The sequence below is a fragment of the Ipomoea nil genome, unplaced genomic scaffold, assembly GCF_001879475.1.
Source record: "Ipomoea nil cultivar Tokyo-kokei standard unplaced genomic scaffold, Asagao_1.1 scaffold3054, whole genome shotgun sequence".
Lineage (NCBI taxonomy): Eukaryota > Viridiplantae > Streptophyta > Magnoliopsida > Solanales > Convolvulaceae > Ipomoea > Ipomoea nil.
In genome coordinates this window covers 106,020-178,108 of record NW_017619482.1, presented here as the reverse complement: position 1 = coordinate 178,108, position 72,089 = coordinate 106,020, and the positions used below count along the sequence as shown (strand labels likewise).

Below are 72,089 nucleotides of genomic sequence, written 5' to 3'. Positions count from 1 at the left end.
AAGTGAGCAGCGTAGCAAACAACCTTCGCAAAGCATACGCGGTTGCCCAGTAATTAACTCAAGTCAGTAATGACGTCAATGTACTACTTGTCATCATCTAATAATCTATATTCATTAATTAACACATATTAATTATGTTGTTACAAACATAACGACCTTTTGTATTAAAAAAAAGCTCACCATATCTGTTATTTTGAGTTGCGACCTGTTCGAAATCGGTGTTTAAATTTCTTACATTTGTTCTTGTCGATGTCCTACTAGAATTTCTTAGAATTTACAACGGAGCACGATTACACCGAGGATGCGAGGCTTTATCCACTTTTAAAAAATATAATGAATTGTTAAATTTATTTTTTAGTCATGAAAATTGTTGTAAACACGCGTTGGGAATAACAGAAAAGAAAAATTCGTGAACAGTCAAGTATAAATTACCATTCGTAACATCAACTAATGGCTGGCGTGATGAAGACGTTGAAGTTGACACACACACACACACACACACACACATATATATTTTGGAGATTTTATTCAAACATATATAAAATCACATTGAGCATATAGAATAATTTTTTTCAAACATATATAACACCACATTTAGCGTATAGAACCAATAAAGAAATAGGTAACCAGATCAACTAATAGAGAAAAGTCTTACCATTTGTGGCGACAGTGAAGGTGTGACGGGCCGAATTACGATATTTAATGCATATAAACTTGGGTTGCTAGGAACTGCAATATTTTCAAAAAATAAAAAATAAAAAATCGAAACAAATAAATACAAAATAATATTAACACGTTAGCACGTAAAAATAAAACAATAACTAAATAAATAAAATCATATTAAAATATTACTTTAGCCGATATGAGAAATAAAATAATTTGAATATAACATATACCATTTGTGATTGCACTTAACGGTGTTCCTCTGTTGGCCAGATTATTATCTTTGAATGTACTTTGACGAACATTAACTGCAACAATTTAACATAACAAATAAATTAAAATTTGCCTATAATTTATTATATTATGTTACATTATATTTTTCAGTAGTAGTAGTTGTTGGGTATATTAATAGGTGTTGATGGAGAGCAAACTCTAAATCCATCGAACAATGCTTCGTTACCCACTACTACACTTATTTACATTGGGTAAGGAAAATTTATGATTGCATTTTATAAATAAGAAAATATGTGCGTGGGATATTAGAAAAAAATTTGCTCACCATTCAATCTCGGATTAACTGGATTAAATGCTGGAGAACCAACAATTGATTGCAATACCAGCTCATTTTTTTTTAAAAAAAAAAAAAAGAAAAAAGAAAAATTATCAGTGTTTAAAGGATTCTGACTCGTACTTTAGATACACAACTATAAATGTATGTCCTAATAAAAATTAAATTTTATATATTAATTAGATATATATTATTTGGGTTTCTGGAAATAATAAAAACAAATAAATACATAATAATTAACACATTAATTGGACTAAATCAATAATTTAAAACAACAAATAAATTAAAATTTGTAATAATAAAATGCAAAGGTTATTGCAAATAATTTTAATGTGAGTTGTATTACCATTCCTAGGCATATTAATAGGTGTTCTTAGAGAGCAAACCATAAATCCATTGTACAATGCTTCACTACCGACTACTACAATTATTTATAACGATGGAGGAAAATTAAAAAAAAAAATGCATTTTATTTTAGTAAAATAGTTAGGTAGGCTATTGAAATACAAATTTGCTTACCATTCACTCTGAGATTAACTAGACTAAATGTTGGTGAACCAACAACTAATTCTAACAACGACTGAACATTATCGAACAACCTATTCGGTCGGAGCAACGGTGCTTGTCTATTATTCTAACTATATTATTATTATTATTATTATTATTATTATTATTATTATTATTATTATTATTATTATTATTATTATTATTATTATTATTATTATTGAAGATTGCGATTAGTAGTTTTAATCTAGAATTGTATTACGAATAGGAAAACAGGAAAATATATATTGTATTAAGAATTGTATTACCATATTGTATAACGAATCGAAATTGTATTACCATATTTTACAATATTATGCAAACCTTAACAGTATAAAAATTTTTTAGACGGGAAGTTAAAATGGAGGATTTTGTGTTTATATATACTATAGATAAGTATGACTGTTTCAAACGTTATAATCTAATTATTAAATTGGATTTATGTTGGTTGGTTTATGTGCCATTATTATGCTTTTTAATTCCTTTCTCCTACAAATAGCTTGCATGGTGGCAGAACCTTTTTTTATTACACTCCATATTGAAACTCTCAAAACATTCTTTCTTGTTTACCACTTCACGTACTCTCAACTCTTGTTTAGCTACAAAGGGAAATTTCTGCCAATATCTTCCGTAAATTCGTATGAAGTGTTGAACTTGTGTTCTAGTTCGCCGGGCTTTGGGTTTGAGTGCTCGAACGCTAAGGTCGTAGTCCGTTTTATTGTGGGAGACTGCCACAATGCCATTTTAAAACTTTAGGTGCATGGTTTGTGTTCTTAAGTTGCGTCTTTTTGAGTTAACCGCACAAGAAGCTATACCAGCACATGAACTATTTCATATATATATATATATATATATATATATATATATATATATATATATATATATATATATATATATATATATATATATATATATATGGTAGGGTTCCAGTAAGAACATGTGCTTAGATGAGAACATGAGAACACATCATGTGCATCCATCTAATATTTTTTAATGGTATAGATTAGATTAAGTGTGTGCGAACGCGCATTAAATGTGTGCAAACACACTTAATCGCGTTTGCACACATTTAATGCGCGCTCGCACACACTTAATATAATCTAGACCATTAAATTAAAACATATTAGATGAATGCACACGATTTGTTATCACATTCTCGATCACCTAAACAGGTGTTCTCATATGATCTTAAATCTATCTATATATATATATATATATATATATATATATATATATATATATATAGTATAGCATAATGTATACCATTTTGGATATTTACTCAAAAAAAAAAAAAAAAAAACATATCCCAACTCAAGTAATCATATTATAATACTATCCACTAGCGATGCACGATTTATTTTTACAATTTTTTATTAAGGTATTTATCTCAATTTGATTGGATACTTCCAAAATCAAGTTTGTTGATGACATTTAATTTTTTAAAAATTCAGTATTAAAACATTGCCCAACACAATGAAATACTTATTATAATTCTATCCACTAGCAATGGATAGATATGCTCTGCATCCGTATGCACCATGCATGGTGCATACGGATGCAAAAACGACGTCATTTTATTAAAAACGTGCGTCTCCCCTTAAAAAAAAAAAATTCAGATTTGATTCCCAGCAACAACATTATGTTGTTCATTTATTCTGGAATTTTAGTTCATAGATTATGGAATTTTAGTTCATTGATTCTGGAATTATAGTTCATCGATTCTGAAATTTTAGTTCATAGATTCTGGAATTTTAGTTCATTCATTCTGGAATTTTTAGTTCATAAATTAGATTCTGGAATTTTAGTTCATAGATTCTGGAATTATAGTTCATCAATTCTGAAATTATAGTTCATCGATTCTGGAATTATAGTTCATCGATTCTAAAATTTTAGTTCATTGATTCTGGAATTTTAATTCATATGTTGTTGTTGAGAATCGAACCTGAAATTTTTTTTTTAAGGGGAGACGCGCGTTTTTAATAAAACGACGTCGTTTTTTGTATCCGCATGCACCATGCATGGTGCACGGATGCACAACATAATTTGCCACTAGCAATGCATGATTTATTTATACAATTTTTTATTAAGGTATTTAATTATCTCAATTGGATTGGATACTTCCAAAAGCAAGTTTGTTGACATCCGATCCGTTTTCGTGCGTAATAAGAAATAAATACGAATACATAAATAGTTTAAAAAAAAATATTATCATTTATCTCAACAACCATGTAGCATATATTCACATGATAACCTATGTTGTGTGTCATAAACTTATTAAATAAATGAGTTTAATAACGAAGGATTTCTGTATATATAGGCATCATCATCTCTCCTAAGATTAAAGACAAAATGAAAAATCATTATATTGTAAGAGATAAACAAAAATGAGTCATAAACATACAAGTCTTGTGTCAAGCATTTTGTGCTCAGATGACATGTAGTGACTTCTCCCATGTGGGAGGTCATGAAGTCGAGCCTCAGTGGAGGCGTTGTTGACTCTGTGTGCTTCATTAGGTTGAGAAAATATGTTTGAACAAATACTACAATGTAATAGAGTCAGTAGTATTCCAAAAAACATACAAGCCTTGTGAGCAAGGATTCATTAAAAAAAAAATCGGTCAAAGTACATTCGAGGTATGTGTATTATAGTGTTTTGTTCAATTTAGTCTTTATACTTTTGTTCAATTTAGACCATGTACTTTAAAAAGTGGTGCAATTAAGGATAATATTTGACGGTGTTAATTAATATTACCGTTAACTTAGGTTACGTGGCGCAGACATCATCATTGTCACATCATGATATTTATATTTCTACTCATATATTACTTTATATAAATATTTAAATTTAATTATTTTTTCCACCAATATATTAAATTAGTATGTCCAAAATAAATAACTACAATCATGTTCCTAATGAGATTTGGACACTTGATGTTAACATGCTTGTAATTACTTATTTTGGACATATTAATGTAATATATTACTGCTAAAAATAATTATTTTTAAATATTTATAAAATAATAAATGAGTTGGAATATAATAAATATCATGATGTGACAGCAATGATGTCATCATCACGTAAGCTAAGTTAACGGTAATATTAACACTATAGAGAGAAAGGAGGTTAGATGAGGTTCCTCTAACCTTGGTAGCGAGGATTAACCACTCCTTGCCTACTCAAATTTGTCATTCTTCAAAAATGACAATTCCAGAAATCGACATTCCTCAACTTACTTTTCATCTTATGTATACATCTTCGTCATACTACCGGCTAAAAGGAATCAATTACAACAATCTCAAATTTATTTAAGAATTTTTAGAAAAAATAAAATGAAATAAACATTACAAATTAAACTTAAATTTTGATTAACGAATTAATTATGGTTTTATTTATTTAACTTTAATGCACTATTATAAAAAAAACAAAAAAAAATTAAATACTCATGATTCCTTACAAGGTAGTATCTAGTCTATAGATTCTCAAATATTTTCAGCGCAAAAAATCTAAATACTCACCACCGGGGTTCAAACTTATGACCATCCATTTGAAATGATAACCGGAGTGACATTACACTACATGGTAATTGATTAACTAATTAAACATTACAAAACAAAATTCAATGTGCTGTGTGAACTGCTGGATGGACAATAATAGAAATAAGAAATGGACTCTAAAATTTCAGTATTAAAACATATCCCAACACAAATAGTCAAATACTCATTATAATACTATCCACTAGCCGTGCATGATTTATTTATACAATTGTTTTAAAGGTATTATTTATACAATTTCTTTTAAAGGTATGTATCATCCTCAATTGGATTGGATACTTCCAAAATCAAGTTTGTTGACATCCATTGAAAAATCATTAAATATATATTATCATATATCTCAACAACCATGTAGCATATATTCACATGATGCTATTCAAGAAAATTAAGCTATGTTGTGTGTCATAAACTTATTAATAAATGAGTTTAAAATGAAGGATTTGTGTATATATAGGCATCATCATCTCTCCTAAGATTAGAGGCAAGAAGAAAAATCATTATATCGTAAGAGAGAAAAACAAAAATGAGTCATAAACATACCAGCCTTGCGAGCAAGGAAACAATAAGAAAAAATCCCAAAGTTGCTAGAGATGAATACAATGTATCTCGACATCAACACGTGAGTATGACAATAGAATATGATGAATATGAAGAGGGAGAGAAGGTTAGAAGAGGTTCATCCAACCATGGAAGCCAAGGAAAAGGGAACCATGGCGCTCATGCCAACTCAAAGAAATCAAATTCTCATGGCAGTCATTCCAAGAATGATGATGATTATGAGTATTCACAACCTTATGGAAAGGCAACCACCACACATGTGGCACCAGATTATGTAACACCACACTCTCATGGCCATTCCAAATCAAAGAAATCAACTCACCATGGTCATTCCTCACGAGATGATGAATACTCAGAGCCTTATGGAATGGCAACTGTTACTCATGTAGCACCAGACTATTGACCTACTATCTAGTCTCACATCAAGGGCTCCTTGACTGTTTTATGAGGAATAAAGTTTGGATCTACTTTGATTCCATTGGGTTTGTTGTATTGCTTTTAAAATAATTATATTGTTGTGAGTACAGTTTCCTTCGATTGTATTTGGTTTGCTATAATATATATCTATTGTATTTGAAATTAATATTATTGTAATGCTTATTACTACTCTGTATGTGTTATGATATTATTTATCACACAAGTAATGCTACTTGCATGAAATTTGTACCATTTAGTCTAAAATTTTCTAAATTATGCAATTTATAGCTAAAACTTCGTATAGTATAACTTTACCAGAGTCACTAAATTGTGTCATAAAGGGTTTGATGTTTTGAGCCCCATGGTGGCATTTGATTTGCTCTTGGGGTTATGGGAAGGTATGTAAGTATAGAAAGTACGTGATTCACTGATTCATATCGTCCTAAGGAGTGAAACACAATGGTGACAAATAGTAAGTTGGTTAATCAACTTGGTCTTAGAATTGCAACAAGCAATGAACAAGAAAAATAACAATCAATGGTAAAGAAATGGTTTTGGACTAAGCCAACCATGTATAGATGTTAGAGGTGTCTTAGGATTGGGGATCATGTAAAGACTTAGCAAGCTCAAGGAAGATGCAAGAAAGGAGCTAAAGCCATTCCCATGGCTATTGAACTACCAATTAGGTATGAATCATACTCTCATGGTGACTCAATAATCCTAGTTGGGGCATGCATTTAATCAAACATATAGGCCTTGTTTGGTAAATGGCTGTTAGTTGTTAGCTAATTGTGTTAATTAGAGAGTATAACTAATTGATAACATTAGCTGTAGTAGAAAAGTGTTTGGTAAATTAGCTGTTAGTTAATAGCTATTTGGTATAATTTATTTTCTAAAAAAGCTAATTGAAAAAGTTGCTTGGAGTAGCTTTTTGAATTTTAGCATTTTGGAGTTGCAAAAAGCTAATTAACCAAACACTTACATTGATATTTTAACTAAATCAAATAATTAATAGTGATCAAAAAAGCCAAAATTGACCTATAGGCCAATTTTTTACCAAACAGGGCCATAGCATACAAGTCTTCTTCCAGACTTCTCCTCTGATCTCAAAGCAAGCTTGGGATGTACCCAACCGTTCGAGAGAGAAATACTCTTCTGGCAGCATGCGATGCAAACCCTCCTTAATGAGGTCTAGGTTCGACATGCTCCATCTCTGCCATGTGGTTACTCAGATCAACTCGGCCAGCAAGTCTTCATCAATGGAAATTGCATTGTCCTCTCCAGCATACATGGCCTCAAGTATAGCTTCATCGACCATTTGTTAAGCCAATTGAGCATCAACATTAATTTGTCGCACAGCTGGGTCCTCGGAAATGTCCTCGTTGTTAGTAACATCTGTTGTACCCACCTCTCGTGCAGTCCTGGCAATGACTTCATTTACATTCTCGCTCACCATGTATTCTACTTGCGTAGTTATTGTGGCACGGATTGAGGTCGAATGCTAACCGGAACTTTGGTCTCGCGGGGCGTCTCGGCTTGAGACTCAGCCTCTCGAATAGTGCTCAAATCATCATCTATTCGAGGCATCTCTATTGCTCTTCGAATGGTAGGATCGGTATCCGCAACCTCTCGAGCATCTACCACTCGGTTGTTGTATTCCCCCTCAGCCGGTGACGTCTCAGCCAAACTTCTTGTACCGTCTCGGTTGGCTTCTACTTTTATGGATCGGTTGTCTTACCCTTCGGCTTCTTTGGAAGAGGGGGCTTAGAAGCTTTGGCCTTCTTCTTCTCTGGGGCAGGTTCATCAGCAACTAATCTTCATTTTGCCTTGAACACTCGTGACCTTGGACAGCACTATACAAGATATCTTATTTTACTTGAAGGGTATAACAATGCTAACTGGAGATCGGACATTAAGGATATTAAGTCCATGATTAGCTACGTGTTCACATTAGCCAGTGTAGCTGTTGCATGGAAATCCTCTAAACATACCGTGATCGCTAGATCCATGATGGAATCTGAGCTGATAGCCTTGGACAAATGTTGCGAAGAGGCTGAATGGCTATGCCAATTTCTCAAGGATATTCCTATTTGGCAAAGACATGTACCTCCAATATGTGTGCATTGTGATAGTTAAGCCACGATTGGTAGAGTACGAAATCATATGTATAATGGTAAGTCTAAACATATACGTTGTAGACATAGTACCATTAAACAACTTCTCACAACTATAGTTGTCTCAGTTGACCATGTAAATTCAAATGACAACGTAGCGGATCCGTTAACCAAAGGGTTAAATAGAGAGTCGATTGAGGAGTTGACACGAAGAATGGGTCTAAAGCCCTTAGAATAAAGTTCTATAGTGGATACCCAACCTAGCTGGCACCTAGGTTTAATGGGACAACTAAATTATGGAATGAAACGTGTCACTGTGGGGGTCTCCGACTCCCTACCACTCTTCGTTAAAATAGTGACTCTTGCACGAGGTTAGCACATTAATGCTTTAATGATTCAAATGTCGGTTGACATGTGTGAGTATGTAGGATACTCATAAAAGAATCACCTATGTGAGAGAGAAGTGAGGTTGCTTCAAAGGAGAATTGATTAGGCTCAATTCTTTAAAAACTCTTGAAAAACCAGGAACGGTGACCTATGACCAAAACGGGCACATTCATAAGAACAGAACATGGTTGGGAGGTTTTTGTGTGGGATATATCATCGTCTAAACAAATGACAGTCGGTTCAAAGATATTTCGTTTTACCGTACAACTAGTAGAGTAAATATATCTTCACAATGGAAGGTTCAAAGGGTAACACCTACCTATCCTATGCATGGATCGAGCGTTGAACACAGTTGTTTCATTTTTAAAACAACCCCAAAAATCAATTTTCATTCATGTGGGGGATTGTTGGCAAAAATAGCAAAAATGGCATTTTAAGTAGCTATTTTGTGGTACAAATATATGTGGAGTCCAATTTCGATTTGGGTTAGATCAAAGTGGATTCGGGTTCTTCGTAGTGAGACAAATAGATTGATATATTGTATGCTCAAAACGGATAATGGGTGAATGAGAAATTAATTCTCAAAGTAGACCCCATTTGAGTTGGAAAATAAAGGTGGAAAGGCTTATAAGTAGCCTTTGTCCCACATTGAAAAAATAAGAAGATTTTCACCACTATATATACAAGACCCTTTTAAAAGGATGTTGAATTGTATAGTATAGAGACTCTCTTTTGTGTGGAGGTGGATTGGCTAAGTTATTCCATTCCACTATCTAGTCACAAGGCGAGTGACCGAAAGGTCATTTCGGAGTAGTTACCGCTCGAACCACTCTTCGGTAATTCATGATTAAATTACAATGATTGATTTTATTATTAGTTTTAATGTTATGATTAAATGTTATTTAATCCTGCAACTCTATATAAGTTTTTGTTGAGCAGGTGATTTTATACACTGAAATATTGCCTTTCTTCCTCTTGAAACTATGTTCCTCCTACTCATTTTTCTGTGATAAAAAATGTGTTCTAGTTCACTGGGTTTATTCGTTTGAATGTTCAAACGTTAAACTGTATCTTGTTTTATCTTGTGAAACCTAGGCTATAGCGCTCCAGGCACCTTTACGAGGTAGCAAATAAGGTTTTAAGGATAGTGTAGGTATCTGATAAGTGCCAAAGACACTCATGTTTAATGGTCCTTAAGGGGGTGTATAGTACTCAATTGCTATCCTTTGTGGTTGATTTATGGTTAATTATGCTTGAATGTACTAATATGCTGCAAAACTCCACCATACTTTGTAGTTTTATGATTGTGAGAGGAATTGAGCTCAAGAGAAAGGCATATGGGCATGATCCAGAGCATCTTGAGAAGAGAGTAAAGCCGGAGCACTTCAAGGACCAATCCATGATCGTGGAGCCCTCGTGGATAAGAAACAGAAAAGTCCACGAGGCCGATCCACGATCGTGGAGCTTGCGTGGTGTGGAAACAGAAAAGTCCACGAGTCCGATCCATGATCGTGGAGGAGAGACGCGGCTGGCATAAGTGAGCGATCCATGAACGTGGACGACTCGTGGACAGGAAGCAGCGCGCGGACATAAGTGCAAATGTCGGGGAGATCTATTTAAAGGCCTAGATTAGATTTAGAAAAGGACTTTTGACTTTTAACCTTTTAGCAAAATACATTTTCAGATTTTGTGAGCTCTAGGTTTTCTCTAGTCTCTCTTGCATTGATTGAAGATTTCTTGGAGAATGAAGCTTGACACACTTCCAATGTAGGAAACAATTGTAGAAGTGAAGCTCATTTGCAATCAAGTTTGGTATTACTTAATTGCTTTTTTACTTTAATTGTTTTGTTGATCCTTGATGCAATGTTGATTTGTCAAGCTACAATGAGTGGCTAGATCCTTGTTAGGAATTGAATTGTGATTCTATTACATGATGCTAGTGTGAAATGTAATTCATAATTAGGTTATGCATTGCTATTGTGCTTGAGATCCTGTTGTGATTTGGTGTATTGTATGTATCTTGTGGAGTCCGGCTAACTCCTTAGGTAGTTCTAAGCAATTAATCTAGGCAAGAAATTGTTAGATCAACTGAAGCTCCAAACCAATTACATTTCCTAGCTTTAAGATCTGAAAGGCCTAAGCTAAGAATGGGGTGAAGACAAAGTGTTCGATGAAATGCTTCTTAGGACTATAGTCACTTAACAGTGTTCTATACCAAGAAGAAGCCTAGTAGACCAAGAGGTGAACGGTACTTGTAAAGCCTCACTAAACTCCGCCAATTGCAATGTTATAACCTAAGGCTTAAGACACTAGAAGCATCGTGTAATAGATGAGCAATTCATTCCTATTTTCCTTTAATTGAGTTCGAATCTTGTTTTTGCTTTCAATCCCTACAACCTCAAATCCTTGCCTCCTTGCCATTGTGCACATGTATGTGATGAGCATGACTATTATTCCTTGGTTCAATGACAATCTAATGTTTCTAATTTGTCATCCTTGAAAAAATGATACAAATCCAGGGCGTGATCCCACAAATCTTTTGATGCATCGCTAAAAAGCGTTTGTCAGTATCACACGACTCAAGCTAACCTAGCCCTTTCTCCTTTCGTTTTTATGCTTGTTATTTTTGTGGAAATCACATTATGGATTATAAGATGGCAGTCTACATTTCCTGAGCTAATTCTACCGGAGGTCCATTGTCTTTGGTGGCAATTTCAAATTTAGTCCCAGACTATCGTTTTTGTCATTTAACATCCCAGACTATATTTTTTGCACACTTTTAATCTTTCTCATGACTTTTCCTATTTTTAGTAAGGGCATGTTTGTCTCTTTATATTTTTCTTTTGTTATTTTTCCGATTTCAACTGGTTTAGAACTTTACTAAAAGCCGGTTGAAAAATATGGTTACTAAAATCAAAGGTTACCTATAGTCCTACACCAATTAAGCCGGTTGAAACAAAAAAAAATAATAACAAAATAAAAATATGAAAAGACAAAAATACCCTTTTTAAAAATAGGAAAAGTTATGGGAAAGACTAAAAGTGTCCAAAAAAAAATAATAGTCTGTGATGTTAAATAGCAAAAACGATAGCTGGGACTAAATTTAGAATTGACACAAAAAACAAATGACCTCTGATGGAATTAACTCACATTTCCTTGATGGTGGTGTTATATATTGTGGACCTTCTTCTGACTCACAGGTTGGTGGGTCTGCAAAGTCATAATAATAATCCTCACTACATACCTCACCCTCATTTTGTTTTTTTTTTTTTTTGCTTTCTTCTTGGTCATTAACCTTGCCCTTAGCCTTACACTTAACATTGCCATTATAGTTAACTTCCTTTCCCTTCTCCTTATACTACAACTCCACATCAATCATGGCTTCATCATCTTGTGTAACCCCTCCAATATCATTCTCAAAGTCACTATCTTCACTATTTATCTCATTTACATCGTCTTCTTCATCACCCCAATTCCCTTCCTATTCGTATCACCCTCAATTCCTTCCTCTTCTTCATCACCCTCATTTCCATCACCCTCATTTCTTTCTTGATCATTTCCATCAACCTCAAAATTACCTACAGCTACATCACCCCCATTTAGGGATGGCAATGGGTCGGGTGTGGGTCGGGGAGGGCTACATCCATCACCCGACCCACCTTATATTTTCTCCACCCACCCCCACCTCCAACCCGCATCGGATGGACTTTTTCAGAACCCACCCCCACCCCCACCGGGTGCGGGTGCCCACTACGGGTACCCACCACTTATCATCTTATTATGTTTTTCAAAAAATAATATTTAAATTATTTACACATAATAAAAAAATAAAATCCATTAGTGATACTAAAACATAAATAATGGAAATATTTAAATATAATAACTAAATTGTTAATTTTTAAAAATAAACTTAGTAGTTTGATATAAAAAATAGTAAAAAGATACACGAAGTTATATAAACTTTTATAAATAACTACATACTACTACTAGTATTTATTTTACTATTATATATATATACACACACACACACATGGTGGGTCGGGTGGGATTCTAGGCGGGTCTTGTATATAGAACCCGAATCCAACCCGACCCACCGCGAATTTGCTTTTTTAAGACCCACCCCCGACCCACCACCCACCATCACCCAAAAAAACCCGATCCATGCGGGGTGGATTCGGGTGGATATCCACGGCTCGGATTGAAATTGCCATCCCTACCCCCATTACCTCATCATTCCCTTCACCTCTCGCTAACAAATAAGTTGGAATTAATTCAGCGTCACTAATTCCATGATCCACATAAATATCACATGATTTAGATTTAATTGCTAGTGCACTTAAGTTTAGGGTTCTTGCATCGTTCTACAGAACTCTTAGGTTCTCCAATGGTTCATAGGGTGCTTTATAATAGTGTCTCAATTTTACCATATTGCCCTTCATGGATGAAGTTTAGTAAATGTGGGTATGGAAGCATATCTAGATCGATGTTGACATTCCAAACCTCCCCATTTATATACTTCAAATATGTATCTTTAACAAAATTCTGTCCCATGGTGTATTATTATTTCTACACTCATACACATGACTGGAAACCTACCAACAAACAACTAATGGAATGAAAATCAGTCAGACCACAAGTCTAACTCAAAACCCTAAATGCATACCCCTAACTAAACAATTTTCTTCCTTTTTTTTTAGGGTTTAGGAACCACAAGTCTTTCTAATATTCCATTATACAATGCACATCATAATAACCGCATGCGAGATAAGGATGTACCACAATATACAAAGACAAAGTAATAGAAAGCAGTGATGCTAAAAAATTAGACTACAAAAGTAATAGAAAACAATGATATCGACACCATTAAAGCATTCTTCGTACAAAAGTAGAAAACCCAACTATCCCACAACACATACAACGAAGGAACAACGAATCAATTAGCCTTCTAGAAATTTCAAAATCAATTTTAGCTATACACACTTGTTTTGGGATTTTTGCTTGATGAAATAAAAAATAAAAAATAATAAATAATAAAAGGAAGGAAAACGCAAGGAGAAAACAGTGTAATCACACTTTCTTTTGTTCAGTGGCCTAATTACACTTTCAAGTTACATTCAATGACTAATTTGACCCTCATTCCTAAAACTTTCTATTTTGGTAATAATTAAAGGACCTCTCAATATAGTAATAGTAAATCACATTGTTATGGAAAACTAATACAGAATATTTTCCTATTGTATCATCACTCACTAATCAATAGTCAATACCCTGTGAACAAGTTATAAAAACTGAATTTTCAGGCAAGCAAATCTATGGCCATCATTTCAACCCTATTGCTATTTCCTCAACTAAGATTTCAATTGGAGAATCTCAATTCAAAGCACTCCACTATGTCAATACCTTTGCGGGGAGAAACATTAATGTTAAAGATGAGGGGCACATTGAGTCTAAAATGTTCAGTACACAAGACAACATACTAATAATATAAATAAACATTTCTTGTTTTCCACAAATATTAGTCTAAACACAAGAAATTAAGAGCACAAATTTCTTTTGAAAGGTAATATTTCGCACTATTCTACACTTCTTCATTGCAATGGCTGATAGGACAGACAAATTTTATCTTTATACAAATTCAAACACACAATGGTCATTTTTAACCCATTGCATACTTTTGGGTCCAGCTCCTGGCAGTTGCTTCATACTTAGCCCTGTCTGTCTTGTACATATGGGCAATCTCCGGAACCAAGGGATCATCAGGGTTTGGATCAGTTAGAAGTGAGCAGATTGAAAGCAAAACCTGAGAAGTAAGATACAAAAACCTTTCCCACCTTGAGAAACAGACTTAAAAACTCTCATTCACTAAAATTAACTTGCAATTCTGCACAGAAATGTAAACCTATAAACTTTATAAGATAGATTCAGCATTCTCTATACCTGACACCTGAGGTCTATTCATGCCAACATAATAACGATTTACCATAACGTAGATGCACATAGGTCCAACATGCATGCATGATAACTTGTAAAAAATTTCATGCTACTCAAGTGCAAATTGCTATGGAGCATTGTTTCACTTAGTTCTATATAAGCAGTACCAAATCAGCCACAAAATAATTGGAAAAGGACAAAAGGATTGGTGATCCTTTGAATCAGATATTACTCAGTTCTATTCTATATAAGCAGTACCAAATCAGCCAAAAACTAATTGGAAAAGGACAAAGGATTGGTGATCTTTTGAATCAGATATTACTACCATCGTGGAATAGGGATCCTATTTTCATAAATGCATTCATACAAATGTCCATCCTAAGAAATTAAAAAAAAAAATGCAAGAAACAGTTTCTTTTATTGTTTTTTTTTTTTTAAATTAATGATAAATTAAAGGGGAAAGAAACAGTGAAGTCAGATTTTCAATGATGGGGGTGTCTGTAGGCTACAATAAGAATATAAGATCCCAAAGTGATAATAAATCTTTACAGGAATGAGGCAATTTCGTGTTCCCTGTAACTGGTAACCACCCAGATATTCACACTCTGAGAATTGAAGGCATGTATATGGCACATTAGTAATCAGTTTGTCAAAAATTATTCCTATTACTCCATGATGAAGTGGAAATATTGGTAACATACTGCTTCTAGAACTTGCTGATTTTTGGGAGAGAAGGGTATGACAATAACAATACAAACTAGGGGCTGGGAAGATTGCCAATATACAGAATATGTGAGAGCAAGTGAAAATTAAGGGCAATGAACTAGATCCAAAATCTGAATCTAATCCACTCTAGAAACATAACAGAAATGTTCCGGAAACCTGAATTTAGAGGTTGAGAGCTAATTTTTAAGCATATCATGATGGCTTGCATTATTTCTAAACAAAAGTAGTGAGCAAAATTCAAAAGCTAAAACCTTGGAAATAGTCAAGGCAGGGCTCCATTGCTCCTTCAAGATGTCAAGGCAGATGCTACCATTGCTATTGATATTGGGATGAAAAACTTTTGTTCTAAAAGCCACCTGCAAGAATTATACAGATGTAACTAAAATAGGAAGAACTGTCACTGCAAATAAAAGGTGCAATTTCTATTTTCTAAAGCAAAAAGTTGTAAACAATGCAATATCAGACATTTGGACCATTCCAAGTTTCAAATTTTTATTTGACATGTAGTGAACTCAATCATGAATTTCATATTGAGGAAATTTTGCCCTGAGAGAGGCTTTCATACACAAGTTTATCTCAGCAATTATCAAAGATGTACGCTGAAATTCTTTTCACATCAAATAGTCCATTTTTCTTGCTGTATGTTCACATTGAAGAAGCAAGCTTATCTCTATTTCCCCGTGTATAATTAGTACTATTCTCCTCATTCATTTTACTTCTTCTCTGTTCACACATCATACATGACTATTTTCCATCATTTCAGATTGTCTGGAAGCAATAAATAACAAAATAACTGCATAGTGCTGCTTAAGGGTATGTATTCAAGCACAGTTTAGAGAATGTATTTCCTTTTTTCTTTCTTTCAGTTTTACTTTTTTACTTTTTTATTAAGCCAGCGTTAACATAGATGAGAATTCCATGTAAACAAGACACAATCTTCAAACTGACATGTAATACAAATCAGCAACAGAACTACAGAGGTTTCACTTGTATCTAAATATTAAACTAAATAGCAAAGCAGATCACTACAACAAACTGAACATCCCCCAAACCCACAGGACACCAAAACAAAGCAAAAAAAGCTTTCAAAATGAGACTACATTACTACAAATATAGTGCCAAATGTAACATTCAACATGTTGTACCTTTGGAGGTTTGAAAGGATAATCAGGGGGGAAATGAATAGTGACCAAAAACACACCCCCTGCATAAGGACTATCTGGGGGACCCATTATGGTAGCTTGCCAATGAAACATGTCTTCACCAACAGGTCCTGTTCAACAAGTAATATAGAAAATGTTAATACTTATTTTATGGTGAGAAAGAGAACACAAAGAACAATTTCATGTTTGTGGTTTGCTATACAGGGAAAAACATGGCACTGATGATGGTCACATGTCAATTGCACATTTCTTTTTGAGAATTTTTTAGAGTTAAGAGAGATTTTAGGACATGAATTGATTTACATTAAAATTTGTAAAAACCTAAGGATTTGAATTGAAATATCATATTATAATAGTAAAGAGGAACCATCATCATTTGCACTAATCACAGTTGAAAAATTCAGCCTAGGCAGCCACCTAGGCACCGACTAGGCTGAGACGATAGATGAAACAAGCACTAGTCACCAATTTATTCAGTCGGTGGACTTGGCCAACTAATCACTTGGCCAAATTATTATTTTGCAGTTAGGTTTGTTTCACTCAAAACGACATCGTTTTGAGCAAAACAAACCTAAAATGGAATGGCCAACGTCACAGTATCACATTAGATCACACAACATTGCCAAGCAGAAACTCAGAGAAGTCAGAAACCTCAAACCTAGAACATGACGCCATCGATGGCCAACCATAATTTCCCTAAATTGCCCTCACCTTTTGCCGCTCATATGCCATCGCTGGCCAGCTGTGGACTGTGGTAGCCGATTGATGGATCAAGACAACTCAGACAAGTGACGAAGCACATTGCCGCAACCCATAGCGGCCATCGCCCCAGCCGCAGCTCAAAATTTTCAAGTTTTACCATTTTCAACATTCCCTTTTTGGCTTTAATGCCTTAAAAGCCTACTTTCCAAGACTTTGACGGTTTATATGCCTTATATCCCCTTTTGGCTTTAATGCTAGGATTAGCAAATGATTTTAATTTTTTAAATAATTTATTTAATTATTCAATTTTATTTTTACTAAGGCATCTAGGTGCCCACCTAGCCACAAGGGGCCCATCTCCTGTCCAATGGGGCGTTCTATAACGTTGACACTAAAACCAAATATTTTTTCGAGAATCCCACATGTGCTACACATTTGAATACACAACTTTTGAGGAAACAAAGGATTGTACGGCAAGTACATTTGAATTATTTTTCCCAAAATGTAAGATATCCCATATTTGGATTATTTTCCCAATGAATAGGGATATTATGTTATTACTTGAGTAATATAACAATTGCTCTAGATTTACAAAGTTCAATTTTTATGAAAATTTGAAGGATGCTTATCAATGAAACGATTTGAATTGAACTTTATCTAACAACCTCATGTTTTATTTCTTAAAATGGCATGTCAATAGTTACTATTCTGTAAAAGAAATTTTAATGCTTACTAATTTTGTTAATTTCAACCTTAGATCGAAAAAAGAATGAGGGCAGAGGGGAAAAAACCAACAAGTATAATAGACAACTTTAACAACTATACTACCGCATCTTTCATTAACTACTGTCTTGAATGTTTCATAGCTTACTTCGTCAACAGATGCATGCCTTAAGTCCCTATTAAAGCAAGCTTGGATAGGTTAGCAACTGAAATCTTTAGTGCAGTAATATTTATATTTTGCATTCGAGTTCTAACTGCAGCTAACAAAATTGACCACCAAGTCATATAAAATAAAGCCTTTAATGGATATTTCGAATATAGATTTCCCTTTACATTTTATATCCATCCAACAATAACACCAAAGCACACCATAAATACATATATCCAACCAAGATACAAAGCAGAAACCCTACACAGAAACACATGTGCTTACATAATCTCCAAAATATCCACAGATCGCCAATAAAACATCGATTTTCTCATTTTCATCAAAACAAAATCAAGCAAAACGACTGGCATAAACAGAATGAGAAATACCAGCGCTGCAAGAGGTAGGAGGATCTTTCTGGAGATCCTTGAGCTCCTTCAAGATTCGTTTCGAAGCCATAGCTCAAAACAACCTGAAAATCGAAGAGATCAGCTCCGATCTGATGATTATATAGGAAGCGAAAACGTAGATCAGGAAATTTCTGTAAAAAATCCAACAACTGCGTACATAGATACAAGGATTATATAAGTAATATACAGAAAGTGGAAGAGTGAAGAACCTGATAAGAGATTCGAGATTGGAAGCTATTTGCCGATTTGTTGTTTTCTTCTTTCCTTGGAGCTTCTGGCTGGCTCTCAACGCGGAGAATATATGACTGACTTTGTTTACGGTTTTTTGGGTTTTTGTATTTTGTTTGATTAAATTATTATTGGCTTCCATTAATTGATGGCCATGATGGGTGTGGCTGCTTTGGTTGGGAATTCTACTCAAACTCCGCACACTCATTGGTGGGCCTTGGAAATTTCTCTAATGGGTTGTTGACCCAATGAACATAATTGCAAGATTTCCTTCTAAACATTTTTTGTTGACAAAAATGTGTAAACTTTTTGTAACTAAGAGCGATCTTAATAATTGTAGATTTTTGTGGGTTTTTTGTAGGTTATACCGGGGAGAAGCAAGTGAGAAGATAAAAAAATGAAAATAATAATAATAATAATAAATTCTAAAAAAAAAAATAAATTCTGACCAAAAAAAAAAAAAAAAAAAGAATAAAGGCATTACGAGTCTTCTAGGCGCACAGATTGCTGCACACGCGCAACAATCTGCACAAGTTTTCTCCTTTTCCCTCAAAAGTGGACCTCATCCAAAAATCATATTTGCAAGATAAAAATATAGCCAAAAAACTCATTTTCCATTAGATAAAAATCAATTTCTAATTTTTTCTCCCTCAAAAATTAAGCAAAAATCACTATTGTGCTGGCTCTAAAAATTCTAATCAAACTTTTTATGGATGGTGGAAATACATTTTTCAATAGTTATTAAATCGAAAAACAAATAATATATAACACTTAGAAACTATGATAGAAGATTGTATTATTAAGTGATCATTGTTTCAAGATTATTGGACAAGATCCATATTCATAGAATACTAGTTATTAGGACTCTATGTATTTGAGTCACATTATGACTCCCTATCCTAGTCTACCTATGATTCCTCTTGTATATATATCCCCAATCTGTACAGTTGTTACAATGTTCATTCAATGTAGTTTAATACAGTTTTATACAGTTCTCATCTAGTATCAGTTAAGCTAGGGTTTTTGCCTTTTGTTCCAATGGCTGACGGATCTGTTAACTCCTCCGAACGGACCCTTTCTGATGCCGCTAGCATGACTGTTAATTCGCTTTCTACTACTCACCACTTTATCAGTATTAAGCTCACTCATAAAAATTATTTGTTTTGGAGGACTCAAGTCGTACCGTTCCTGGACGGTCACGGTCTCATGTCGTTTGTCGATGAGAGCCATCCGTGTCCGACCCCATTCCTCCCCGCCGTCGATAGCGCCACGTTGGAATCCAACCCCGCTTACACATCGTGGTTTCGTCATGACCGGGCTCTTATGTCTATGTTGATTTCTTTTCTCTTTGAGGAAATCATGCACCTTGCCGTTGGACGTCGTACGTCACGGGACGTTTGGGAGTCAATCAAACAATCTTTGGCTTCCGCATCTCGTGCCCGGTCCCTAAATCTCCTTGGCCAACTTCAATCTCTTAGTTAGGGAGATTCCATGGTTGCCTATTATATTGGTCGTGCACATGTTATTATGGAGGACAAATCCCTGGCCGGTCGGGTGGTTGGATTGGACAAGATGAATCTTTATGTGTTTCGCGGTTTACGGCCAGGGTTTCAAAACCTGACCGCATCGCTATCGGTTCGCGGTCAACCCGTTACCCTTGGAGAGCTAGCCGACTTTCTTAGTGCTCAAGAATTCATTCGCGGACCTGTCAATGGCGGCTCGCCGGCGGTCTTTACTGCCCAGCGAGGAGGGTGGAACCGCAGCGGCAATCGTGGTGTTCAGGGCAACGACGGTCAACGAGCTGGTGGTGGCCGATCGACTGGAGACCGCGATGGTGGTCAACGTGGCAGTGGCGATAACAGTGCAAATGTCAGTCAAACACTCAAACCCAGTGTCAAATTTGTGGTCGTACCGGACACACGGCTTTGGCATGTTACAACGTTATGATCCCCCTGCTCAAGCAAATTTGACATATCAGAATAATAGTCCATATTTGAATGGTTCTCAGGTATGTATTCTAAACTAGGGCAACCAATCATGTGACTCCAGATATTGCTTCCATATCCATTTCTGAGGAATACACAGGTAATGACACTTTGCGTGTTGGTGATGGTAAGACACTCTCTATTAGTCGTGTTGGTCATGCTTCCTTTAATACCCCATCTAGATCTTTCCAATTACCTAATATCCTTCATTTCCTACTTTGTCTACATCTTCGTTATCGGTTCAAAAATTTGCTTCCGATAATAAAGTGTTTTTTGAGTTTCATCCATCTTTTTTTGGTTGTGAAGGATACCAATACCAAGGAAGTGTTGCTACAGGGCAATAGCTCTGGGGGTCTGTACAGGCTTCCAATTGCCAGTTCGTCTCCCTCTGCGTTTCTTTCTACTTGTACGTCTGCGTCAGTGTGACATGATCGTTTAGGACATCCACATCATCGATTTTACTTCGTATTCTTCAGTCATGTTCGATTAGTGGGTCTAGTAGTTCTATTCGTTGTAATTCTAATTTGTGTAATGCGTGTCAATTGGGCAAATCTACTCGATTCCCATTGTCACGTGTTGAGTCATCTAGTTATAGTGTTCTTGACTTAATAATTAATATATACAGATATTTGGGGTCCAGCTCCTTTATTGTCCATTGATGGTTATCACTATTTTGTCATTTTTGTGGATGATTATACTCGCTACACCTGGTATTTTCCCATGAAATTAAAATCTGATCTCTATGTCATCTTTAATAAATTTTGGACAATGGTTGAACGTTTTTTCAACAAAAAAAAATAAAAATAAAAATAAAAATCCATTCAATCTTATTTAGGAGCTGAATACAAAAAGTTGCATCATTCCTTTGTCTAGTTAGGAATTACTCATAGACAATCCTATGCCTACACTCATGAACAAAATGGTCGTGTCGAACGAAAACATAGACACATAGTTGAAACGGGTTTAGCTCTCCTAGCTCGTGCCTCTGTTCCATATAAATTCTGGGTTTTTGCTTTTGAAACTGCAATTTATTTAATCAACAAAATGTCATTTGTTGTGTTAAATAACTCCAGTCCTCATTCAAAATTGCATAACTCCCATCCTTCCTACTATTTTCTTCATGTCTTTGGGTGTCTATGTTACCCATATCTCAGACCATACAATCATCACAAAATGTCATACCGGTTCTCTTCGTGTATCTTCCTAGGTTATCCTGAGTCGTTTAAGGGGTATAGGTACATGGACTTACAGACTAACAAGATTTATGTGTGCAAGCATGTAAGATTTGATGAGACAGTATATCCCTTTGCTACTAAAAATAAATTGCAGGCTTCTCTACTGGTACAGACTTATCTGTGGGTTGAATCGGTCTTTGTCCGAGTGCTATCGTGCTGCCCTGCCTGGGCAGTCTCACGACAGCACCAATGTCGCACCTAGCGGCGACATAGCTGCACCACCAACGAGCCAGCCAGCTTGCCCGAGCACGAGCCGCATGACCAGCCTGTCCAACCGGCTACACAGCCTCGTGGCCGACCTTGGGGAAAATCCGTGAAGTCCACCGTCCGGACTCACGTGATGAGCACTCGGAGTCGGTCTCAGGCTCCACCATCAGCTTTAACGGTTCGGGTTTGTCATTCGGATCGCACTTGTTACACTCAGGTAGTTAAGTACCCAGAATGGCGTGAAGCCATGGATCAGGAATTTAATGCCCTCCTTCAGAATCAAACATGGTCTCTCGTACCATCACAGGCAAGTATGAATATTATTAAGTGTAAGTGGGTCTTTCGTACAAAACGAATAGCAGATGACTCCATTGAGAAACATAAGGCAAAACTAGTAGCAAAAGGGTTCAATCATGTGCCTGGGCAAGATTTCTTTGACACCTTCAGTCCAGTGACAAGCCAACTACTGTCATGTTACTTCTTTCTTTGGCTTTATCATCTGGGTGGACTGTTAGGCAACTTGATGTTCATAATGCCCTTTTAAATTGAAATCTATCTGAAATTGTGTACATGAAGCAACCACCTGGTTATAGTGATGTTCAGTATCCAAATCACATTTGCTTGTTAAAAAAAGTCTCTTTACAGATTAAAACAGGCACCTAGGGCTTGGTTTAATCGTTTGCACACCTTCTTACTATCTATTGGTTTTGAAGCATAAAAAACGGATGTGTCCTTGTTTTACTACTCACAGGGATCTGATTGTGTATATCTGTTAGTTTATGTGGATGATATACTTATGATGAGAAGTGATCAGGATCTAGTTACTCAGTTAGTGTCAAAACTTTCTACTGCATTCAAAATTAGAGATCTTGGTGAACCTGGATTTTTTCTTGGAATTGAGACAGTTAAATGCATTGATGGAATTTTGCTTTCACAACAGAATGTAAAGAAATATTTTCTCCTATTTCTACTTCGAAAACCGTGGTCATTGATACAACATTGTATGATGATCCTACACAGTACATGAGTTTGGCTGGTGCATTACAATATTTAACTGTCACTCGCCGTAATCTTTCCTTTTCAGTCAATCAGTTGTGTCAACACATGCATGCTCCTACAGTTTCACACTGGGAACAATTAAAAAGAGTTTTGAGGTATGTTAAATGAATTGTTACTTTTGGTTTACGAGTTAGAAAGTCATCTTCAAGAGAAATTCATGCTTTCTCTGATTCTGACTGGGCTGGCTGTCCGGCGGACTGAAAATCTACAAGTGGCTTTGCTGTGTTTCTTGGCTCTAATCTTGTGTCTTGGGTCTGCATGAAACAAAGAACTGTAGCTAGGTTTTTATAAGGCTGAATATAAAGCTAATATATATATATATATATATATATATATATATATATATACACCATTAAAGATATATCAATCATCCCCAATAAAAAAAAAAAAGGAAAATCTTATTGAGAATGAAAGTCATGTACAAATTAAAAATTTAAAAGAGTGAAGGCCATAAAGAGAGATCATAACGCAACAACTACAAAATGCTATTCTAAAAATATAAGCAATATAGACTGATACCACTTGTCGTCCTTTTTCGATTATGATCAGAAAATGAAGTTTAGCTAACGTAAAGTGTCTTAATAATCATGCCTGTAATACTTTATAAAAAAAAAAAAGAAATGTGTCAAGCAATGGTAAGGTCGATCATATGTTCGACGAATTTTAAAGAAGGAAATATTTGGACATGAATTTTGAGGATTTAGGATTAGTCTAGACCTAATGTATAATTAAAAATAAAAATAAAAAAGAAGGTGGCTTGAAGAATGTGGAATGTATCTGGTAACCTATGAAAACGATGAGAACTGAATATGTTATATATTGATTGAATGAATAACAAAGTTACAGAATACATGAATATATACAATGAAGGAGTCTTAGGGAGACTAGGATAGGGAGTCATAACCTAACTCAAATACATAGAGTCCTAATTGTAACAACCCACTTTTCTAACTCTTAATTACATCTCTAAACAGACATTAACATAAACTAAGTAGCGGAAAACTAGATGCTAAGTAGTGGGAGTGACACCGCCACATCCACCACTCTTGGGTGATTGCACAGGCTAAAAGGGGGTAAAACTACAAATAGGATTAAGTCTGGGAACTAAAAGTAAATACTGGAAAAGAAAGGGGGGAAAAACGTCACCCAACACAGTCTACAACAATCCTCCAACATAAAGTCATAAATCTAAATCCATAACATCATCATAAATAAACTAGAGTTTAGACATCTCAAACTAAGAGACTAATCTAACTCGATCTCTCCTCACTACTGGGCCCACCTGAAAGGGGTTTTGCAAGCAACACATAGTGATGGACAATTTTAAATAATGTCCTCGCAAGTGCACGAGTCAATTGTAGTTTTAGCGTGCAAAGCAAGGGTCGATCCCACGAAGAATTGATATAAAACAATTTAACAGCTGAAATTAAATTAACTTAACAAGTTTAAAGTGTTCAAATAACGATTACATTAAATGCAAAATGATTGAATCACAACTCAAGAAAGTAACGACGGATTGCAATACAAAATTATAGGATAAAGGATAAAACATACGGAGTAATTAATGAAATCAAAGGAAATATGTAGGGGAATAAAGGAGGGAAGAAAGCTAACCACAAAGAGAAAATGAGACTTGTAGCAAGGAATTATAAAGTCTTAATCTTTAACATTCTGGAATGTCTCACAAAAGTAATAAAGCCAAATGAAATTCACGACTGCTATGCCGGAATTAATTGGCTGCGCCTAAAATTCTGCCGCCGATCGGGATTCTCCAAAGCCGCCACCGGAACCTGCGAACTCCTCCGGAATTGCTCCGGGGTGAATTGATCCCCCTCCTTCCTTGAACTCGCCTGTATTTATACTCCTTGAACTCCAACAATTTCTCAAATTTTGCGCTCCTCTATAACCATTCAAAGCTATGCAAGCGTCTGCAATGGCCGAAGAAAACTTCAAGATCTCCTTTTCCGTTCGGTCGTTGCTGACTGGCTTTGTTCACGATCCGGAGCTTTTGGCGCACGAAGGTCTGGGATGAAGAATGCATACTAAATCTTTTGTTAAATAAATTATAATTAAAAGCTTATTAGAGTCCCAATATAACTGATCTACCATTATTAAACTCATGTTAATCAAGTACTATTAGAACTAATGTTATTATAAATAAATTATGATCAAAGAATTATTGGACTGGCAGAAATCAACAAAATAAAACGAATTTAATAAGTAAAACAACCTAAAAATAAACAATATTAATAGAAATTACTTATAGCAATAATAAATAAAAATAGCTATAAATTAATCAATTATTGCAAATTAACTATAAAAAGTTTATTTAAAATAACACTAAAAATAATGTTTATCACATAGACAACAGGAAAAACACCCGTTAGCACAATGCTAAGTATAACCACACTCAACCCTGTAAAGCATTCTAGCATATACTTGAAAATATTTGATATCTTTATAGCAATAAGCTAATCTCAAATCATCTTTAGATTATCATACTCTTTCTAAATGCTTGCACCTTATAATATCAGCTGACATGCTCACATATGAATAAGACTGATCATGTAGATATATCAGCATATAGACTTCTCAAATAGCTTATCAAACAATTCATGCTTACAGATAGGTTCATGCTAAAAGACCATATAACAGGTGTTTTACATGCTTTCATATTCTTATCACACAACTTGATAAGTGGAGCTTCTAATACAACTCAATAATCATGCTCATGGAATATCTCAAATGAAACTTCTCATTTAACAATCTTTTACGATGCTCTATTCGCATACACTCATGTATAACATTATGATCATACTTCTTATGCAATCTAGTGCAACAATATATTCATACTCGTATGCAATCTCGTGCAATTATATAGTCATACTCTCATGCATTCTAGTGCAACAATATAAACATTCTCTTATGCAATCTAGTGCAACAATATAATCATACTCTTATGCAATCTCGTGCAACAATATAATTATACTCTTATGCAATCTTGTGCAACAATATACTCATGCTCATATGCAATATAGTGCAACAATATACTCATACTCATATGCAATCTTGTGTACATAATCATACTCATATGCAATATAGTGCAATAATATAATCATACTCTTATGTAATCTCGTGCAACAATATACTCATGCTCATATGCAATCTAGTACAACAATATACTCATACTCATATGCAATCTTGTGCAATTATATAATCATACTCATATGCAATTTAGTGCAATAATATAATCATACTCTTATGCAATCTCGTGCAACTATATAATCATACTCATATGCAATCTAGTGCAATAATATAATCCACACTCATTTATAAATTAGAGTACTTTCTGTGGAGGTTTCTTTGTTACATTTCTCGAGTCTCTCTTGACTCTCTTTCTTTCTCTCGAGTCTTTATTGACTCTCATAATTGAGTTTCTGTTGACTCTCTTTCTTGAGTCTCTGTTGACTCTCTTTCTTTCTCTTATACTCGTAGACGGCTTAGGGTTTCACAGAAGTGTGACTTACCCCATCGGGAACGGCATAATTCCGACCCAATATCTCCTACCGTCTACGGAACCAATCTCGTGGTTCAAACTCTGTAGAATCAGGTATCGAACTATTAGTGTGCACAGCCCCTAACAAGGATTCCAAGCCCGGCGGGAAGTTTCCAACCTCGTAACGTGGGAATACGCCGCGTTACATATACTAGGACCGCAATGTCCATAAATATCTCCCGAGAGGAACATAGTCCAAACGGTATCCTCCAAAACCTCACCGATATAGATAATACATAAATATATCTCTCATGCATCAATCTCATGCATGCAACAATCCTACTACTTCTTGATGCATCAAAGAATGATATACCACATGCTTATGGTTTTTGAAAGTATTCTTGGACTCACGTTGGCCCCTTATGCATTTTTGAAATATGACTCATGTGAAATGTCAAAATGCTCTATAACATGCTTCTAAATCATGTATAGACTAACATGAAGTATTCAAGAATATATCATCATGCTCGGTTTGCAACGTAGCAATTTCTATACATTTCACTCAACAAATATGATTCTATTCTCATTGATCAAATAATACAATTTAATCATGCTTTCATAATAAATCATATTCTCAAAGGATCATGCTTCTTTACTCAATAAAATATCATCAGATCACAATAATCAAATAATTCTTCATACACAGTAAAATTAGTAAATTGCAATGTGTAGCAATTCTTCACATAATCATTCATATCATACTTGTTTTTAATCCAAATTCAACGAAATCAAAGCCAAAATGTGCGTCGAGACGATCCCGTAGAGCCGAGCCACAAGGGCCCGTAACACTCGGTCCGAAACGACACGTAGCTGAGCCACAAGGGCGCGGCCACTGCAAAAAAATCCTTCACAGACAATACTTAGGGACCTGCGGCGGGACTCTTCATGGTCCGGCCCTGGATCCCCGTTGATGCACCGGGACTAGGCAACGGCCCTTCTCTAGAACCGTGCCCTAGTCCCGTGCCACCACGGCTCTAGCCGACCGCCCTTCTGATGGGCCACGGCTAGGGCCGCCACTCTGATCTGGTGCACACTGTGTTGTGCACCAGATGGCATTTCTCCTGCAAAATCTCATCCAAAACAAGTCCAAAATAATCTCAACAACTCACAAACACATACTAAATCACCTCTAAGCATAAACACATCAAAAACTCATAGTTTCTAATCATTTGTACTCAAAACTAGGCTTCACAGAGCCAAATTTGAAGAGGAATCCAGGGGGTTATACCTCTTGTAGTCTAATCTTCTTGCTTGGATCTCTTCTTCCTCTTGACCTAGCTTGAGCCTCCTTCACCACCTACACTTCCCAACACACCTTCTATCCTTAGCCTAGAACCTCAAAGACTATAGAAAACTAGAAGAGAAAAGAGGCTAGAATGAAGGATGACAAGCTTACAAGGTTGTTGTTTTTCTCCTTGTTCTTGGTAGAAAACTTGGTGAGGAAGATGCAAGAATGAGATAAGGAAAATGAGATGGAATAAGGGGATTTATATAGGGTTCAAAACCCTAGGATGATTCACAATGATTGGTTGAGGGCAAAGGGGTAATTTCCCAAGCTAAAAGATGAATCAATAAGGGATTTTGGATGTCTTGTGGTCCACCATGTAACATGAACCATAGGCTAGAAATGTTATCTTTTATTACTTTGGGGTTTAAAGTGAATTTTCTCAAAAGCTATATGGATGAACACTTGTTCAAAAATCCTTTTTTGAATTCTCCTGGTCTCACTCAGATAAAATTCTCGATTTAAATCTTGGTACGCGAAGTACCCGAAAACTTAGGGATTTTCGAAAGGAATACATTTCTTCGGTGTCGAATTAATTTTAAAATACGACAAAATTATTTTATTCAAACACCGATTGATCGCAAAAAAATTTTAATGGAGTGAAAAAGCTACTTTGGGATTTCTTAATACTGGATTTATAAAATGAAATTTTGGGTTGTTACACTAATACTCTCCCTCAAGCACAGGGTAAACTAGTAACATGTAGCTTGTCTCTAAGAAAAGAAAATCTAAGACCAGACAGAACTTTAGTAAAAATATCAGCAAGTTGATTTTTAGTTGAAATAAAATTGACTTGAATACCTCCATAAGCAACCATGTCTCAAACAAAATGGTAATTAATCTCCACATGTTTGGTGCGTGCATGGAAGATTGGATTTGCACACATATATGTAGCACCAAGATTATCACACCATAGTTTGGGAACAAGAATATTTGGAACATTGATTTCACGCAACAACAATAAAATCCAAATTACTTCAGCACAGACATCAGCTAGAGCTTTATATTCAGCCTCAATAGAAGATCTAGCTACCGTTCTTTGTTTCTTACAACCCCAAGATACAAGATTGTGCCCAAGAAACATAGCATAACTGACTTACGATCTTCAGGACAGCCAACCCAATCATAATCAGAAAAAACATGTAGATCATTTGTCACTAACTTTCTTATATGTAGACCACAAGTACTAGTCCCCTTAACATACCTCAATACTCGCTTCAATTGAGCCCAATGTGAAACTGTAGGAGTATGCATATGTTGACAGGGTTGAATCACTGGAAAAGACAAATCAAGCCGTGTGACTGTGAGGTATTGCAGCGCCCCATCCGAGATCTTGTACTGTGTAGGATCATCATACAAATCTGCACTGGGAGGAATAGATTTTGAAATAGGAATATGAGTGGCTAGTGGTTTATAATTTGTCATGCCATCACGTTTTAAAATATATGTCATATATCTTTTTTGAGAAAGCAATATACCATCATATCACATTTAACTACTTCAATTCCAAGGAAAAAACCAGGTTCACCAAGATCCCTAATCTTGAATGCAGTAGACAATTTAGACAGTAACACATTCACTAGATTCTAATCACTCTCCAACACAAGTATATCATCAACATAAACCAACAGATACACAAACACAGAATCCTGTGAATAATATAATAATAACACATCTGTCTTTGAAGCCCTAAATCCAACTAACAACAAAAACGTATGCATGCGATTAAACCAAGCTCTAAGAGCCTGTTTTAGGCCTACAAAGAACGTTTTAAAAGATAGACATGATCAGGAAACTGTGTATCAATATATCCAAGCGGCTGACACATATAGACAGTTTCAGTTAAATTGTCATTCAAAAAACCATTATGGACATCAAACTGTCTAATGATCCAACCAGAAGATAAAGCTAAGGATAAGAGTAACCTGACAGTAGTGGATTTAACCACCGGGATGAATGTATCAAAGAAATCCCGACCAGGAACCTGATTGAATCCTTTTGCTACTAACTTGGCTTTGTGGCTCTCAATTGAACCTTCAGCTTTCCTCTTCGTGCGAAAAACTCATTTACAACCAATGACATTCATATCCGAACGAGGAGGAATAAGACTTCAGGTTTGATTATGTAGTAGAACATCGAATTCTTGATCCATCGCCTCACGTCACTCGGGATATTTGACTGACTATGTATAAAACGTGGGCTTAGAAGGAAAAACCTGTGCAGTCAAAACCGTAGGAGGAGGATGAGACTGACCCCTATTAGTTATGGCATGAGTCCTCGTCTTTGGTCTTGAAGCATGACCACATGTGGCAGCCGCAACAAAGACAGATGAAGTCGGATGTACAAGGAGTGATGAATCTGTGACTATTGTGGTGGATATCTCATGGCACGACTGCAAGACAGATTCAACCCAAGGATGAGGCTATGTAGCCGATGGTACCTGCAAAATAGTCTTAGTAGCAAAGGGAAAAATTGCCTCATCAAACGGCATATACCTACAAACATATATCTTAATAGTCTGTAAGTCCATGCACCTATACCCCCGAAAAGATTCAAGATAACCTAGGAAGACACAAGGAGAGGACTTGTAGGACATTTTATGATGATTATATGGCCTTAAGTGAGGATAACGTAAGTAACCAAAAACACGAAGAAAGGAATATGACGGAGGAGACTTATGCAATATAAGATGATGATTGGAATTATTCAAGACACTTGATGGCATTCTATTAATCAGATAAACAACAGTCTCAAAAGCAAAATTCCAAAATCGAGGCGGAATAGAGGCATGAGCCATAAGAGTTAGCCCAGTCTCAACAATATGTCTATGTCTCCTTTCAACGCGTCCGTTTTGCTCATGAGTGTATGCACATGACTGTCTATGATTAATGCCTAGTTGCAAAAATAAGGAATCCAATTTCTTATACTCAGCTCCTAGATCAGATTGAATGGATTTTATTTTACGATTGAAGGAACGCTCAACCACATCACGAAAAAGATCAAAGATGGCATAAAGATCAGATTTTAATTTCATAGGAAAATACCAGGTGTAACGAGAATAATCATCCACAAAGATAACAAAATAACGATAACCACTAGAGGATAACAAAGGAGTTAGCCCCAAAATATCAATGTAGATTAAATCAAGAATATTCCAAATAGTAGACTCAATACATGGTAAAGGGAAACGCGCAAATTTGCCCAATTGACACGCAGAACACAAACTAGAAGTACAACGAATAGCACGACTAGACCCACTAACCGAACAGGACTGAAGAATACGACTAAGAACACGCTGATGTGGATGACCCAACCGATCGTGCCAAACTGGAGTAGAAGCACAAGTAGAGAGAAACACAGAGGGAGTTGAACGTGAAACAGGTAATTTGTATAATCCACCAAAACTATTGCCTCGAAATAGAATTGCTTTGGTGATGATATCTTTCACAATAAAGAATAAATAAAGAGGGGTGAAACTCAAAAAACACATTGTACTCTGTAGCAAAACGTTAAACAGATAATAGGACATAGACAAACCAGGAACATGCAAAATATTAGACATTCTAAAGGACCTAGACGTGGTATTAAAGGAAGCATGACCAATACGACTAATAGATAAACTCATACCGTCACCTACACGAAGAGTGTCATTACCAACATACTCCTCAATTAGATAGGGCAGCTATATTTGGAGTAACATGATTGGTTTCCCTAGTGTTAGGAAACCACGTATGAGAGCCAGGATTGACATTATGAGCACAATCCTGGTATGTTAAATGAGCCTGAGGAGAAGCATCACTGGAGTAGCTAGCGATTGTAACAGGTGACCGTAGTGTGCCCAATAATACCACAGATTTGACTTGGTAATATATATTTATGTACTTTCGAATCAATTTAGGACAAATGCAGTGTCATTTTTATAAATATCTCTAACTTTGAAATGCAAATTTTGAAGTTAACAATCAATAAGTATAAAAGATTATGATGATAAGTTAACAAATTAGTTTATTTGAAACATTGTTTTAAACCTACAGGACGTGCATTTTCCATTTCAATATATAGGTTTCATATAATGACAATCGAGTTTGCATCACATGATTTTTTTATTTTTTATTTTAGGTGCAAATTGGTTTTCACAATAGAGATTGGCAAACACTCACTAAAAGGATATCAGATCAAACATATTAATATATTATATTACAACCCAACTTATCTACAAGCTAAGCCAGCCCGACTAAATTACTCCATGATTAAATTTTGCTACAAACAAATTCACAAGAATCTGAAAATGGATAGCATGCCTGTCGTACTAATTGATCTTGTGCTGTAAAACATTTCATATATTTCTATGAAAATTCACTCCGAAAACAAACTATGTTTCTTCTTCCAAAATGTTGAATCCCAATTCCAAGGGCCTTCTACACTCTGGCCTGACAGAATATGTGGGAAGGGGTGGTAAATTTCACACCGCCACTATCTAGTTTTTAACCTTGGTATCTGATCTTCTCTTAAATACTACCTACCGAACCAGTAAGTTAAGTCTATGCGAGCCCAACCTCGGCTTTCTGGCCTGCTACCTTCTGGCCTACCTATAACACACTAGAGTTGTTCTATATATGCACATAAGAACTAATTTGTGATTTTGATCTGAAGCTGGATTGAATTGGTAATAATCCGTCAGCTTATATAAAACCTGCAATGCAATAATCAAACAAGTTTGCGTTATCAGTTAAGACAGTCCAACAGCTAATAAGTACGTACATTAATAAAGATACAATCACGGTTGGAAATTATGGAATTTTCGACCTGTTCCGACCACTTTTGGTATCCGGAAAAACTTTTATTGTTATTTTCGACCACTTTTTGCTTTCAGGTGGTCGGAAATTCCATAATTTCCAGTAGTGAATTAAGAATAATGATAGATAAATTGAAGAATCATACAAGTTGAGCAGTTTAACGTGACATTTCCGGGAGGTGCCATCGGAAATGTGTTTCAAGCTGAGACCTTTACAGCGCACGGTGACCTTAATGGGGCCGGCGCGCCAACCCCCCGAGAAACCTATTCCAATTCGTGTCTTCACTTCAGCGTTCACCTTCAGCTTCTTCCTCTTGAATCTGTACCCCACATTTCTTGCACTCTTCCCAAACAACTCCTCCTTAGACCGAATCCTCACCTTCAACTCCCTCACATTCCCCGGTTTCTGCACGAAACCGCCCACGCTGCCCTTCCCGAGGCGCAAGTCCTCACTGCGGCGGGCGCCTCTCAATTCCAGCTTCGTCCGCCCGTACACCATTTTCAGCCGCTTGTTGGGGTTCTTCATCTCCACCCCGAGGGTGCCTTGGGCGTTCAAGGTGGCGGAGGCGCCGTCGGGGGAGTTGGTGACGGCGAATTTGGTGAAATCAAGGGAGGTGAGGCGGAAAACCGGCAGCTTGGGGTGGAACCACAGGAAGAAAATGGCCCCGCACAGGATCAACAAGAGGATGAGGGATATGAGGAAAAGGATGAAATAGCAACAACACATGCAGCAGCAATTCCTGCGCCTTCGCCGTTGAGGGTAGGGCGGCGGCGCGTGCTTCGGAAGTCGCGGATACGCCACAAGCTCCGGTACCTCCAGCGGCATTTGGATGATCGAAGGTTCTCTTCTGTAGCCTGGTGGCTTTTTCAGAGGCTTAATTGGTTGAGACATCCTATTAATGTATATATATATATATCGTATCAATTAACCCTCAATGCCCGCTTCAATTCTCTGCTATCGAGGATCATCTAAAGAACAATTACATGAAAGAAAGATGCATGCATGAAGCAAAATTGAAACCCTGGAATATATAACAGAATCCGAGAATGAGAATGCCATGCAAACCAAGGCGGCATGGCAATTAACACATCAAGAAATTTCTTACGGGACGAGACGAGGATGGAGTAAATGGAATTCTTGGAATTATTGATCAATTGGGAAAAGGATGGAGTGGGTAGCTGGTTGTTTCTCTTTCTATTTTTGTTTGAGGGTTTTTGGTTGGAGATGAGAGAGAGAGAGAGAGAGAGAGAGAGAGGATGAGAAGGAGGGTGATCTGAGTAGAGATGCACATCTTCTTACAAGAAATATATCCATTTTTTGGGTGGTAATATTTGAGGTACGACTAATGAACAATTTAAGATAGAGTAAATTCGATCTGAGGTCCCTTGTCTTTGGTGGTAAATTTAAATTTAGTTTCATACTATTGTTTTTGTCATTTAACATTGTCAGACTATTAATTTTTGGACATATTTAGTCCTTCTCATGATTTTTCCTATTTTTAGTAAGGGTGTATTTCTCTTTTCATATTTTTCTTTAGTTAATTAATTTTCCGATTTCAACCGGTTTAATTGGGTTAGAACTTTAGGTAACCTCTGATTTGTAGTAACTATATTTTTCAATCGATTTTAGTAAAGTCTTAAACCAATTAAACCGATTGAAATTGGAAAAATAACAAAAGTAAAATATGAAGAGACAAAAATGCCCTTATTAAAAATGAGAAAAGTAATGAGAAAGACTAAAAGTGTCCAAACAATAATTGTCTGGGATGTTAAATGGCAAAAAATGATAGTTTGAGACTAAATTTTATCTCCAAAGACAAGAGATCTTTGGTTGAATTAACTCATTTAAAATAATACAAACAATTTGTTATAAAAAAAAAAAAAAACTTTCTGTATAATTTTTTTATTTTTGCATTTTCATTTTTTGAAGGAATAAGGGACAACAATGTTTATCAAACGTTGAAATTGCACCAAACATGAACAATAGAAGCAAGATCTAGAGTACCGTGTAATGGAATTACATATGCCAACATCTCCGACTTTAGGTAATTATTGCTCAAAGAATTATTTCACAAGCAACACATAAAAGGTTGTCAACTATAGACAATGTTATATGCCCCTACATTTACCACTCATAACAAAGTCACTCCCTGATGTGACAAATTAAAATAGCTTGACATTCGAAATTAAAAAGAAAAAAAAAAATTTTAAAAAAACATATTAGAACTTGCCACATCATGAAGTGACTTTGTTGTGAGTGGTAGATTTGGGAACTTAGCATGCATATATATATATATATATATATATATATATATATATATATATATATATATATAGAAGAGCGCTCATATGTGGTCATGTCATTAGGTGTGGCGGTGTGGTCGTATCTGTGTCGTTTAATCAGTTTAATCTAACGGCAGTGGTTAATTCTGAGAATTTTCGCGCGTTTTGGTAAGTGGGGGTGTTATGGTAATTACAGTGGCCATTTATAGCGGCCGGGTTCCAGAATACACCAAGAGTGTTGAGAACATGCACCAAGAGTGTAATAAAATACACCATAGTGAAACACACCAATAGTGTATTCCCGAACACTGTATGGTGTATTTATTCATATCTAATGGTGCGTTTTTAGTGATGCGTACCTAATTTGTGTATGTTTTTTGCTGTGCATTTCATAACATGGATGTTGTATATTTGTATAACAATTGGTGCGGTCGCACTGACCACACGGGAAGGCGTTGCCGCACCTGAACTTGGCACCAATGGGAATATACAAATACATCAGAGTAAGGCTAATAATGCACCAATTACACAAATAAAACACACAACAATGTGATTTCCCTTATTCTGGTGTCCTATGACGAGTTTACACTTGCAGTTCGCTGGGTAGGAGAACGTGCGCGAAAATACTAGAAGAATCTTGATTAATGTGATTCATTGGATCTATCTAATCTAATGGCATGTAATTGACCATATGACCACATCTAACAACATGGCTGCACTTTATCGCCCATATATATATATATATATATATATATATATATATATATATATATATATATATATATATATATATATATATATATATATATATATATATATTGAATCTGGTGAGGTTACCTTTGGCAGGTAAGATGGTGAGGCTTGATCTTGTGCGTCTATTTGGGGTGTGGGACGGATGAGATGGATGAGGCTTTATGGGCACGTGCGATACATTTTTGGTGTGTGTGTGTGTGTGGGGGAGGGGGGGGGGGGGGTTCTTGTCTTTTTAATTGTGTCTTTATTAGGTTATATTTATTTACATTAAAGTAATTGCAGATTTTATGGGCTTATGCGTGATAATTATGATCGTGATCGGATTTTAATATATTTGCCGTCTCTTCCCATTCCATTCGCTTCTTCATCTTTTCGTTTTCTTCCATCTTTTCATAGCGTTTGGCGACTGCTCATATTCTTCGTTTCTTCCATTCTTTTCCTAATTTTTCACAGCGGTCCGTTCTTGCACAAAGGAATAGGCTGAGGGCGGCGTCTTCCGGAGGCGTTCCAGGTATTGTTCATGTGTTGTGGTGTCGCGTATTTGGGGTGTGTTTTGTGGTGCATGTCGTTCTGGATGGCTATTTTAGCCGTGGCTGGTGGTTGCTGTGTAGATAAGTCCGGTGGGTGTGGGTGGATTGTTTTTCTTCGACTGTTACAGGTCGTTTTTTTTTTCTGGCCAGGTATGTGATTCGGGGGGCTTGTTTTGTTTTGCATGGTACTGTCTGGGTCGGTGGTCTGTAGTTGGGTGTGGTGCGTCGCCATTGTGGTCTATGGGGGTTGTGTTTCTAGGGTTTTCGGTGGGGATGGTTCAGTAATGTTTTTTTTTTTTTTTTTTTTTTTTTTTTTATAAGTTCCGGTTAGCAGTCGGTATGTGTGTTATATCATGTCGGCGTGTGCATTAACCATCTTGTTAGCAATCCACTGGTTGGTTTCAAGTATGGGTTGTGTAGAAAGTTATTTTTGTTTGGTTTCATATTGTTAGCATTTTTGGGGTGTAGTATGTACATTTGTTTTTTTTTTTTTTTTTTTTTTTTTGGATTCATGTTGTTTTCTTTGGAGCATATGGTAGGTGGTGGGGGGGTTGTGGGCTTGCCGTGAGGCGGGGTGTGTGTGTATGCGTGTGTATAGTCTGTGCGTTTAGCTATTTTGGTTATTTATACGCTTCTCGGGGGTGTGTGTGTATGCGTTGTACGATTTTGTGGCATGTGCAGTACGTTCTAAGTGCTATTATTTTTGCTCGTTGTTTTTTAATTTTTGAACTTTGGGAGTGTTTATTAGCCAGGTAGATATGTTTTTGTTTTTTTGTTATATTAAAAAGGATGATATGCTGTGATGTTTTAAAATCAATTATGCAGTGCCGCATCGGGAGGTCTCATCAAATTTAGTTTCCTATTTAAATTCTAATTATAATATTCCCAAACCAAAAAAAAGTTTTTCATAAATTTGTCAAATTTTAAGAGTTTTAACATTGTTGTTATATAATGTTGATTGTAATTTTTGTCACCGTACATTTTTTTTTTTCCTTTTAATTTCATTGTTAGGGTTAACTATGTTGGGTATAAACCAGTAAGCATATGCGTGTGAATGTGTCGACCAACATTTCTTGTTAGAATTTCAGTTATTACTATTATTACTTTTATTTTATTATTTTTACTGTGTGTGCTGGTTGATTGCATGGTGTGTGCGTTTGACATTGTGTTTTTTGAATGTGTTTTTTTTATTAATTTGACAAATTTTAAGAGTTTTAATAGTATTGTTATATAATGTTGGTTATAGTTTACGTATCAACGCACTTTTTTTTTTTCCGTTATTAAAATTTTTAGGGTTTAAATGTGTTGGTTATAAAACAGTAACCGTATATGTTTAAATGATTCGACCAACAAATCTCTTAAAAATTACAGTTATTACTATTATTACATTTATTATATTATTCTTACTGTGTGTGCATTTTGCAAAAATGGTGTGTGCGGTAGGAACATACGACTAACATTTCCAGTCTATGCAGTACGGTGTTTAGGTCTGTGCACATAACATTAATTCAGTATTTTTGTTACACGGTGTTTTTCTTATTTTTGTTATGAAGTTACCTTTTAAAAAAAAAAAAAAAAAAACGCCCGTGTGTTTGTTTGTTTGTTTGTTTGTTTTTTTTTTTTTTTTTTTTTTTTTTTTTTTTTTTTTTTTTGTTTTTTTTTTTTAAATTGCCTTGTGGTATTGTTGGCGTGTTTGGATACTCTTTCATAATTTATGTCTGTTGCGTTACCTTTATCTCGTTGTTTTCATTGTAGCGAACGATGCGAAGGCGTTTGAATCCCCGCCTACTGTGGGTTCGTCTGTTGTGCATCGAGGTCAACAAGTCCACCCCTGTAACACCCCAGATTTTCAAGACATTTAAAACTTATAAAATAAAGGTGAAATCTCATTAAATCCCAAAACATAATACAAGAGTACGGGGTGCTATGCCACACCTGAGCTAGAGAACTCAGGTGCACAGGCTAACTAACTAATATCCTCAATAATGTAAATGCATAAGCATGGCACGCAGGCCGAAAGGGAAACTATCTACTTCTACGCTCCAAGTTCTAGCGCGCTCCAGTGACTTATTCTTCTGTGCCTGAAAGCCAAATATATCTGTTCAGCGAGAGATGCTGGTAACCCACTCCAATGCGTTGAAATACAATATATATATATATATATATATATATATATATATATATATATATATATATATATATATATATATATATATATATATATATATATATATATATATATATATATATATATATATATATATATATTAAAGCAAAATAACATAGAACAAAAAGTTCTCGCCCAAACCGAACGGTGTCATTTAGAGCAAAGCTAAATATTTAATGTTTTTGCGTAAAAGACCGTGTAAAATTAATCGGTTACCAAGGAATTTCAAAAAAAATATATAGAAATAAATTTGGGAAATTGAAGCGTTGCATACTTAATTACAAATTTGAAGTGATTGAAACCTAATAGAAGACATCATTTATGAAAGGTCTTATTGTTTCAAAAAGTGATTGTTCCAAAGCTTGCCTCTTCATTGTTCTATAAAAATCCTGAATAAATTTAACCTCTATATAAAGAGGTCGAATCAGGTAAACATCAATCACTTCATTCTGCGAAGAAGTAAAATTCTGTAGAAAGAAATTTGCCGTTTCAATATGTTTCTGTGAAGCAAATCAGTCCACTGCACACCAAAAGAAGATGCGAAGGTTGAGTAGTAAAGAATGCTTATTGCATAATGAGGAGGTAAATTCAACCTTTATTTTTTTTTTCTATCCACTAACTGTTTTATAATCTGATGACACATTCCACATTGAAGAATCAAGATCATGCAAATGCTTTAAATACAATTGCATGTACACATATAATACAAATTACAGGTTAGAGCATCAGATTGTAGAGTAAAGCTTTCTTTTTTTCCCTTCTTAGGTAATATTATCTCCTATGGTAATACTATTAACCTTTCATTTAAAGCTTATATGACTTATTATCTATTCGGAGTTATAAAGCAGCTAATTATTTGCTCCTATATGAAAGGCTGCTTTATAAGTAATATTCTGCATTTTTAAGTGTTTTTGCAGGTCATATTGATTCTGAAAATATATTTTTTAAAATGATGATTTTCAATTATCTACACTGCAAAAGTATGTGATTGCAGGAATATTGTTTTGGTGCATTTTATTGCTTTTTAAGTGTTTTGCAGGTAGATATAAAAGAAGCAGATTGAAGTAATTTAATTTTTAGCCCAACAAAAAGAATAAACAGGTCAACACATTCTAACCACATGAGGTACATTATTTTTTTCTTGCAAACATATCATTATATTTTGAAGGAAATGTCATTATCTTCCATTTTTTTTGATAAACAACATACACAGACAAAAGTAGGAATAGCTCAAATATCACAGTTTTTACTTTTGTTCATAGGCTCAATAAAAATTTGAATAGTCAAATAGCTCAAATATCACAGCTAATACCATCGTTTTCAGTTGAAGTAAATATAGTGGTGAAAAATATTAAATGAAGTACCTTTAGTTCATTTGAATCTTCTCATTTGAATTCCATCATGGTGTTGAAAATTAGATAGTTTGCCTATCCACTGGTGATATTAAGTTGTTCAGCAGCTACAATGTGACACAAATCCATATCAATCAAGATTTTCCAGAATTCTTGAATTCAGAGAGTAGTATAAAAAATACAAATCATGTACATAGAGTCTTATACTTTAGTGTCCTACTGATGATAGCATTGCTAATCCTAATTTCCTATTTCGAAATATTAGTCCCTTTGTCTTTTTTGTTTTTTTTTTTTTTATTCTGCAGGTATTTGGCCTACAAATATAATGAGTAATCACACAGCAGAAATGATAGAAGCATTGCAAATTTTTGGATGAATCAATTTGAAGCAAGAGTCTACAAAAATTGTAAGTTCTATTTAGATATAGAATACTATAGGAATTGTATTGTAATCACAAGTAATGTATGAAGTGATATCCTATAAAAGAATTTTTTTTGCAACATGCTTATTAATTGGAAACAGGCATTCAGAACAAATGCAATCAAATACACTCATAATAACAGCAAAACACATATAACATATGTTTCGATTCCAAAAAAATCAAAAATACATACAGGCACAGTAAAGTATATAGACAAATTTAGATTCCGAAATGTTACCTGATTTGCCTTTAAAAAAAATATTACAATTTGTATCCGTTTCGCCCTCACAACTTTGACCCATCCTGCCAAGTAAATTGCCACAACTGTGGTTAGTCAATGAGAAAAATTAAATTTAAATATCCTAACTAAAACAGTGAGAACTGCACAAAGATTCTAGGCTCACAATTAAAATAACATGGTTCAAACTTATGGTTCAAACTTACATTTAAACAGTTACATCTGCTGTTCATATTCACAGCAGGCAACCAAGTTTACTTTAGGGTCAGGTAAGATCTCAGATTGTAGAAACCAACAACTTCACTGCAAAATCAAAGCTCAAGTTAGAAAATTTGACATCAAATACTTCAATTAGCATGCTTTTGTCTTGAAAATTAGTAAACTAACATTACTGGAAAACACTTCTAAACTCACAATTTTGAGAAAAATTTTAAACTTAATCCTCTAAGCAGTGTAAAGGAGATGTACTGCATACTCTCTTTGGTTCCCAAGTTTACGTTTGGGTCATCTAAGATCTCAGATCTGTGACCCCAACACCTTCACTGCAAAATCAAAGGAGGTTTTAGAACAATTGACATAAAATACTTCAATGTGTAAATGTAGTTTGCAAATTAGTAAAGTAACATGACCTGCTCAAAAATGGAATGGTAAAAAGCCCTGCAAAAACCGATTTTAATAAGTATAACTGAAGTCAAACTTATACTCTAACATTAATGGTCCACTTTTTCATTTTAAACTCTAACATTACCTGTTAACTAATTGTAGACTCGGTTTGGTTCCCAACTTTAAAATTGGATGAGTTAAGATATCACACCTGTGACCAATACACCTTCACGCAAAATGAAAGGTCATTTTAGCAAATTTTTAAGAAAATACTTCAATTACTAATTGTCTCTTGGAAATTCGTAAAGTAACTTTACTGGAAAACACGTCTAAACTCACAATTAAAATAAAAGTTTTAAACTTACATTTAAACCGTGTAAGAGATCTGTTCTGCATAATCTATTTGGTTACTAAGTTTATGTTTGGGTTATCTAAGATCTCAAATCTGTGACCCCAACACCTTAACTGCAAAATCAAAGTCACCTTAGAGGAATTGACATAAGATACTTCAATTAGTAAATGTGTCTTTAAAATTAGTAAAGTAACATCACCTGCTCAAAAACCAAATTCAAGATCCCCTGAAAAAAATCAATTCTAATAAGTGTTAATGAAGTCAAACATATATATACTTATTCACATTGGTTCATAATGAAGTGTTCAAATGGTAAGTGTCTCTTTCATTTACAGTATAACATGACCACAAAAATATACAGGTCCTTTATATGTTAACTGGCACACCACCTAAATATATAAAACTATAATTAAAAACATTAACCTTTCAGCTTCATTAATATAACAACAATAAAAAAAATATTACAGTGAGGGATTAATTCACAAAACTTTAAAAAATCTTTTAGGTTCCCTATGTACTTGATAACATGAATAATTAAGTCCTACAATTTTGGTTTTCAAGAGAAAGCAGTTTACCTTCTATATAAATACACAACCAATAAAAACAATATTGGATTTACAACACTGATCTGAACACAATACTCTCATCCCATAAAAAACACAGTAGGTAAACCATTCCCATCAAAAGCACAGTAGCTAAAGCATTCCTATTGCAGAACATGAGGAAGATTACATCATCATGCATGATTGGATCCAAGAGGAAACAGTGTCGTCAAACAAAAGGTGTGTCTCCTTCAAATGCATTACATACACTATCAAATAGGTAGTAAAAGCATGTAATCAATCATATAGGAAAACTTATCAAATGCATTACATACACTATCAAATGGCATATTAAAAAGGGCATATATTAGAAAAACTTATCTCTTTTCAAAGCTCTCTGTTCAAATTAGAAAACCTTGGTTGTAGACAAATGAATATGTTCGATTTATAGGAAACTGCAAAAAAATCTAAAGTTATCAAATTAGAAATTATCGAAAGTTAAAAAATCAAATAAACAAAATTTTAGGGTTTAGATGCATGATTCTGAAACTCAAATTTCTGGATTCTAGATTGTCGATTAAGTAACATTAGTTCACAGAAAAAATCAAAATGAAGCATAAATCCTATATTAAAGCTTATAATTGAATTTTAAAGTAGTAAATCGGAGAAAAGAAGAACCAGGATTAAAAACTTACAAATATAGGTGTGAGACTTCATTTCCATTTTCGCGACTGCTGAATCTACGAGCAAACTCGAACTCAGAGTAGGGTTTCCAAATCGGTAGAGAAATAGGATGAAATCGAGAGATGATGTTTGTAGATTACATACGAACGACACCTGATTACGAACAGAGAGCGCATGATCTGGAAAATAATGTAGAGAAATAGGACAAAATTGAGAGAAAAGGGTGCAAAGCGATAACTGTGAACGCTGGGTATGAAATGAGAGCATCATTCTCATTTCAAAATATAACCCAGATCTGATTGTAGCAGATAAGGTCAACAAAGACCCATTACTGCTTCTGGTGAGAAAACTAACACTATGGTTACTTAATGGAGTAATATTTATAATCTCTCTATATATATATTATAAAATTGATTAAAAAATTTAGTTTGAGGATTATATACATTATATATAAAATATATAAACTGGACTATTTCACTTTACATTAAGCATTTACTTTTGGTAGTGCATGTAATTATAGAGATAGAGATTTATTATATGTTTGGAATTTGAAGTTTTATCATTATTTCACATGTTTAGCAGTGGTTATTATTTAATTAAAGTTGAATATTTTATGACACTAATATATAATCTCTTAATGACCGCTTTAATCTCTAACACCTTGGGTCAAACAAGCAATTACAGACAACCTTTAAGCAATATTACAAATTGTTAGTATTGTTATATTAATATAAACAATTTTCCTAACACTTAATCCGCAATTATGCATTATTTATACTATAATAACAATACTTAATTGATGACAACTATTATAGCTTATTGCGAAGAAGTTATTGATTTAATGGATAATTCACCGTCGAAGAAGCGCCTTATTCATACATTTGACCTGAATTTGTCGCCAAGTAAAAGCGATGACGCAATTGGTAAACAAATCGTCAACTAAAAATCTAAATCATTACATTATGTTTATAACATTAGTATAACGTACCCTAATTAATTGTCAGCGACTCAAGGACAACTGCTACATCAACAACCAACGTAGTGTACCATGAAATCTTCAATAATTTGTAATTGTTTACTAAACGGTATTTTTGGATATTCTGTTTAAACATGTTGTAATAATTTTTACTATTTATTAATATTGCAAACTTTTCACAATAACGTAACCAATTATTCACATAATTGTAAACTATCTTGAACAATATCCATCCCGTGCATCGCACGGGGACTATACTAGTGTATATATATATATATATATATATATATATATATACGAAAAGTCATTTCGAAGCATGAAAATATATCCTAAGAGACTCTAGCTTTCAAATCAGGGAACCGACTCGACAAATAGGGGTACACACAATCTACATTCATAACCAGCATATACAATTCTCACATAGGAAACAGTCATAGATAAGCACAACCAACAATCACAATTAAGCATTTCTAGCAAGAGCCCTATAACAGTCACAACATCAATCCTTCTTATCTCATCATATAGCACACATTGTTGGCGCCACAGGACCAATCGCATGCCCATACATGAGGGTCAGCGCATATAGCTCTGGCACGGCCCCGCAGCACCCTGCCCCGTCTCACAATACGGAGGGGTCGATCGCAACCGACCGATGAGCCTTAGCTCTATATAATATTTATATACCTGGCCGGTCTTTACCAGCTTGGTTAACAGTTGGGATGGTTCTCAACCCATTCAACTGCCCGTATAGTGGACCTTTGTCCTATATAATATTTATATACCTGACCGGTCTCTACCAGCCTGGTTAACAGTTGGGATGGTTCTCAACCCATTCAACTGCCCGTATAGTGGACCTTAGTCCTATATAATATTTATATACCTGACCGGTCTCTACCAGCCTGGTTAACAGCCGGTATGGTTCTCAGCCCATCCGACTGCCCGTATAGCCCGATTGATCTCAACCAAATCGGGGTAAGATGCACACATAACACATAGCAAGCACATGCAACCCACATTAACACATTGGGAAGGGGGAGAAAGCGTATAACAAAACCTATGCGTGATCCTTCACATACTAAGAATATTCCTAAGGGGTTCATATTTCTTTTACCTAGGTCAACGGGATACCAATTCAACTAGCATGCAATATATAAGACTCATACGACCTACGAACGGTACCCGAAAATCAAACTAGACATAGGCACGATAGACGGAGTCCGTTGGGACACCACGGGGGTCGGGGGAACATCAAACGGGGAAGCCGGGATCCCGAAGTGGGGGAATTTCCAGCGGGTAGCCGGTGGGTGGGGGTTCACCCGCCGGCTGCCCGCCGGTGTTACTGTTCCGGGCAGCGGGTGCCCGGCGGGCAGCTGCCCGCCCGCCGGCTGCCCGCTGCCGGAGCTCCCCTTTTTGGCCGCGGGTAGGTGGCGGGTCCCTTACCCCCACCTACCCCTCACTGACTCTTTTTAACCAAAAACACCCCGGGAACCTTTGTGGAACCCAAAACCATGCTTAGACTCTTTCAAACGCAATTGATAGCACGCGTAGACAATTAATGGATCAAAATCAAGAAACATACGGCACATAACCTATCATGCTTTTCTAAACATAATCAACACCCAATCATGCAAATTCCCACCCAATATACCAAGGATAATACCATACGAATTCCACGATATAACCTAGGGTTCTAATTAATTTTAAATCAACAAGAACACAATTCATCAAGATTCGGTAGGAATATCATATAAATACCAAGAACATCATATAATCATTAAGAACATCAAGAACACCATATGATCACCAAGAACGTCATATAATCATCAAGAACACCATAATTATCAAGAACCTCTCCTCATCAAGATCACCCATGGAATCATCCCATCAATCATCAATAATATTATCACAAATAAACAATACACAATATTATGGGGAAATCCTACGAGGGGAATCATAGCTATGAAAATAGATTTTGTTGAGACATGGGTTACCTCTTAGCCTTAATTAATTCCTTGGCTATGAAGGGTCTTTCTTTAAGCTTTCTTCTTTCTTAATTTCTCCTAAGGGGATTCTTGGAACTTCTTGTGTGGTGAGAGATTATTGTGGTGAAAGATCTAGGTGTCTTCTATATCCCTATTTATATATTTAAGACTCCTAATTAGGGCCAGAATGGTATGGGTTTACTAATTCTATTCCTTATAGGACTAAGGACTTGTTTTAGGGATAAGGGTTCATGGTCCATAGTGGACCATATTAATTAATTAAAGAGAATCCTAATCATAATCTGAATAGTAAAAGGCCTACTTCCTTTATTCCTAATAGGCCTAAGACTCTCATTTAGGCAAGGGTCCACGGTTCATGGTGGACCTCATTAATTAATTAAAGGAAAATCTAACCGAATTAAATCATATTTAATTATTATTAACGGGATTAATTAAATAATTAATCCAGGATTGAAGGCCGTAACACGAGGTGTTACAACCCCGTTGTGGTTTCGCCCACTGTTCAAGTTCAGCCACCCTCTGCCGAGGTGCAAAGTGGGTCTCCCCCAATTCCCCCGGTCGCAGAGGTGGTTATTCCGTCTCTTAATATTCCCGCATCGCCTAGGCATTTGGTGTCTCAGTTTAAACACTTCAGTGCTTGCCATCGTAAAGCAGTGAAGCAAATTGGCTTGGGTGAATTGTTGAACTTTGAGGTGGAAGATTTCCCCAAGCGGTTGAGTCGGTGGCTGTTAGATCAGTTTGATTCTTCCAACATATCTGTGCGTTTTGCGAATAGTGCACTACTAACTGTCACAGAGAATGATGTCCATGCCACTTTGGGGTTGCCATGTGGAGGTGTTGCTATTACCAAAAGGCCTAAAGACGATGTTAGCGACAGTCTCAAAGAGTGGTGTTCCAAATTCGAGGTTTCGAAGCATTCTGTGACGTTGGTTAAGATAGGGGACATGTTGCGGACCCCGGCTTGTTTGGAGGGAGATGTTTGGTTTAAACGTCACTTCGCTGTGTTGGCCGCTAGTATTTTTGGGTCCCCGATGAAGAATGGGTATGCCAATCAGCTTGTTTTCCACCATTTTGAAGATGTGGATGAGATAAAAAAATCTAAACTGGTGCAAGTTTGTGTTGGACTGTTTGGTGGAAGAGCACGCTAAGTGGTTTGTTGACCGGTCTAAGCCATTCGCGGGGCCTGCTCTTATGTTGTTGGTATGATATTCAATACAGTACTTGATTTTTGTGTTAGTCGTGTGCGTGCATTTGTGTATTATGTGCAAGTTACTAATTCGTTTCCGGGTTTAGCTCCTTTATGTTGACAAGGTTGTGCAGTCGGACAGGGTCGTTCCTCGGGCGTTCCTCGGGCGTTCCCTTCGTTCAGAGGGTGGACTACGGGTCTTCTCAAGGCTCGTGAGCTAGCTGCGGTGGAGATTGGGAGGTTTGGTGTTGGGAGTATAGTTGGGCCTTTTGTTCCTCCGGTTGTCCGTAGTGCTCCACGTGTTTCTGCTCGTGCCGCCCTCCAGTTATTGGGGTTGTGTCCCTCTGCGTTTTGAGTAGTCGTTGCTTGTGTTTGGTAGCTAAATGTTTTTTTATGCCTATTTTTATTGTTGTTAAAGCCTGTTCTCGTTTTATTTCCCAGCATGATGGCGTTGTTCGTGATTCTGTATCGGCTGGGGAGTTTGGTGTTGTTAAGGTATTCCCTCCTTTTTTCCCCCACTTCCCTTGCTTGATGTTTCCCAATAGGTGTATGCATTATATCACTAAGTGTGTGCGACCTAAGGAATCAAGTATATTGTGGTCTTACTGTGTTTGTGATTTTTCCCATTTTTGTACATATGTTGCTCGGGTAAATTCTGCCAACTGTGTGCGTGTTTGACCACCGGTGCGTGCGGTTTCATATAGCTCATGTTATGCCTTTCCCTTTTAACTGAACTCTGTGCTCTGATTATACGTGTACTTTTTGTTTTTTATAATTTTTGGTATAAATGCGATTGTTTATAAAAATCCAGATGTGTTTCATATTGAGTTTTTATTCGAATCCTTTTTCCTTTTCTATTTTTTGGAATAAAGGTCATTCTATTCCAAATGGCGGATGCGTTTTAACTTTGGTGTTTATTTATTGTTTTGTTCCCGTTATTTTTTTCCCCCACTTTATAATATCTGTCTCAGTTGGAATGGGGCAGGAGCAAGTGGGTGCGGTACGATCCTAGGTGTGTGCGAACTAGTGAATCAACTATCTTGTGGTATTTCGGTGGTCGTGTATTATTTTCTCCCCTTGTTTTATATGATTCACGGTTACACGATTATTATTGTGTGCATTTCTATACGTTGGTTCATGCTGATTTTTGGTAGTACATGTTATGCTTTTTTATTTTTTAATGCAGTCTGTGCTCGGGTTTACTAGTCCGTTTACTTTTTCTTTTTTTTTTTTAAAAAAAATTGTATTAAAGGTCGTTGTGTTTAACATGCTATTGCGTTTCAAATGCGCTTGTATTATCTTTGTTTTTTTTTTTATTTTTATGGCCATTTTATAATACTTGAATCCGTTGAAATGGTGCAGGCGCCTGGGGAATTGTTTGTTGTGAAGATGGGCGCATTAGACGCTGCGTTGGATGATGTTGTGTAATTCATTGGGATTCACCCTCAATGCTCGTCCCGCACAGATAGCGTTTTGCGTGTATTATCCCGTGCACGGAAGATTATTTCTTTGTTTGAGACCCATGCATCTACAGAGCTAGTTGGCGTTACAAATACGGGCGGTGCCACGCCCAATAGTGGAGATGAGATTTGGAGTAACCCAGAGAGCTTTCAGGTTGTGGATGAAGCGGTTAGGGCGGTGCAAGATGATAACCATCGCCTAGCAGTTCCACATATGGGGCCATATGTTGTTGATGAGTAGGTTGGGCCTATTATTGATGATGTCGGAGGTGTGCCACCCCAGCATGATCGGGTGTCTGGGCAAGTGTCATCGGGGGATCATGTGGTGGAATCCCAAGTTGCTGTAAGTATGCTTGTGTACAAGCACAGGAAAGTTAAGCAAGTGTAGGTTGTATGTGGATGATATACAATTATTTTGTGGCTACACCTACTAGTGGCTTTTTTTTTTTTGTTGTTTGTTAACTGGGGTATGTTAGTTGTCTCGCATGGTACTGTACTTTCTATGTGGTGCAGATGTGTTGTATAACAGTTGGTCCTACCTTACTAACTGCTAATGGGCAGTAATTTTTGGCCTTTCGCACATACATTCTACTTGTTATGCACCCACTGCTCATTTTATTGTTCTTTCTGCGTTCCTTAGGGATGTGATGACGTTTCTTCGTTCAGTCTTGGGTTGTCCCAAGATCTCCCTACCCAATGTTGGGAGGAAGTGGATGCAATTGTGCGCGAATATGTGGGTGATACTTCAAATGTTCCATCCGGGGGTAGTAGGTCTGCACCTTGTGTACCTGTAAGTATTAGTGTGGATGCCGTTTTGTTATCAGTATACCTGTTTTTGGCCCAAAATTATTCCATCAATCTCAATCCTCTCTATCCCACAACCATGTTGGTAATAGGTGCGTGCGTTGGAACACCAACTCTCGGTTGCCCCAAAAGCACTGTCCGTTGGGGCTGCCGTTACGGACGGGGTCGTGACTGCACGTGGGCGGGGTGTAAGTTGTACCACCTCTCAGCATGTATTTTCAACTCCTCCTGAGGTATTGTTGTCTCTCTAGTTGCTTTTTGCCCACGCCTTTTTAAATTGTTTTGTACATATTTATTCATCCCTGGTTTGCTTTCATGTCGTAGCAAAACACTACGCTCGGTCCGTGCAAGGGCGTGGTATCCAGTCCGTCAATGCGTGCAGCACCAATCAAGTCTTCACGTCTTGTAGTGCAGGATGTCGGTGCTTTGCGCACCATCGATTTCAATTCTTATGCGCCCCTCACGCATACTCGCGCTGCCAATATACATGTTGCCAATAATGTTGGTCCTCAAGCAGTTTATGATTTGGTTGCTCGTACTGCTAATGTTGACTTGTAAGAATTTTCGCTTTATTACATTTGGTCTTTCGGGATTTCGACCTGCATTGTGTTTTTGAATTTATTGCTTCTAATGTTACAGGACGGCAGAATTATTTAACTACTGTGGCCGTTCTGCTCGTCGATTCGACTTTGTGTCATTTTTGGAAGGGAATCAAGTGCTTGTGGGTGTGTTGAGTGCTTGGTCGTGCATTTTGAATGCCCGTGAGAGGACCAAACCGGTTGGTGCACCAAAGCGGTTATTTGCATCCCCAACCACAACGGTTAGCCCATCCTCGCCTTATAGGTCGTCTCTTTTTCCCTTAGAAACCGTTTCATTTCGGTACTGATATTTTATTGTAGTGCAGTTGTACTCGGTGGTTCAAAGTACGGCCGCATGGTCTCACCGGTTGGGTTGGTTTTCTGCTGCGTTAGAGGCCGATTTGCAGGTGTCACCATATGAGTTATGGTCGGATATTGACATGGTTAGTGCAATCTCTAATCCATTCATTATTTTGCATTAGAGATTTCTCTATATGTGCCCATTTGTCTTGTGATCAGTGAAATCGTTTTTTAATTTTGGTGTATACGCTACACGTTTTTTCGTTAGTCATTTAGACTTTAACACCTAAGTATTTTCCTAATCTATTCGAACGTTCTGTTGTCTTATTTTGTCGAATTCACGTAGTTTATTAGTTTTATTTTTTATATTGCTTTTTTAAACACAGCTAGTGCATGTCCGTATCGGTGCTCATGCTACAACTGTAACGGTTACTCGCGCTCGGGTCGGCACAATCAAAAGATTTATAAACTTTCCATTAACATGTTCACAAATGCGTTCTATATTTTTAACATCAACATATTCTCCTTATTTATTCAAACGGTCCATTGCCGGTATTATTCGATTTCTTAGAGTGTATTCTTTTCATTTTTAATTACACTTTATTCAACTTCTGTTTTAAATTCGGGTTTTTTACCACCGAACTCCATGCTAGTATCAATGCGAATTGGATTAACAAAATCATGCACAAACCAAAGAAAATTAATTACTCTTAACGCGCAATGCACACAGTCACCAGGATATTTGCACATCAGCTGCCCATAACATTTAATCACCTTAGAATCTCAAAAAACACTCATTATTCAGATGTTTGTACTTCTGTTTAATAATTAATAACGGACTAATGGTTTAACTACTTTCGTGGGCAGCTTCGGCTATTATGGCCATCGGCCAGTACACATGTTTTGCATGTGCGTTTTTTCTTATAATGCTCCATCATTGCTGCCTCCCTTGCTGATTTCATTCGTTTGCCAGACCCTTTGGTTTTTGCTACTGGAGGTGGATGCACTTCTATCGTCTTTGGGGTTACGACACTGCAATACGACTCCATTATTGCACGCTTCCCACTTTCATTCACCTCGGGTTCTTCATCCTCCCCGAATGTTGCTTCAAACTCTTCCATGCACAGTCTCATCTCCTTCATTTTTTCGGGTCTTCCTTTAGCCTTGCCCAAACATCTATGAAATATATTCATTAGTTGTCCTTCCTCATTGTTTCCATGCGCCTAAGTATTGTTACCATTCTGTTTATCTCCGTCCCTATCAGTGGGGGAGTGCTTCACAGCTTCTCGTGTCCATCGGGGTGTTATATGTTGTGGGGGGGGGGGGGGGGGGGGGATGTCATCGATACGTTCATCTTTGAGTACGACAAAAACATGGCTACAAAGGAGACCAACTCTTGGGTACATTCTGCATGTGCATGCTATGTTGCTCCCATCTTGCACTATAACTGTGTATCGTTGCTCGTTTTCATCCTCAACCACATATGTCTTCAACCCTTCTGCCTCAGTGAATGCTCGAACTCGACATTTAAAACACCCTGCACTTATTTCCTTTTGGACCTCATAAAAAATAGTCGATGTGTACATTGTTGCGGCTGATCGCTCAATGCGTAGTAGTGTCTCAAAAACTGGGGTATGTCCGATGCAACTTGCGCTTAGTTCTAGGTTGTTCTTTCATTGTTTTCTTACCGCACGCTCGAAACGGGTGAAAAATTCTACCAGGCATAAGTGCTTGTTCATGTTACCCTGGAAAATCCTATTCTCCGCCTTTGAACGGGAAGTGGTACGTAGTAGCCCACCCATAAACACATCATCGAAAAATGCGGGCACCCATGACGCACGCTCCTCGTACATACGGGTTAGCCATCGGTTTTCATGTAAGTTGTATTTCCCAATTATTGTTTTCCACCCAATCTCAAATTCTGTTCTCGTTGATTTCTCGTTCCACACAACACTATTCAATGCCCTTCGGAACTCATTATTCTTTGACATCTCAGCCCCCACTTTCTCGCTAACTTTAGTCATTATGTGCCACATACAGTAACGGTGTCGACTACCTCCAAACACATCTGCGATTGCAATTTTCATAGCTGGTTCTTGATCGGTTATTATTATAGGCGGTGCAGTCCCCATTGCGTTCTTGAAGTGTTTTAATACCCAACTGTACGACTCCATGTCCTCCTTATCAACCAGGGCCGCTGCAAACGTCACACATCGTTTGTGGTTGTCTACTCCTGTGAATGGGCAAACACAAGGTGGTACCTGAAAGCAATATATAGCAATTAATCGGCCGTCACATATTTGGCAAAATAATTCAAGCACAAACATTGCAAACACATGCACAGACCTACTGTAAAGCTCGCACATGATACACACACACGCACAGACCTAGAACCCATGCACAGACTGCCCTTTAATTACATTATACGTAGTTACGCAAAGATACACGCACCGTGCAAGTCAAGAACTAACTTACACACACACGCACAGACGTACTTATTATGCACATCATACTCTTTAATTCCTGTATACGTCGTTACCCAAAGATAACCTCACCCTTCGCCACAAATTTAAATTTACACACCCATCTATTTAAATTAACTCTCTCATACCTATTTGTTTTGTACGTTGCATCAAAGGATACCACGTCGCCAAACGCACCGTAGTTTTTCCTTGCCATACCATCCGCCCAGAAGACACGAGCTAATTGATCATTTGCGTTCACCCCGTATTCGAAGTACGTATCAGCACAATCTGTTTTCTGCTCAAGATAGTTTGATATAACCATTTGCACATCTCCCCACTTCATTTACGCTAATAGCTCTCTCCTATAATTCTTAAAGTCCTGTTGCGTCGCACCCACGTTCTCCGGACCACCTACCATCTCGGCATATATGTCGAAACTTTTGCTTGCACCAATGTTTGCTTTTTCGCACTTAGTAATGAATTCTTGGTGTGCAATCTCCAATTTGCGATTGACTTTCATAAATGGTTTGTGACTTTCCTCGCACAGACAGTGTGTGTGTCTTTCTTCAAATTTGTGAACCTTATATCTCCTGTCGCCAACTATTTTCATTACAATTCTAGCGCCGCAACCAACTCTATTAGTGGTCCGCCGTCGCTTCTTCTCCGAACCCCCTCCTTCACCCAAAGTTTCTTTGCCCCTAGTCTCCTTAAACCCTTGTCGCGAACACACTACATCCTTTTTCAAAACAATACCAAAATTGTTCTTTTTATCCGAACTTCGACGCACATCAAATTCGGTTGTTGCGGCATACTTCGTATAAAATTGGATTCCATCTTCCAGTGTATTAAACATTTGAACTTCATATGGTTTCAGGCTACGGTCACATTCTCTGTATACCAATATTTCGTACCTCCCGGGCTAATATCCATTCTGCAATCCTTTTCTGATTCGTTTACATCGGTGGCGTTTGCACTGCACACACCTGTAACATATGTTTCGTTATAGTAAACCACAAGTCATCTTTTTATCATCATAATAAGTAATCTGCGTATGGGTTTTTAATTCGTTGCACATGCTCATTAACTGCGTTGCACTTACCCAACACGCACCTTGCACATGTTTAAACCCTAGAATGCACAGGCTGTGAATATAACGTCCAATAAACATGTTACTTACTACACCTGGCTTAATAAATCCCTCGCAAAGGATGAAACATTTTTTATAAAACAAACAAATAAAAAAAAACCAAAGCGTATACACCAATAGTGACGAAGAAAAATTGATATGCAGGGGAATTAAAACAACATTGCATAAAGAAAACAACTCTCCAAAACTCAACACATGTCATATATGTTTTAATTCGTAAATGTATTCGATAGGATATCTCCAACAAACATATGTACACACTCCACCCAAATAATGCTAACAAAACAAAACCAATCAAAAATAACTTTTTCACCACCACCTTATTGAAAACAACAATGGTCATTTGCACACTCCATAATTATATATCGCACAACCCCCTAACGAATTACAATCCGGGGAAAAACAAAAAAAAAAATTCAAGAAAAATAAATAAATAAATAACCCCGTCACCGTCCGATTCGCACAACACCCCATCAACAAATCAACACCTCAAACAAAACCACCACGCTAGTAAAATAAAAAAACACATAAACAAGAAAATAAAAATCAATACACAGAAACCAAAACCCCCGTTCGTAAAAATATTCGCAGTAAACGCCACCCTCATGCACTCATTAGACACCCACGCTTCGAAATGCACTAACTTGCACACTACGGTATCCCGACGCACAGACTCATCATAATATATGCACACCAATCTAAAAGCCTATAATAGTTCAAATAATGATGCACATACCTATGTCCGGTAGCACCATCACTGTGGCCGTTGATGTGAAACAACCGCTGCACCTTGAGACTGTATGGCGAATGCTTGCGTTCAGGAATCACCAGAATATCAATACTAATATATTACCGTTAATAAATAATCCAATCCCATAATCAGTTGCTAATCATGGAATATATTCCAATTTATTTGTAACCATAAATATCTATTATATTACAATTACTTATTCACCCTTATGCATAGACTACCACCTAAAATGCATACAAAATCTATTTCAATCTCACCCTTTAATATGCAATGATCTAATGGATATGATTAGATCTCATAAACTCATCTATCTATGTGACCTCATGGGATCCGGAGCATATATATATATATATATATATATATATATATATATATATATATATATATATATATATATATATATATATATCAGTTCTGGTGCGGATGAACGCCTCAGGAGCGGTTGTGCGGTTTAATCTGAGCCATTCATCTCGCTTAAATCAACGTCCAATATTACCAAAATTAAAAAAAATGCGGTGAAAATTTTGTAATTTTTGCATCTAGGTCAAAATATATATATATATATATATATATATATATATATATATATATATATATATATATATATATATATATATATATATATAAATCAGTTCTGGTGCGGGTGAACACCTCAGGAGCGGTTGTGCAGTTTAATCTGAGCCATTCATCTCGCTTAAATCAACGTCCAATATTACCAAAATTAAAAAAAAATGCGGTGAAAATTTTGTAATTTTTGCATCTAGGTCAAAATTAAGGTGAGTGGTTTTGTGATTAATGTGCGTGAGTTTTGTATATAAAGTGCGTGAGTCTTGTGCGTAATTAAGGTGCGTGAGTTTTGTGCTTAAGGTGCGTGGGTTTGTGCTTAATGTGAGTACTTGTTAAAACTTAAAGTGTGGGCTCTTGTGTTTAAGGTGAGTGAGATTTGTTCTTAATATGCGTGAAGTTTGTGCTTAATGTGTGTGGGGTTTGTGCTTAAGGTGCATGGGGTAGTGATTAATGTCAATAGTTGTTAAAACTTAAAGTGTGGGCTTTTGTGCTTAAGGTGCGTGAGATTTGTTCTTAATATGCGTGGAGTTTGTGCTTAATGTGCATGGGGTTTGTGCTTAAGGTGCGTGGGGTTAGTGATTAAGGTCTGTGAGTTAATACTTAAAATGCGTCAGTTTAATGCTTAATGTGCGTGAGGTTTGTGCTTAATGTGCATGTGTTTTGTACTTAATGTGCGTGAGTTTATACTTAATGTGAGACATATTAAAATCTTAAGTGTGTGAGTTTTGTGCTCAATGTGCTTTGTTCTGTGCTTAATATGCGTGGTTGTTGTACTTAAGGTGAGTGATTTGTGTTCTTAAGGTGCTTTGTTTGTGGACTTAAGGTGCGTGGTGATTTGTGTATTTAAGGTGCGCCATGTTAATGCTTAAGGTGCGTCCAACCGCACAACCGCACCATGTTAATGCTTAAGGTGCGTGAGTTTGTGTTTTTAAGGTGTTTTGTTTGTGTGCTTAATGTGCGTGCGTTGTGTACTTAAGCGTCAGTTTAATGCTTAATGTGTGTCCACCCGCACAATTGCACGGGAAGCCCTCCCCGCACCTGATCTCTTCCGTGTGTATACACACACACACACACACACACACACACACACACACACACACACATATATATATATATATATATATATATATATATATATATATATATATATATATATATATATATATATATGTATATATATATATATATCTATATATATATATATATATATATATATATACATATCTATATATATGTATATGTATATGTATATATATATATATATATACATATATATATATATATATACATATATATATATATATATGTATACATATATATATATATATATGTATACATACATATATATATATATATATATATATATATATATATATATATATATATATATATATGTATATGTATATGTATATATATATATATATATATATATATATGTATATGTATATGTATATATATATATATATATATACATATACATATATATATATATATATATATATATATATATATATATATATATATATATATATATATATAAAGGGTAGGGTTCCAGTGAGAACATGTGCTTAGGTGAGAATATGAGAACACATCATGTGCATCCATCTAATATTTTTTAATGGTATAGATTAGATTAAGTGTGTACGAACGCGCATTAAATGTGTGCAAACACACTTAATCGCGTTTGCACACATTTAATGCGTGTTCACACACACTTAGGCTCTGTTTGGCAAACCTAGCTGAAAAACTATAAGCTAGGAGCTGAAAGCTGAAAATGAGCTGAAAGCTGAAATGCTATAAGCTCGGAGCTGAAAACTGATGAGCTGTTAAGCTAGTTGTTACGATTGAAAGTGTTTGGTAAAATTAGCTTTTTGAGAAACTGATAAATGTAAAAAGACTAAAAAGGGCATCTTCATAAAATTTAAATTAGTTTGTTTACATATTAAAATTTAACATTTTATTTTTTTAAAAAATAATATTTTGAAATAAAACTATTAGCATAATCATGATCTAGCATCTCATAATGAAGTAGCAATATTGTTGCAAATCTAATAATAATAATAATAATAATAATAATAATAATAATAATAATAATAATAATAATAATAATAATAATAATAATAATGATAATAATAATAATGATAATAATAATAATAATAATAATAATAATAATAATAATAATAATAATAATAATATTTGCGGTGAAAGTTGCAGATAAAGGAGAAGAGAAAATGGTTTTAATTGGGAAGGGTAAATTATGTTATTTCTTTAAAATAATAAGGATAAAGTTGGAAAAAAAGTTAGGAAGCTAGGAGTTTATTTTGGAAACATTACCAAACAGAGCTTATAGCTTATTAGTAGCTTAAAATAAGCTATAAGCTCCTAAATAAGCTTTGTCAAATAGAGCCTTAATCTAATCTAGACCATTAAATAATATTAGATGGATGCTTTCACGTGTCCAAATCTAACTCGTAAATAATTTAACATCGAAGTGTAAGTGAAATGTATTACAAGTGCAAGTAAAATGTATTACAGGTGCAAATAAAATTTACACTGAACATAAATACTAAGGGTGTGTTTGGTTGGTGGGTTTTGCCCATAGGAATGGGTATGAAAGTGATTGTTGTTGTTTGGTTGATAGGTTTTTAGAACACTACTATGCGTTTCGAATACCCCATCAATTGAAAAACCATACCCAAATACAATAAGGGTTTTATTCCCTTATTCATTCTCAAGCACTACTATTAGTAACCATTCCCATTCCACCCCTACTACCAAACATGTGAAATATTTTCACCAAAACACATTACCATTACCAAGTATTTGATACCGATTCCTATGTGCGAACCAAACACACCCTAAGTGCACCTAACGTTATAACTAGTTGCACCTAACATTATAATTAGTTGCACCTAGGTGCACGAATGTTAACAAGGTAAATTACTTGCATTTGTAAGTGAAAATTGGTGCACTTGTAAGTGATTTTACTTGCAAAGGTGCACCAGCTACTTGCACTTATAACACATTTACTTGCACCAAAGTTTGAGTTATTTACGAAAATGTCATCGCATCATTTTTTTAAAATCACATTTGATTCGTTGATCTGGACACGTGGACAGTTGTCAATTGTTCTTATTTCTCTCCTAGGCGTTTGTTCTCATTAGAGCGTACCCATATATATATATATATATATATATATATATATATATATATATATATATATATATATATATATATATATATATATATATATATATATATATATATATTTATTTATTTATTTATTTATTTATTTATTTATAAATATGGAAGGGTTCAGGTGTGAGTATAGGCTTCCCGTGCGGTTGACGCAACTTAAGCATTAAAATGGTGCACATTAAGGTACACAAGCAACGCACCTTAAGCACACAAACAAAGCACCTTAAGCACACAAACAAAGCAACTTAAGTATACAAATCATGCACCTTAAGTACACAAACCACGCACCTTAAGTACACAATTAAGCACTTTAAGAACGCAAATCACGCACCTAAAGTTTTAAAATAGCTCACCTTGAGTTTCACACAATTGACGCACCTTAAGCATACAAATCAGGCACCTTAAGACAAAAAGCAACACACCTTAAGAAGGAAAATCACGCACCTTAAGTTTCAACAACTACTCACCTTAAGCACAAAACTCATGTACCTTAAGCACAAAAACCATGCACCTTAAGAATGAAAATCACGCACCTTAAGTTTCAACAAATACTTACATTAAGCACACAAGCAACGCACCTTAAGCCCAAAACTCATGCACCTTAAGCATAAAATTCACGCACCTTAAGCACAAAAATCACGTATCTTAAGAAGGAAAAACTACGCACCTTAAATTTGACCTAGATGCAAAATTTACCAAATTGCCACCGCTTTTTTTTTTTTTTTTGATAATCATGGACGTTGATTTAAGCAAGATCAATGGCTCAGATTTAACCGCACATGGGCGCACCAACCGCATTTGAACCTAATTATATATATATATATATATATATATATATATATATATATATATATATATATATATATATATATATATAGAGAGAGAGAGAGAGAGAGAGAGAGAGAGAGAGACATACACACATTAATAATCAAATGAGAACCACCTCTTAGGTGAGAACGTGAGACTCAACATGAATGCACACCAATTCTATTATTAGTTCGGTTCGGATAAACCAAACCGAGTTGTCCACCCCTATCGTTAACCGAACTAATATGAATTTTCACCAAACTAACATAGTTTAGATTTATTACATTTTTCAATGGTTAATTAAAATATGGATTTGACTAGACCAAACTAAACAATAAAAATAGTGCTCGGCCCATAACCTTAAAAATCCTATAGAATTGAATAATTTTTATTCTGCAATTTATTTAGCTTATAGTTATTACAATTATCAATATCTAATTAAATTAGGCAAATTATTGTGTGAATCATGATCCACACAATGTTATGTGAACCATAATAAAAAGTATATTTTTAATATATTAAATGTATATTATTTTTGTACTGAATGTACATTATACAATATAATGTATACTCAATACAAAAATAATGTACATCTCCTGAATATAATGTACATTATGTTTGTACTGAGTGTGCATTATTTTTGTACTAAATGTACATTATTTTACAGTATATAAAATATGATCCACACAACTTGTATAGACAATGGTCCACACAATAATGATTCAATAAATTAGAGTTGGCCTCTCAGAGTGAGGGGGGCTCCTTGTGCGCAGTGAGCACCAGTCTAGCCTCTGTGGTTCATGTTTAGTTGAGTCACCATGATTTACATCCTCCCAAATGCTCTGTCAGGCCGGGGTGTGAGGGCCCTTAGGGTTGGGGTTCAGCCTTTTGGAAGAATAAATTAGAGTTGGGTTGGGACGAAACAAAACAATAGAAGTCTTGATTCAGTCCAACCCACATCCTAAAATATTATCCTTTTCCATTTATTTAGCTCATAATTATTATTTTTGTCAATTTATATATTTAATTTTACTGAGTAGGTTATAAGTTAAACATTATGTATTTACATATTTTTATTATGATTTAGTTAACGAGACTTTCTTTGAAAATAAAGAAGCTAATTCATTAATCATAGGTTGAAACGTTTACAATAAAGATCGATGGAATGGTCAAACATTCCTTACAATCAGACATAGAAACAATTTCTCTAGGGAAAACTTAATTTGCAGACTGTTTCATAAATTTGAAGCTGAAATCTTTGGAGGAACTTAAAGCTTCTTTAATGATTTGGTCAAACGTACTCAAGACTGAAACTAATTGAATAGTCTTGCACATCACCTGAGTATCTATTTTTATTCTTTTATCCATTGACAATATCTCCATCGGGATGAACTGCATATCATAGTTCAGATGAATCTCTTTTTCATTGTCATGTTTGTCACCCAGGATGAGATTCACATACGCCATTACCAGTTTTATTGTTTCACGCTTTATGAAAAAGAATTGGCCAGTAAACGAGAGGAAGAAACTCGTCAAAACAACGAGAGGAAAAACACAGAAACGGCAAACAAAATTAAACCAGTAAAACAAAGCAAATGAAAACAACAGTGCGAAATTAAGGGAGTAACGACTGGTAGCGGTGAAAATGGACGGGTGGGGCAAGGCGTAACCGGTGGCGAAGGCGGAGAATAGAAGAGAAGACGGTGAAGGCAGAGAAGACAATGAAGGCTGACGTTGTTTGCGGTGGGGATGGCAGTAGGGGAAGATGATCGTATGCCGCCTCCAATCTGATCTGCTTACTTCACGGAGGTTGATCGTATAAAAATTTGAGCAATCGAAAACCAGAGACAAGAGATGTACTGCACGAGACTTGACTAAACTTATTAACAATTTAATTTTTTTTATAATATTAAGTTTAAAATTAGTAGGTAGAACTTCCACATTTAGAAACTACATTAAAACTAATATTAAACACAAAAAAAAAAAAATCAAATTTATAAATTATAAGAAAATGCTAATAAAAATAAGCAAAAAAGAGAAAATTGATTTGACCAATAAATACTAAGTATGACAAATAAAATGAGAAATGAGAATATATATTTTCATTTGTACTTTTATTTTAATATAAATAATAATAATAATAATAATAATAATAATAATAATAATAATAATAATTATCATTAAAATAATAATACATTTTAAGAAATAACTTTGTCATAGATTTATGTTCATGTTTTTTTTTTTAAATGAATCAAACAAAAACAAATATAAATTTCAGACTTTCAACCAAATAAAAAATGACTATTTTTTAATTTCACACCGTGAACCAACATATTATTAGTGTCAATAACATTCATGGAACTAATGACATGTTTGGTTTATGGAATATGTCAGAAATAGAATAACATTCATTGGTTACATGATTTATTTTGGTCATACTATCATGGGAATAACTTTTCTAAAAATGAGCTATTACCTTTGCAAAGGGATTAGCCATTCTTGGGGGTCTTGGTATTAGCTATTTACATACTCTTGAGAATAACTTTTATATTACAAATACCAAAAAACCCTTTGCACATGATTTAATATTTATATTTAATAAATATAATGTATTACATAAATGTATATATTTAATTAATTATAATTTTTTATCTATCAATAAATAAATAAATAAATAAATATATATATATATATATATATATATATATATATATATATATATATATATATACACACACACACACACACACATAAATAATAATAATAATAATAATAATAATAATAATAATAATTATTATTATTATTATTATTATTATTATTATTATTATTATTATTATTATTATTATTATTATTATTATTATTATTGTTATTCTATCTCTCTCACACACACACATGTATGTGTGTGTGTCTATTCCTCTAACAAACCAAATAATAGAATACAATTTATTTTCTATTTCTTATCTATTTTATTCTCTATGGAATAATATTTAGAATTACATTTTTATTCCCTCCAAATTAATTACGTAAACAAAACGTGTTGTAAAAATATTGCTTGTGCAACTGCGCACTGGGAGAGAAACCCATCAATTTCTTATTCATAATATTCCATATTCCAAAATAGTACATTGTAAATAAATAAATTACAAGAGACAATGTAATTGAATCAATCACCCAGTAAATTAAAGACTCCATAATATTTACTATATATCTACTATCTACTATCTACTATCTACTATCTACTATATATACTAACTAGTAATTCACCCGCGCGATGCACGGAGAAAAAATTATATTATTATAAATATAAATAAAAGAATAGAAAAAATAAAAATATTTTAAATTGTTTAATATAATAATATTTTTGAGCTTCCATTAGTCAAGTATTTATTATTTTTATAGAATACAAAATTACAATTAAAATTAAAATTAAAATTTTATATGGTTAATATAATCTCTAATTATGTACATATTCAAATAAACTTATAGAGAGAATTTACATAATTACATTGATTTTTCTTAATTATATTTCATCTATATTATAATTTTCACAATACGAATAATAACTAAGATAATTACATTTAGAAAGCAAATTTCAAATTTTGTATGAGTAAATTTAAACTCTAATTGAACACATTTTTTTATATGATTATATAATATATTCTTTATGCACATGTCATTCCATAAACCCAAATGTCATTCTATAAGTCCAAGACCACTTTTTGTGGAGATAATTCAAATGTATTAAGTTTAGAAATTCAGAAAAACATTAAAGACCCATACGATATATACATTTATATATATTTAAAATTTTATTTATGGCTTAAATGATTTTTTTTTTATTCTAAAGTCCAATAATTAACCCACGGCCTGAAAAAATAGCTATTTTATTTTTCAAATGTTGTGTGTTTTTTTTTTATAGTAAATGATGTTGTGGTTATTTTATATTTATAGCTAGTAATAATAATAATGTTGGTAATTAATTGTGAGGAAAAAATAGCTATTTTATTTTTCAAATGTTGTGTTTTTTTTTTTTTTCTTATAGTAAAGGATGTTGTGGTTATTTTATATTTGTAGCTAGTAATAATAATAATAATGTTGGTAATTAATTGTAACATTAATTACTTCCCAAACCATATAGCTTTATTATAGTTAAGATATAATAAGAGGCCAAGAGAGTCAGACCTATAATGGGTAGAAAAAATGGCGGTCAAACTTTTTTAATCAAATGAATGACTCAAATTGATCAGATTTTAATTTTTTCTTAAAATTTCTTAATTTGTCCTTAATGACATAAGGGTATACATAATAATAATAATAATAATAATAATAATAATAATAATAATAATAATAATAATAATAATAATAATAATAATAATAATAATAATAATTATTATTATTATTATTATTATTATTATTATTTTAAAAAAAAATTTAAAAAAATATAATTAAGCCAAACATATTAAATACTTGGAGGCTTTATTGACAAAAAGAGTTCAAATCACACAATAAGTTGAAGTGGGAAACTACCTCGCAATGTCCTTGTTTGGCAATCAGCACTTAGCTCTTCAATATTATATATATTTAATATTTGAGTGAATTCCATTTTTGGTCCTACTGTTATAGGGGTGTTTCCAATTTTAGTCCACCTTAATTTTTTTTGCCACTTTATGACCACTATTATTGAATGTGTTCCACTTTTAGTCCACCGTTAGTACTTCCATCAAGAGGCCATGTAATCTAGGGGTATTTTGATCTTTCTTTTCATCCAAGACTATGCTTGACTAAAAGAAATGAAAACATTAAACCTAAAACCTAAGAAACCTCGCCGGTCCACGTTGGAACGAACGAAACGATGTAGCTTTGGCATCCCATTCTCGTTCAGCACGTTTGGTTCACGGAATAAATTTTGAGGTAATAGGAATGTTATTCCATAAGGAATGGAATAGGCAAGGAATAGAATAGGAATTATATTCTATTGTTTGGTTCGCGGAAAGAATAGACTTTAGAAATTATATTACAGTGTTTGGTTGATTTAAGGAATAGAAATGAAATATGTTTTAAAAGACATAAGTACCCTTATAAAAATATGTGATAGTGGCGATGATGGTGGTGGCGGCGGCGGTGGTGGTGGTGCGGTGGTGGCGGTGGTGGTGGCGATGGTGGTGGCGGTGTGGTGATGGTGGTGGTGGTGGTGGTGGTGGTGGGGTGGTAGTGGTGGTGGCAGTGGTGGGAGCGACGGTGGTGGTGGCGGCGACGGTTGTGGCGGTGGTGGTGGGGGCGGCGACGGTTGTGGCGGTGGTGCTGCTGCTGGGTGGTGGTTCTGGTGGCGGTGGTGGTGGTGGCGGCAGCGGCAGCGACGATGGTGGTGGTGATGGTGGTGGCGGCGGCGGCGGCAATGGTGGTGGCGGTGGTGGTGATGATGGTGGCGGCGGCGACGGCGATAGTGGTGGCGGTGGTGGCGATGGTGGTGGTGGCGGTGGTGGTGCTGGGGTGGTAGTGGTGGGGACGGTGACGGTTGTGGCAGTGGTGGTGGGGGCGACGACGGTTGTGGCGGTGGTGGTGGTGGTTCTGGTGGCGGTGGTGGGGGTGGTTCTGGTGGCGGTGGGCGGGGTGGCGGCGGCGATGGTGGTGGCGGTGGCGGTGGCAGTGGTGGTGGGGGTGGCGATGGTTGTGGCGATGGTGGTGGTGGTGGCGGCGGCGATGGTGGTGGTGGTGGTGGCGGCGACGGCGGTGATGGTGGTGGTGGCGACGACGGTGGTGAAATAAGATAAATTTATATATAGAATGAAAAAATTAAGTTAAAGAAAGGGGTAAAAAAGAAAATAGATTCTAAAATCTATTCTTGGACGTTCAGTAATAGGCTAATACCAGGGGGGGCCTAGTAATAACTATTACCTTATTTGAGGTAATAGGCTATTACCAGGAATATTATTCCTGGTAATAGAAATGGTTACCAAACAAAGGAATATGCCTATTACTGGGAATGCTATGCCGTTCCCGGCCTATTCCGTGAACCAAACGGGCCAGTTGTTCGAAGAGCCATCTTCGAATATCGGAGGAGGAGGACGAAGCGCCTAGATTAAAAGAGAAGAGACAACCATAAAAAGACCAAAATGCCCGTGGATTATACGGCCTCTAGATGGAAATATTAACGGTGGACTAAAAGTGGAACACATTCAATAACAGAGGTTGTAAAGTGGCAAAAAAAATTAAGGTGGACTAAAATTAGAAACACCCCTATAACAATAGGACCAAAAATGGAATTCACTCTTAATATTTTATGTCCTAATTTTTATTTGCTCTTCCTTATGTCCCGTATTTAATTTCAACTATACCTATACAATTATTTTATTGACAATTATAATCAAACTTGACTATATTATCTTGCATTTGTAAATTTAAAATTACTTATTTAAATATGTAAATTCAACATTCAATTATGAAAACAATTCAAATATAATCTTGTCTTGATATACTTTAAAATAATTATTTAAAAAAAACATATTGACATTATCCCAATCGCACGATGCGCGTAAAAAACTAGTAACATAATAAAAGCCCTTAATAAAACATGAAACAAATGTTTACAACTAAAATAAACATGTGAAACGAAGCCGTTAACATTAAAAACCTTAGGCTTTGCTAGTCCACATTCTAATTATATATATATATAGATATAGATATCCCCTAGAGACATGTAATACGCCTGTTTGTATTGCCATTGCTCTAATATGATACACAAAACCTAAAGATGGATACTTCCCTCCAGCAGAACAAAGAAAAAGCTTTATGCTCTGCTGCAAACTTTTGGTTCTTTGGGGCATTAGGGCATCACAGATCATCACCACAAAAGGTTGAGGGTACAACCATAACCTCTACGCGGCTCGTCCACTCCTCTCCCGGCTTCAACGTGACGGGTTTCTCTATTGCTGCACCGTCGACACACAGCATCTGTTTGTACTCTTCGTCTCCAAAATCCGCCATGGCCTTCGATTTCTTCTCCCATGGATTCCACACCACTGGGAACAGGACAACACACATGATCAATAAATGACTGCTCGGGGTTAACCCCACCTAAAATGCCTGTTGAGTTTATAACCATTAATGTGCAATCTAACTATGAGCTTAGGCTTTTAGTTAAGATGGGGCACATGCTTTAATTTGATATCAGAGCCAAGGATCAAATCTGGTTCGTGTTGCTTGGAGGCCATCAAAAAGTAATCAGCCCGAACACGTGAAGGGGGCGTGAATTATGACTAACGATACAAACTCGTGAGGGGGGCATGTTTAGTTGAGAATTATGACTAACGATACAAACTTGTAACCACAAGATCACGAGTTCAATCCTAGTCTTTCTTAGTTTGAGACGATCAACTATGGGCAACCTAGGCTGGTTTACCGACTAGGGTCACAAGGCAGGGTTTACCCACACTCTCGGGTTTTTTAAAATGTGGTAGTGAATGTTGCAATTTAAGTATCATTACCAACATCTGGAAGTCCATCCTTCTTTATTAGGTACGTTCGCTTCCTTTCATGATCAAGCACAGCAATAGAATTTGGAGTGCTAACATAAACACGATCGAGCTGCAAGAAGAGGAATATTTCTTATGAAGAAAAGAAGTGGAAACTCAAACTTGACGTATTCATGACTGGCAAGGATAATAGTTGCTGCAGAATAATGGGTAAAAAAGTAAAAATTGATATGCAAAAGAGGATTGCCTTAGAATTCAGATAGGTCAATGAGTTTAAATGCAAATTTGAAATGTCACATAATCACATCAAATCTGAAATGTCTCACATAATGTACAATGAAATTTACCTCGCTTTCAAATGTTATTGCGTCTCCTTGTTCTGTGAAGCGCTCTCTCTGACACAGATTGTCTAGATAGTCCAATGTTTCTAATCCTTCTATCCTTACTTCGCTGCAAATGAATTTCATTACAAAATCCAGAAGGAAATAAGACGAGAACAGACATGACCAAATCTAAAGCAATGTATAAAGCTTGATTTAAGTAGCCAATCCCATCTATCCGGGCAACATTTGATAAAAGGAAGAAAGCATATGCAAATGAGAAGAAAAAAAAAAAAAGGCACACCTTATGTCAGAGATGGACAAGTACGTATGACAAGCAAATGAGAAACTGAATGGTTTGCCATTGATGTTTCTAACACGAGATATCACCGTTAGATTCCCATCTGATGCAAGAGAAACCCTGAGGCGAAACTCAAAACTGAAAAAGTAGAAGAAAATTTCAGTCAGCAGCTATTTTGACCCGATTCTTTCTTTTCTTTTCTTTTAAGGGAATGGAAGTGTTGTTTCCATTTTCTCCTGATAGAATTCTACATATATCCTAGCTGGCCAACTGTAAATGAAATTCCAAGAATAGCCTCAAGCCGGCTGGAGTCAATTGAAGCATGTGCTCCATCTCAACTAAAAGCTTAAGCTGATAGTTGGATTGCACATTAATGGTTATATGCTCAACAAACTACAAATGCTGCTAGAAGAGATAATAATAATACATTCAATGATATACCTATGAGGCCAGAACTTCAAATCCTCTTCTGATGATCGTAGCAACAAGTCAATGAAAGATTTGCCGTTAGCATCAAAGGTAGGCAGAGATGGAGGGTCTTTCTCGATGGTCCAAAGTTTGTTTCTCGCAAATCCGTGATGCTCAAGTGAACCACCATTTCCAAACTGCAGTATTGTCAGTACAATCAGACATTACACCCCAGATAATTCCGCCATCATTCTACCAAAACCATCCGAAAGGGAGAATTACCTGAGGAAAACAGATAGAAATTCCTCCCCTTACAGCTTTTGGAGACTTGAAGGTTGCCTGTCACAGATAGCATTTTTAACTATTCGAACGACATACATATAGGACAGCCGATTAATCATTATATTTGTGCAATTTCTACTCTCAAAGCTATTAGATGACTCAAGCATTCAATGCACTGTGGCATATATACTTGCCCACCATCCAGGATTCAATGAGCTACCCGTGTATATACTTCTCCCCAAAGGCCCCCACACCCCGGCCCTAATCACGGTAACTCAGTGGCTCAGCAAATAGGACTAAATACGTGCGCCCACAAGGGACCTGCCTACTTTGGGCATAATCCCCACAGTTTCGAACCTTGGTCTTTTCTCCCAAATACTGTCTACTGAACCAGTGAGCTAAGCGCCTGTATAGGCATTGTGGCATATATACTTGAAAGGAGAAATGATTGCACTGAAAATTGATCTATAGCACTATAAATAAAATAAAATAAAAGCTCTTTCTATAAAGAGTGAAAAACTTTAAAGATACCAAGAGCCTGATAAGGTTAATGGCTATCAAGAACAAGGGAGCATCATCACCTTGCTACTGGTGAATAGGAGTTCTTCGCCTCGATCATTCCGCCATGAAGTAACCTGTCCTCCATTCAAGCTCACCTGAACTTGAGAAAATGGTCAATCAAAATAGGAGAACATCCATTGGGTGTCTCAAAGAATAACAGCTCTAAGGTAAGGTAAGATGGCAAGAGATTCCCACTTCTAACCACAAGGTCACGAGTTTGAATCTTGCCCTCCTGGTTTGAGCCGGTCAACAATGGATAAGCTAGACTAGTTTAATGGTCGAGGTTTACTCACACTCGAAAGGATTGTGGGTTTCCCTCTTCATCCAAAAAAAAGAATAAAAGCTGCAAGCTAAGCAACTATTTTCCAGAATTTATCAGAGATGCAAGACAGATTCAGTAAGACCCTAACCTCATGGGTTTACAGAAAGAGATGAATCAGAGAAGCTTACCCTAGCAGAGGCCCCATGGGGGCTACGAAGCACAATCTGATCAATCCCATTCGAATCTTTTGTCACTTCAATCGCAGCTCTAGGATCCCAAACCGCTGCATAGTGCCCCATTTCAGAAGAACAGATCTCCTCTCCTTTTCTTGCCTCTCACAAACTTAGAAACGCAGTCGATAATTGCCAAAATCTCAAAATCCTTTTGGTGAAAAACCCGCAAATGCTTTAAGGTAGATTTGCATTAATAACTCACAGCAATGCCAGCTTTCTACCTACTTAAAAGCATCAGAATTGTCTGGCAATTGCACAGAAACGCATCAGCACCATACCCAAATTCACGGAAGCCTAGCGCAAAAACTATTATTACACAATTAAATACTCTCTCTGCATCACAACCCGACAAACACGCAGATGTGGTGTAAGAAAACTTCAAATTCACTCTACACTTCTTACCAAATACGGGGCGTTTGGTGAAACCGTAAAACCCCAAACTTTTGAAAAACTAAAGAACGAAAACCCGAGTGCCAAAATTTCAAAAATCAGAAAGATACATTTTAACAAAAACACGACCTGGGAAAAGTGTTTCTTGGGAATACCCAACCGCCAACGCCATAAAATAGTCTTAAACAAAAATTTTCAGGTGAAGCATACCACTTTAAGGCAAACCCGTCTTGAAGATACCAGCTTTATGCAATGCATCGAGTAGAGGTCAAGTGTTTATCAGGAAGAAGCGAATTGTGCATGAATTACCTAGAAACTAGGACTCGGGATTTGAAAATGATTAAGAAGAGAATAAATCAACGTGGTTTAGAAGACAAGAGTGCCCAGAAACATGAGACGTTAGCAAAATTTAATGAAATATAAAAAAAAGGAAGGGAATCTTTTGCCTAATTTTCTCGAAACAACAGGAGATGAAGATAGGCGTCATTAGAGATACGTGCAGTACAACTTTGGTGTACAAAGCGGTCAAGATTTGAAAATGACTTTTAAAATGATGGTGGCTTTGATTTGAATGGAAGATGGGCATGAGAACTGCCATACGACATGATAAAGTGGGGCCACTTTCATGTGATCATCGCGTTCCCACAATCCCACTCCTTCCCATTTTCAAATGTCCGGCCTTGTTTCTATTTTTTACTTTTTTATTTTTAATTCAAAATTCAATGCTTTGCTTTTAAATATTAAAAATAGTATTAATCAAAGACTATATACGACATATTTTTAATGCTAGAGGACCAAATTATGAAAATAAAACTGTAACAATATTGATGGAACAAATTAACTTAGGATATGTACGAATTAATAAATTTGTGATAAAATAAAGGTAAAATAGTAAATAAAAAATATTACAGTAATATTTCGTGGATTGATGTAAGAATATTACAAAGGATGTTTTGTAATAAAATTGGACATGGTTTGTAATGATAAAACAATGACAATTTGTACAAAAAAAAAGAGACACAACAAACCCCTAAAATGTGGTGGCTCATAGAGTAAACCTTGTTGAGGTCAGTGTAGTTCACGCATGCATATTCTCCAAGTTGGCAGCTTGGGGTGAGGACCAAGTCAACAAGCCATTCCAAGTACAGGACTTCTCGGATGTGACCAATAACCTCTCGACCAATGCCCGACATGTCTTCAGGGCCCAGGCGAATATCATTTTGAAGTTTCAGATGACTTCGATTATATGGGTCCAGAGCTCGGGTGAGAGTCTAGCATCAATCTTTACTACCCCGTTCGGGCGACTTAGAGTGACCTTCTTAGTCTCGGTTGTAGGCTCGGCACAAGGTCAGGTTTCTTCATCTCGTAAGGCCTTTTGGGTGATTGTGTAATTGGAGGTCTCTCTTCCTAATAAGCCGGCATGCCTTCAAGTAACAACTCTGGCTTATCTTCTTGTTTTCCTGGGTGATGTCGACCCCAGTCGGGGTTGGAAACTTCATTCACAAATGCTTTATCGAAATTATGCATCAGAGGTCCTCTAGGGCCAGTCAACCCAAGATGATATTGTGGGTGTAGTTGATCTTAATGACCACAAACTCTACGTCCATCGTCTTGGTGTTTAGCAGGGCGCCAAAATCTATAGGTAATGTGATGGCCCCTTCTATCTCGTTGGAATCTCTGGTGAAGCCAGATAATGGGACCATTACTTTGTCGAACTGCTTTCCGAACAGGCCCAGCTGGGTGAAGATGTGGAAGTACATGACGTTGACCGAGCTGTCTATATCCACCAGCACCCCGTGCACAATGACATAATTTATATCTACCCAAATCACCAACACATCTCTATGAAACAAAGGACCAACACTCAAGGAAGCCGCAAGGTTAATGATTTCACTTTCTTGTTTGCCTAAGAGGTTTTGAGCTGAAGCTATTAAGACAACATGTTTCACCCAAAACAAGTCCATAATTCATAAAGTTCATGGGAAGATACTCTATGAACTATGGAAATGCAATAAACCAATTGTGAGTTACTTTCATATATAGATTTGGTAGTAAGTGTTTCATTCATAACAATAGAAAGTCACACCTTAAGGCATTTGATGAAAGTGTTGACGAATGGTTGTTTCTTGGATACTCTACTAACAACAAGGTTTTTAGAGTGCTAAATAAGAGAACAATGGTAGTAGGTCAATTCATGTGGTGTTTGATGAAACACACATGAGTTGAGCAATAGATGATCTAACTAAAGGTGTCGAAGAGTTAGACATCTGAGCAGTAGATCAGTTAGTTCGAAGAGTCATTTCTAATAAGTTGATTCGAGAGGTTAGTAGCGAACAGTTTGACCGAGCAATAGATGTCGAGCAACCAGACTGAGCAGTAGATAATCCTAGTGTTTGAATGTGCTCAATCAGTCACCATTACTCAAAGAGTCAAATGAAGATGAAGCTACACCAAATAACATCCATTTAGTAGATGAGAATGCTTCTCCAACAGATTTTCAACAAGATTTGAGGTAGTTAAGGGATCATCCTCAAGATTAAGCAATTGGAGATGTTAGAGACAGTGTAAGGACATGGCCATCCATTTGAGAAAGCATGATGGCATGTTTTCTTTCACAAATTGAGCCCAAAGTAGTTGAGGAAGCTCTAACAGATCCAGATTAGATTCAAACCATGCAAGAAGAGCTCCATTAATTTGAAAGGAATGATGTTTGGGAGCTAGTTCCCAGACCTTTGCAC

General features: G+C 35.8%; 4 protein-coding genes and 1 long non-coding RNA gene across 7 annotated transcripts; all 5 read right to left on the bottom strand.

The window, feature by feature from the left end:
• Positions 1-14,219: 14,219 nt before the first annotated feature.
• Positions 14,220-18,925, bottom strand: LOC109163998 (ubiquitin-conjugating enzyme E2 28-like). Of its 2 annotated transcripts, none has more exons than XM_019312737.1 (5): positions 18,815-18,925; positions 18,585-18,667; positions 16,605-16,732; positions 15,711-15,815; positions 14,220-14,602 (listed from the first exon to the last, which is right to left on the bottom strand). In XM_019312737.1, the coding sequence occupies exons 2-5, from the start codon at positions 18,652-18,654 to the stop codon at positions 14,459-14,461; spliced, it is 447 nt and encodes a 148-aa protein (XP_019168282.1). In that variant the 5' UTR covers positions 18,655-18,667; positions 18,815-18,925; the 3' UTR covers positions 14,220-14,458. The 2 variants fall into 2 exon arrangements, with proteins under 2 accessions (XP_019168282.1, XP_019168283.1); XM_019312738.1 differs by having other exon boundaries at positions 14,256-14,602; positions 18,585-18,694.
• Positions 18,926-32,331: 13,406 nt separating this feature from the next.
• Positions 32,332-33,912, bottom strand: LOC109163977. The gene is made up of 2 exons (XM_019312711.1): positions 33,102-33,912; positions 32,332-32,853 (listed from the first exon to the last, which is right to left on the bottom strand). The coding sequence occupies exons 1-2, from the start codon at positions 33,845-33,847 to the stop codon at positions 32,838-32,840; spliced, it is 762 nt and encodes a 253-aa protein (XP_019168256.1). The 5' UTR covers positions 33,848-33,912; the 3' UTR covers positions 32,332-32,837.
• A 7,042-nt stretch (positions 33,913-40,954) lies between these two features.
• LOC109163982 lies at positions 40,955-41,520 on the bottom strand. Its single transcript, XR_002051369.1, has 4 exons — positions 41,448-41,520; positions 41,329-41,356; positions 41,114-41,241; positions 40,955-41,002 (listed from the first exon to the last, which is right to left on the bottom strand). It is a non-coding gene; the product is annotated as an uncharacterized LOC109163982 (long non-coding RNA).
• An 11,475-nt stretch (positions 41,521-52,995) lies between these two features.
• LOC109163957 lies at positions 52,996-60,589 on the bottom strand. Its single transcript, XM_019312690.1, has 2 exons — positions 60,461-60,589; positions 52,996-53,388 (listed from the first exon to the last, which is right to left on the bottom strand). Exons 1-2 carry the CDS (start codon positions 60,587-60,589, stop codon positions 52,996-52,998), a joined length of 522 nt encoding a protein of 173 aa, XP_019168235.1.
• A 5,077-nt stretch (positions 60,590-65,666) lies between these two features.
• On the bottom strand, positions 65,667-69,883 carry LOC109163943 (putative glucose-6-phosphate 1-epimerase). 2 transcript variants are annotated; one of them, XM_019312676.1, is made up of 9 exons: positions 69,562-69,883; positions 68,917-69,205; positions 68,487-68,561; positions 67,906-67,962; positions 67,657-67,820; positions 67,219-67,353; positions 66,942-67,044; positions 66,607-66,706; positions 65,667-66,141 (listed from the first exon to the last, which is right to left on the bottom strand). In XM_019312676.1, exons 2-9 carry the CDS (start codon positions 69,025-69,027, stop codon positions 65,954-65,956), a joined length of 933 nt encoding a protein of 310 aa, XP_019168221.1. In that variant the 5' UTR covers positions 69,028-69,205; positions 69,562-69,883; the 3' UTR covers positions 65,667-65,953. The 2 variants fall into 2 exon arrangements, with proteins under 2 accessions (XP_019168221.1, XP_019168220.1); XM_019312675.1 differs by having other exon boundaries at positions 68,917-69,883.
• Positions 69,884-72,089: the final 2,206 nt, after the last annotated feature.

Coding starts and splice junctions, on each gene's coding strand:
- LOC109163957 (XM_019312690.1), bottom strand. CDS start 60,589: ATGGCGTATGTGAATCTCATCCTGGGTGACAAACATGACAATGAAAAA. Junction 53,389..60,460: donor GAATAAAAATAGATACTCAG/GTGATGTGCAAG, acceptor GTTTTGAAAAAG/GATGTAGTGTGTTCGCGACA.
- LOC109163943 (XM_019312675.1), bottom strand. CDS start 69,027: ATGGGGCACTATGCAGCGGTTTGGGATCCTAGAGCTGCGATTGAAGTG. Junction 67,354..67,656: donor TTGAAGTTCTGGCCTCATAG/GTATATCATTGA, acceptor CTACTTTTTCAG/TTTTGAGTTTCGCCTCAGGG. Junction 66,707..66,941: donor CAATAACATTTGAAAGCGAG/GTAAATTTCATT, acceptor CTCTTCTTGCAG/CTCGATCGTGTTTATGTTAG.
- LOC109163977 (XM_019312711.1), bottom strand. CDS start 33,847: ATGTCTCAACCAATTAAGCCTCTGAAAAAGCCACCAGGCTACAGAAGA.
- LOC109163998 (XM_019312737.1), bottom strand. CDS start 18,654: ATGGCTTCGAAACGAATCTTGAAGGAGCTCAAGGATCTCCAGAAAGAT. Junction 16,733..18,584: donor TCCTACCTCTTGCAGCGCTG/GTATTTCTCATT, acceptor CTTGTTGAACAG/GACCTGTTGGTGAAGACATG. Junction 14,603..15,710: donor CTGCCTTGACTATTTCCAAG/GTTTTAGCTTTT, acceptor CTTACTTCTCAG/GTTTTGCTTTCAATCTGCTC.